This window comes from Oncorhynchus gorbuscha, unplaced genomic scaffold (genome assembly GCF_021184085.1).
Source record: "Oncorhynchus gorbuscha isolate QuinsamMale2020 ecotype Even-year unplaced genomic scaffold, OgorEven_v1.0 Un_scaffold_865, whole genome shotgun sequence".
Lineage (NCBI taxonomy): Eukaryota > Metazoa > Chordata > Actinopteri > Salmoniformes > Salmonidae > Oncorhynchus > Oncorhynchus gorbuscha.
Genome location: NW_025745849.1, coordinates 52,511 through 124,599, shown reverse-complemented (window position 1 = coordinate 124,599; position 72,089 = coordinate 52,511). Strand labels below are relative to the sequence as shown.

The following is a 72,089-nucleotide window of genomic DNA, read 5'->3' as shown; positions in this document are numbered from 1 at the left end:
GACTGAGACACAAACCCCCTCTGGGTTGAGATCTGGTGACTGAGACACAAACCCCCTCTGGGTTGAGATCTGGTGACTGAGACACAAACCCCCTTTAAACCCCCTCTGGGTTGAGATCTGGTGACTGAGACACAAACTGCTCTGGGTTGAGATCTGGTGACTGAGACACAAACCCCTTCAAACCCCTCTGGGTTGAGATCTGGTGGCTGAGACACAAACCCCCTTTAATCCCCCTGCTTGAGATCTGGTGGCTGAGACACAAACCCCTTTAAACCCCCTCTGGGTTGAGATCTGGTGGCTGAGACACCAACCCCCTTTAAACCCCTCTGGGTTGAGATCTGGTGACTGAGACACAAACCCCCTCTGGGTTGAGATCTGGTGACTGAGACAAACCCCCTCTGGGTTGAGATCTGGTGGCTGAGACAAACCCCTTTAAACCCCCTCTAGACAGGTGACTGAGACAAACCCCTCTGGGTTGAGATCTGGTGACTGAGACACAAACCCCTTTAAACCCCCTCTGGGTTGAGATCTGGTGACTGAGACACAAACCCCCTTTAAAACCCTCTGGGTTGAGATCTGGTGGCTGAGACAAACCCCCTTTAAACGCCCTCTGGGTTGAGATCTGGTGACAGACACAAACCCCCTTTAAACCCCCTCTGGGTTGAGATCTGGTGACTGAGACTTTAACCCCCTCTGGGTTGAGATCTGGTGGCTGAGACTCTCTGGGTTGAGATCTGGTGGCTGAGACACAAACCCCCTTTAAACCCCCTCTGGGTTGAGATCTGGTGACTGAGACACAAACCCCTTTGGGTTGAGATCTGGTGACTGAGACACAAACCCCCTCTGGGTTGAGATCTGGTGACTGAGACACAAACCCCCTTTAAAGACCCCCTCTGGGTTGAGATCTGGAGGCTGAGACTCTGGGTTGAGATCTGGTGGCTGAGACACAAACCCCTTTAAACCCCCTTTGGATTGAGATCTGGTGACTGAGACACAAACCCCCTTTAAACCCCCTCTGGGTTGAGATCTGGTGGCTGAGACAAACCCCCTTTAAACCCCCTCTGGGTTGAGATCTGGTGACTGAGACACAAACCCCCTTTAAACCCCCTCTGGGTTGAGATCTGGTGACTGAGACACAAACCCCTTTTAAACCCCCTCTGGGTTGAGATCTGGTGACTGAGACACAAACCCCCTTTAAACCCCCTCTGGGTTGAGATCTGGTGGCTGAGACAAACCCCCTTTAAACCCCTCTGGGTTGAGATCTGGTGACTGAGACACAAACCCCTTTTAAACCCCCTCTGGGTTGAGATCTGGTGACTGAGACACAAACCCCCTTTAAACCCCCTCTGGGTTGAGATCTGGTGACTGAGACACAAACCCCCTTTAACCCCCTCTGGGTTGAGATCTGGTGGCTGAGACACAAACCCCCTTTAAACCCCCTCTGGGTTGAGATCTGGTGGCTGAGACACAAACCCCCTTTAAACCCCCTCTGGGTTGAGATCTGGTGACTGAGACACAAACCCCCTCTGGGTTGAGATCTGGTGACTGAGACAAACCCCTTCTGGGTTGAGATCTGGTGACTGAGACACAAACCCCCTTTAAACCCCCTCTGGGTTGAGATCTGGTGACTGAGACACAAACCCCCTTTAAACCCCCTCTGGGTTGAGATCTGGTGACTGAGACACAAACCCCCTCTGGGTTGAGATCTGGTGACTGAGACACAAACCCCCTCTGGGTTGAGATCTGGTGACTGAGACACAAACCCCCTCTGGGTTGAGATCTGGTGACTGAGACACAAACCCCCTCTGGGTTGAGATCTGGTGACTGAGACACAAACCCCCTCTGGGTTGAGATCTGGTGACTGAGACACAAACCCCCTCTGGGTTGAGATCTGGTGACTGAGACACAAACCCCCTTTAAACCCCCTCTGGGTTGAGATTTGGTGACTGAGACACAAACCCCCTTTAAACCCCCTCTGGGTTGAGATCTGGTGACTGAGACACAAACCCCCTCTGGGTTGAGATCTGGTGGCTGAGACAAACCCCCTTTAAACCCCCTCTGGGTTGAGATCTGGTGACTGAGACACAAACCCCCTCTGGGTTGAGATCTGGTGACTGAGACACAAACCCCCTTTAAAACCCATCTGGGTTGAGATCTGGTGGCTGAGACACAAACCCCCTTTAAACCCCCTCTGGGTTGAGATCTGGTGACTGAGACACAAACCCCCTTTAAACCCCCTCTGGGTTGAGATCTGGTGGCTGAGACACAAACCCCCTCTGGGTTGAGATCTGGTGACTGAGACACAAACCCCCTCTGGGTTGAGATCTGGTGACTGAGACAAACCCCCTTTAATCCCCCTCTGGGTTGAGATCTGGTGACTGAGACACAAACCCCTCTGGGTTGAGATCTGGTGGCTGAGACAAACCCCTTTAAACCCCCTCTGGGTTGAGATCTGGTAAGACACAAACCCCCTTTAAACCCCCTCTGGGTTGAGATCTGGTGACAGACACAAACCCCCTTTAAACCCCCTCTGGGTTGAGATTCACAAACCCCCTCCCCCTCTGGGTTGAGATCTGGTGACTGAGACACAAACCCCTCTGGGTTGAGATCTGGTGGCTGAGACAAACCCCCTTTAAACCCCTCTGGGTTGAGATCTGGTGACTGAGACAAACCCCTTTAAACCCCCTCTGGGTTGAGATCTGGTGGCTGAGACACAAACCCCCTTTAAACCCCTCTGGGTTGAGATCTGGTGGCTGAGACAAACCCCTTTAAACCCCCTCTGGGTTGAGATCTGGTGACTGAGACACAAACCCCTTTAAACCCCCTCTGGGTTGAGATCTGGTGACTGAGACACAAACCCCCTTTAAACCCCTCTGGGTTGAGATCTGGTGACTGAGACACAAACCCCTTTTAAACCCCCTCTGGGTTGAGATCTGGTGACTGAGACACAAACCCCCTTTAAACCCCCTCTGGGTTGAGATCTGGTGATTGAGACACAAACCCCTTTAACCCCCTCTGGGTTGAGATCTGGTGGCTGAGACACAAAATTTACCCCCTCTGGGTTGAGATCTGAGACACAAACCCCCTTTAAACCCCTCTGGGTTGAGATCTGGTGACTGAGACACAAACCCCTCTGGGTTGAGATCTGGTGACTGAGACAGGGTTGAGATCTGGTGGCTGAGACAAACCCCCTTTAAACCCCCCTCTGGGTTGAGATCTGGTGACTTAGACACAAACCCCCTTCAAACCCCTCTGGGTTGAGATCAGGTGACTGAGACAAACCCCCTCTGGGTTGAGATCTGGTGGCTGAGACACAAACCCCCTTTAAACCCCCTCTGGGTTGAGATCTGGAGGCTGAGACACAAACCCCCTCTGGGTTGAGATCTGGTTACTGAGACACAACCCCTTAAACCCCTCTCTGGGTTGAGATCTGAGTGGCTGAGACACAAACCCCTTTAAACCCCTCTGGGTTGAGATCTGGTGACTGAGACACAAACCCCTTTAAACCCCCTCTGGGTTGAGATCTGGTGGCTGAGACACAAACCCCCTTTAAACCCCCTCTGGGTTGAGATCTGGTGACTGAGACACAAACCCCCTTTAAACCCCCTCTGGGTTGAGATCTGGTGGCTGAGACAAACCCCCTTTAAACCCCCTCTGGGTTGAGATCTGGTGAATGAGACACAAACCCCCTCTGGGTTGAGATCTGGTGACTGAGACAAACCCCCTTTAATCCCCCTCTGGGTTGAGATCTGGTGACTGAGACACAAACCCCCTCTGGGTTGAGATCTGGTGGCTGAGACAAACCCCCTTTAAACCCCCTCTGGGTTGAGATCTGGTGGCTGAGACACAAACCCCCTTTAAACCCCCTCTGGGTTGAGATCTGGTGGCTGAGACACAAACCCCTTTAAACCCCCTCTGGGTTGAGATCTGGGGCTGAGACAAACCCCTTTAAACCCCCTCTGGGTTGAGATCTGGAGGCTGAGACACAAATCCCCTCTGGGTTGAGATCTGGTGACTGAGACACAAACCCCCTAAACCCCCCTCTGGGTTGAGATCTGGTGGCTGAGACAAACCCCTTTAAAACCCCTCTGGGTTGAGATCTGGTGAATGAGACACAAACCCCCTCTGGGTTGAGATCTGGTGACACTGCCCTGGGTTGAGATCTGGTGACTGAGACACAAACCCCCTCTGGGTTGAGATCTGAGACAAACCCCTTTAAACCCCCTCTGGGTTGAGATCTGGTGGCTGAGACACAAACCCCTGCTTTAAACCCCCTCTGGGTTGAGATCTGGTGGCTGAGACACAAACCCCTTTAAACCCCCTCTGGGTTGAGATCTGGTAACTGAGACACAAACCCCTTTAAACCCCTCTGGGTTGAGATCTGGTGGCTGAGACACATTCAAACCCCCTCTGGGTTGAGATCTGCCCCCTCTGGGTTGAGATCTGGTGACTGAGACACAAACCCCCTTTAAACCCCCTCTGGGTTGAGATCTGGTGGCTGAGACACAAACCCCCTTTAAACCCCCTCTGGGTTGAGATCTGGTGACTGAGACACAAACCCCCTTTAAACCCCCTCTGGGTTGAGATCTGGTGGCTGAGACACAAACCCCTTTAAACCCCCTCTGGGTTGAGATCTGGTGGCTGAGACACAAACCCCCTTTAAACCCCCTCTGGGTTGAGATCTGGTGACTGAGACACAAACCCCTTTAAACCCCCTCTGGGTTGAGATCTGGTGACTGAGACACAAACCCCCTTTAAACCCCCTCTGGGTTGAGATCTGGTGACTGAGACACAAACCCCTCTGGGTTGAGATCTGGTGACTGAGACACAAACCCCCTCTGGGTTGAGATCTGGTGACCACAAACCCCCTCTGGGTTGAGATCTGGTGACTGAGACACAAACCCCCTTTAAACCCCCTCTGGGTTGAGATCTGGTGACTGAGACACAAACCCCCTTTAAACCCCCTCTGGGTTGAGATCTGGTGACTGAGACACAAACCCCTTTAAACCCCTCTGGGTTGAGATCTGGTGACTGAGACACAAACCCCCTTTAAACCCCCTCTGGGTTGAGATCTGGTGACTGAGACACAAACCCCCTTTAAACCCCTCTGGGTTGAGATCTGGTGGCTGAGACACAAACAGGTGGCTGAGACACATGCAGATCTCCTCTAGAGCAGTGATGTTTTGGGGCTGCTGCTGGGCAACACAGACTTTAAACTCCCTCCAAAGATTTTCTATGGGTTTGAGATCAGGAGACTGGCTAGGCCACTCCAGGACCTTGAAATGCTTCTTACGAAGCCACTCCTTCATTGCCCGGGCGGTGTGTTTGGGATCATTGTCATGCTGAAAGACCCAGCCATGTTTCATCTTCAATGCCCTTGCTGATGGAAGGAGGTTTTCACTCAAAATCTCATGATACATGGCCCCATTCATTCTTTCCTTTACACGGATCAGTCGTCCTGGTCCCTTTGCAGAAAAACAGCCCCAAAGCATGATGTGTCCACCCCCATGCTTCACAGTAGGTATGGTGTTCTTTGGATGCAACTCAGCATTCTTTGTCCTCCAAACACGACGAGTTGAGTTTTTACCCAAAAGTTATATTTTGGTTTCATCTGACCATATGACATTCTCCAAATCTTCTTCTGGATCATCCAAATGCTCTCTGGCATACTTCAGACGGGCCTGGACATGTACTGGCTTAAGCAGGGGGACACGTCTGGCACTGCAGGATTTGAGTCCCTGGCGGCGTAGTGTGTTACTGATGGTAGGCTTTGTTACTTTGGTCCCAGCTCTCTGCAGGTCATTCACTAGGTCTCCCCGTGTGGTTCTGGGATTTTTGCTCACCGTTCTTGTGATCATTTTGACCCCACTGGGTGAGATCTTGCGTGGAGCCCCAGATCGAGGGAGATTATCAGTGGTCTTGTATGTCTTCCATTTCCTAATAATTGCTCACACAGTTGATTTCTTCAAACCAAGCTGCTTACCTATTGCAGATTCAGTCTTACCAGCCTGGTGCAGGTCTACAATTTTGTTTCTGGTGTCCTTTGACAGCTCTTTGGTCTTGGCCATAGTGGAGTTTGGAGTGTGACTGTTTGAGGTTGTGGACAGGTGTCTTTTATACTGATAACAAGTTCAAACGGGTGCCATTAATACAGGTAACGCGTGGAGGACAGAGGAGCCTCATAAAGAAGAAGTTACAGGTCTGTGAGAGCCAGAAATCTTGCCTGTTTGTAGGTGACCAAATACTTATTTTCCACCATAATTTGCAAATGAATTCATTAAAAACCCTACAATGTGATTTTCTGGATATTTTTCTCATTTTGTCTGTCATAGTTGAAGTGTACCTATGATGAAAATTACAGGCCTCATCTTTTTATGTGGGAGAACTTGCACAATTGGTGGCTGACTAAATACTTTTTTGGCCCACTGTATTACGATAACATTTCACCTGTCGAGTCCCAACATCTTACCACTGTTACACCTGGTTATCAGCAGAGTCCCAACACCTTACCACTGTTACACCTGGTTATCAGCAGAGTCCCAACACCTTACCACTGTTACACCTGGTTATCAGCAGAGTCCCAACACCTTACCACTGTTACACCTGGTTATCAGCAGAGTCCCAACACCTTACCACTGCTACACCTGGTTATCAGCAGAGTCCCAACACCTTACCACTGCTACACCTGGTTATCAGCAGAGTCCCAACACCTTACCACTGTTACACCTGGTTATCAGCAGAGTCCCAACACCTTACCACTGCTAAACCTGGTTATCAGCAGAGTCCCAACAGCAGAGTCCCAACACCTACCACTGTTACACCTGGCTATCAGCAGAGACTCAACACCTTACCACTTACACCTGGTTATCAGCAGAGTCCCAACACCTTACCACGTACACCTGGTTATCAGCAGAGTCCCAACACCTTACCACTGTTACACCTGGTTATCAGCAGAGTCCCAACACCTTACCACTGTTACACCTGGTTATCAGCAGAGTCCCAACACCTTACCACTTACACCTGGTTATCAGCAGAGTCCCAACACCTTACCACTGCTACACCTGGTTATCAGCAGAGTCCCAACACCTTACCACTGCTACACCTGGTTATCAGCAGAGTCCCAACACCTTACCACTGTTACACCTGGTTATCAGCAGAGTCCCAACACCTTACCACTGCTACACCTGGTTATCAGCAGAGTCCCAACACCTTACCACTGTTACACCTGGTTATCAGCAGAGTCCCAACACCTTACCACTGCTACACCTGGTTATCAGCAGAGTCCTAACACCTTACCACTGCTACACCTGGCTATCAGCAGAGTCCCAACAGCAGAGTCTCAACAGCAGAGCCTTGTCTGGCAGCGAAGCATTTGATTCAGCCTCATTTCCTGCCTTTAAAAAACATAGCTGATATGGCTGACCACAAATATGTTTTCTGATGACAATTGAGATGTACAAACTATGGCATAAGGGGACGACAATAAGAGGCAATCCGTAATTTAGATTTAAGATGTTAGTGAGGTTGTGTTGAGGGCTCTGGCTCGATATGGACAGCAGCCAGGTTGTGTTGAGGGCTCGATATGGACAGCAGCCAGGTTGTGTTGAGGGCTCGATATGGACAGCAGCCAGGTTGTGTTGAGGGCTCGATATGGACAGCAGCCAGGTTGTGTTGAGGGCTCGATATGGACAGCAGCCAGGTTGTGTTGAGGGCCTCGATATGGACAGCAGCCAGGTTGTGTTGAGGGCTCGATATGGACAGCAGCCAGGTTGTGTTGAGGGCTCGATATGGACAGCAGCCAGGTTGTGTTGAGGGCTCGATATGGACAGCAGCCAGGTTGTGTTGAGGGCTCGATATGGACAGCAGTCAGGTTGTGTTGAGGGCTCGATATGGACAGCAGCCAGGTTGTGTTGAGGGCTCGATATGGACAGCAGTCAGGTTGTGTTGAGGGCTCGATATGGACAGCAGCCAGGTTGTGTTGAGGGCTCGATATGGACAGCAGCCGGTTGTGTTGAGGGCTCCGGCTCGATATGTACAGCAGCCAGGTTGTGTTGAGGGCTCGATATGGACAGCAGTCAGGTTGTGTTGAGGGCTCGATATGGATAGCAGCCAGGTTGTGTTGAGGGCTCCGGCTCGATATGGACAGCGGCCAGGTTGTGTTGAGGGCTCGATATGGACAGCAGCCAGGTTGTGTTGAGGGCTCGATATGGACAGCAGCCAGGTTGTGTTGAGGGCTCGATATGGACAGCAGCCAGGTTGTGTTGAGGGCTCGATATGGACAGCAGCCAGGTTGTGTTGAGGGCTCGATATGGACAGCAGTCAGGTTGTGTTGAGGGCTCAGGCTCGATATGGACAGCAGCCAGGTTGTGTTGAGGGCTCGATATGGACAGCAGCCAGGTTGTGTTGAGGGCTCGATATGGACAGCAGCCAGGTTGTGTTGAGGGCTCGATATGGACAGCAGCCAGGTTGTGTTGAGGGCTCGATATGGACAGCAGCCAGGTTGTGTTGAGGGCTCCGGCTCGATATGGACAGCAGTCAGGTTGTGTTGAGGGCTCGATATGGACAGCAGCCAGGTTGTGTTGAGGGCTCGATATGGACAGCAGCCAGGTTGTGTTGAGGGCTCGATATGGACAGCAGCCAGGTTGTGTTGAGGGCTCCGGCTCGATATGGACAGCAGCCAGGTTGTGTTGAGGGCTCGATATGGACAGCAGCCAGGTTGTGTTGAGGGCTCGATATGGACAGCAGCCAGGTTGTGTTGAGGGCTCGATATGGACAGCAGCCAGGTTGTGTTGAGGGCTCGATCGATTTGTGTTGAGGGCTCGATATGGACAGCAGTCAGGTTGTGTTGAGGGCTCGATATGGACAGCAGCCAGGTTGTGTTGAGGGCTCGATATGGACAGCAGCCAGGTTGTGTTGAGGGCTCGATATGGACAGCAGCCAGGTTGTGTTGAGGGCTCGATATGGACAGCAGCCAGGTTGTGTTGAGGGCTCGATATGGACAGCAGCCAGGTTGTGTTGAGGGCTCGATATGGACAGCAGCCAGGTTGTGTTGAGGGCTCGATATGGACAGCAGTCAGGTTGTGTTGAGGGCTCAGGCTCGATATGGACAGCAGCCAGGTTGTGTTGAGGGCTCGATATGGACAGCAGCCAGGTTGTGTTGAGGGCTCGATATGGACAGCAGCCAGGTTGTGTTGAGGGCTCGATATGGACAGCAGCCAGGTTGTGTTGAGGGCTCGATATGGACAGCAGCCAGGTTGTGTTGAGGGCTCCGGCTCGATATGGACAGCAGTCAGGTTGTGTTGAGGGCTCGATATGGACAGCAGCCAGGTTGTGTTGAGGGCTCGATATGGACAGCAGTCAGGTTGTGTTGAGGGCTCGATATGGACAGCAGCCAGGTTGTGTTGAGGGCTCGATATGGACAGCAGCCAGGTTGTGTTGAGGGCTCGATATGGACAGCAGTCAGGTTGTGTTGAGGGCTCGATATGGACAGCAGCCAGGTTGTGTTGAGGGCTCGATATGGACAGCAGCCGGTTGTGTTGAGGGCTCCGGACAGCGATATGTACAGGACAGCCAGGTTGTGTTGAGGGCTCGATATGGACAGCAGACAGGTTGTGTTGAGGGCTCGATATGGACAGCAGTCAGGTTGTGTTGAGGGCTCGATATGGACAGCAGCCAGGTTGTGTTGAGGGCTCGATATGGACAGCAGACAGGTTGTGTTGAGGGCTCGATATGGACAGCAGTCAGGTTGTGTTGAGGGCTCGATATGGACAGCAGCCAGGTTGTGTTGAGGGCTCCGGCTCGATATGGACAGCGGTCAGGTTGTGTTGAGGGCTCGATATGGACAGCGGCCAGGTTGTGTTGAGGGCTCGATATGGACAGCAGCCAGGTTGTGTTGAGGGCTCGATATGGACAGCAGCCAGGTTGTGTTGAGGGCTCGATATGGACAGCAGTCAGGTTGTGTTGAGGGCTCAGGCTCGATATGGACAGCAGCCAGGTTGTGTTGAGGGCTCGATATGGACAGCAGCCAGGTTGTGTTGAGGGCTCGATATGGACAGCAGCCAGGTTGTGTTGAGGGCTCGATATGGACAGCAGCCAGGTTGTGTTGAGGGCTCGATATGGACAGCAGCCAGGTTGTGTTGAGGGCTCCGGCTCGATATGGACAGCAGTCAGGTTGTGTTGAGGGCTCGATATGGACAGCAGCCAGGTTGTGTTGAGGGCTCGATATGGACAGCAGCCAGGTTGTGTTGAGGGCTCGATATGGACAGCAGCCAGGTTGTGTTGAGGGCTCCGATCGATATGGACAGCAGCCAGGTTGTGTTGAGGGCTCGATATGGACAGCAGCCAGGTTGTGTTGAGGGCTCGATATGGACAGCAGTCAGGTTGTGTTGAGGGCTCGATATGGACAGCAGCCAGGTTGTGTTGAGGGCTCGATATGGACAGCAGCCAGGTTGTGTTGAGGGCTCGATATGGACAGCAGTCAGGTTGTGTTGAGGACTCGATATGGACAGCAGCCAGGTTGTGTTGAGGGCTCGATATGGACAGCAGCCAGGTTGTGTTGAGGGCTCGATATGGACAGCAGCCAGGTTGTGTTGAGGGCTCCGGCTCGATATGGACAGCAGCCAGGTTGTGTTGAGGACTCGATATGGACAGCAGTCAGGTTGTGTTGAGGGCTCGATATGGACAGCAGCCAGGTTGTGTTGAGGGCTTGATATGGACAGCAGTCAGGTTGTGTTGAGGGCTCGATATGGACAGCAGCCAGGTTGTGTTGAGGGCTCGATATGGACAGCAGCCGGTTGTGTTGAGGGCTCGATATGGACAGCAGCCAGGTTGTGTTGAGGGCTCGATATGGACAGCAGCCAGGTTGTGTTGAGGGCTCGATATGGACAGCAGTCAGGTTGTGTTGAGGGCTCAGGCTCGATATGGACAGCAGCCAGGTTGTGTTGAGGGCTCGATATGGACAGCAGCCAGGTTGTGTTGAGGGCTCTATGGACAGCAGCCAGGTTGTGTTGAGGGCTCGATATGGACAGCAGCCAGGTTGTGTTGAGGGCTCGATATGGACAGCAGCCAGGTTGTGTTGAGGGCTCCGGTATATGGACAGCAGTCAGGTTGTGTTGAGGGCTCGATATGGACAGCAGCCAGGTTGTGTTGAGGGCTCGATATGGACAGCAGCCAGGTTGTGTTGAGGGCTCGATATGGACAGCAGTCAGGTTGTGTTGAGGGCTCGATATGGACAGCAGCCAGGTTGTGTTGAGGGCTCGATATGGACAGCAGCCAGGTTGTGTTGAGGGCTCGATTGGACAGCAGCCAGGTTGTGTTGAGGGCTCGATAAGGACAGCAGCCAGGTTGTGTTGAGGGCTCGATATGGACAGCAGCCAGGTTGTGTTGAGGGCTGGATATGGACAGCAGTCAGGTTGTGTTGAGGGCTCGATATGGACAGCAGCCAGGTTGTGTTGAGGGCTCGATATGGACAGCAGTCAGGTTGTGTTGAGAATATGGACAGCAGCCAGGTTGTGTTGAGGGCTCGATATGGACAGCAGCCATGTTGTGTTGAGGGCTCGATATGGACAGCAGACAGGTTGTGTTGAGGGCTTCGATATGGACAGCAGCCAGGTTGTGTTGAGGGCTCGATATGGACAGCAGACAGGTTGTGTTGAGGGCTATGGACAGCAGCCAGGTTGTGTTGAGGGCTGGATATGGACAGCAGACAGGTTGTGTTGAGGGCTCAATATGGACAGCAGTCAGGTTGTGTTGAGGGCTCGATATGGACAGCAGTCAGGTTGTGTTGAGGGCTCGATATGGACAGCAGACAGGTTGTGTTGAGGGCTCGATATGGACAGCAGTCAGCAATGTTGAGGGCTTATGGACAGCAGCCAGGTTGTGTTGAGGGCTCCGGCTCGAATGGACAGCGGTGGTTGTGTTGAGGGCTCGATATGGACAGCAGCCAGGTTGTGTTGAGGGCTCGATATGGACAGCAGGGTTGTGTTGAGGGCTCGATATGGACAGCAGCCAGGTTGTGTTGAGGGCTCGATATGGACAGCAGTCAGGTTGTGTTGAGGGCTCAGGCTCGATATGGACAGCAGCCAGGTTGTGTTGAGGGCTCGATATGGACAGCAGCCAGGTTGTGTTGAGGGCTCGATATGGACAGCAGCCAGGTTGTGTTGAGGGCTCGATATGGACAGCAGCCAGGTTGTGTTGAGGGCTCGATATGGACAGCAGCCAGGTTGTGTTGAGGGCTCCAGCAGCCAGGTTGTGTTGAGGGCGATATGGACAGCAGTCAGGTTGTGTTGAGGGCTCGATATGGACAGCAGCCAGGTTGTGTTGAGGGCTCGATATGGACAGCAGCCAGGTTGTGTTGAGGGCTCGATATGGACAGCAGCCAGGTTGTGTTGAGGGCTCCGGCTCGATATGGACAGCAGCCAGGTTGTGTTGAGGGCTCGATATGGACAGCAGCCAGGTTGTGTTGAGGGCTCGATATGGACAGCAGTCAGGTTGTGTTGAGGGCTCGATATGGACAGCAGCCAGGTTGTGTTGAGGGCTCGATATGGACAGCAGCCAGGTTGTGTTGAGGGCTCGATATGGACAGCAGTCAGGTTGTGTTGAGGACTCGATATGGACAGCAGCCAGGTTGTGTTGAGGGCTCGATATGGACAGCAGCCAGGTTGTGTTGAGGGCTCGATATGGACAGCAGCCAGGTTGTGTTGAGGGCTCGATATGGACAGCAGCCAGGTTGTGTTGAGGGCTCGATATGGACAGCAGTCAGGTTGTGTGGGCTGTTGGAGGGGTTGTGTTGAGGGCTCGATATGGACAGCAGCCAGGTTGTGTTGAGGGCTCGATATGGACAGCAGCCAGGTTGTGTTGAGGGCTCGATATGGACAGCAGCCAGGTTGTGTTGAGGGCTCGATATGGACAGCAGCCAGGTTGTGTTGAGGGCTCGATATGGACAGCAGCCAGGTTGTGTTGAGGGCTCGATATGGACAGCAGCCAGGTTGTGTTGAGGGCTCGATATGGACAGCAGCCAGGTTGTGTTGAGGGCCTCGATATGGACAGCAGCCAGGTTGTGTTGAGGGCTCGATATGGACAGCAGCCAGGTTGTGTTGAGGGCTCGATATGGACAGCAGCCAGGTTGTGTTGAGGGCTCGATATGGACAGCAGCCAGGTTGTGTTGAGGGCTCGATATGGACAGCAGCCAGGTTGTGTTGTGGGATCCGGCTCGATATGGACAGCATTCAGGTTGTGTTGAGGGCTCGATATGGACAGCAGCCAGGTTGTGTTGAGGGCCTCGATATGGACAGCAGCCAGGTTGTGTTGAGGGCTCGATATGGACAGCAGCCAGGTTGTGTTGAGGCCTCGATATGGACAGCAGTCAGGTTGTGTTGAGGGCTCCGGCTCGATATGGACAGCAGCCATCAACCATTATTACGGGAAGCTCCATGGTTAGATTGGTGGAAGTCAGAAATACCCTTTGTTTTCCTGGAGGTATTACACCCTAACCCTAAGTTATCAGAAGTCATGCCCACCACCAAGAAACAGATTCCTGCTCTGAAAACAGTTGTGTTGCATATTGGGTCTAATGATATTATGTGTGTGAACTCTGTAAAGCTAAGAGACTCTTGGATAATGCACAGAAGTTAGCATGACGTTTCATTGTCTCTGGCCCCAATTCCATCTCCTCGTCGTTGTGGGGACTGAGTGTTTTATCCGTCTTTTGGTATCTTCCCCAGTGGTTAATGCGTCTGACCAAGGACCTGGGTAAGTCCTTCGTCGACAAGTCTGACTCCTTCTGGAATAGGCTACTTTCCGGAAGAAGGAATTCACCTGGGTGAAAATGGCTCCCGGATGTTGTCATCAAACACTGGAAAGGTTCTTGGTCAACTAAATTGATGTGAGGACAATATTATCATTACATGGAAGTCATGTTTACCATCTCCTCATTGGTCTCTATGAGAGTTCTACATGTTGTATCTGAAGGTGGTGCTAACCAGAGGAATGTTCTTTAGTCTCTGAGAGTTCTACATGTTGTATCTGAAGGTGGTGATATAATGGTTGTATCTGAAGGTGGTGATATAATGGTTGTATCAGAAGGTGGTGATATAATGGTGCTAACCAGAGAAATGTTCTTTAGTCTCTGAGAGTTCTACATGTTGTATCTGAAGGTGGTGATATAATGGTTGTATCTGAAGGTGGTGATATAATGGTTGTATCTGAAGGTGGTGATATAATGGTTGTATCTGAAGGTGGTGATATAATGGTTGTATCTGAAGGTGGTGATATAATGGTTGTATCTGAAGGTGGTGATATAATGGTGCTAACAGGATAAATGTTCTTGCTATTTCTACTTTGTTTTATTAATAGCTGTAATCTAATCTTTGTTTTATTAATAGCTGTAATCTAATCTTTGTTTTATTAATAGCTGTAATCTAATCTTTGTTTTATTAATAACTGTAATCTAATCTTTGTTTTATTAATAGCTGTAATCTAATCTTTGTTTTATTAATAGCTGTAATCTAATCTTTGTTTTATTTTCCTAATAGCTGTAATCTAATCTTTGTTTTATTTTCCTAATAGCTGTAATCTAATCTTTGTTTTATTTTCCTAACAGATATAATCTGTTGTTCTGAAATCTCAAAGTATTGAAACTCGATGATTTTAAATGCAGAAATGGTTTTACATTTTTACATCTTACTATGTGTAGTTTATTACCTAAAAAATGTCAAGATCTGGGCCTCTGATATTTTGTATTGTATCTGAGACCGAGTTAACTGATAAAACCCTGGACTCTAATGTTGCTATGGATGGTTACTATGTGTTTAGGGCTGGTAGGAAAGGCAACGGTTGTGGTGTTTCTATGGATGGTTACAATGTGTTTAGGGCTGGTAGGAAAGGTAACGGTGGTGGTGTTTCTATGGATGGTTACAATGTGTTTAGGGCTGGTAGGAAAGGTAACGGTGGTGGTGTTTCTATGGATGGTTACAATGTGTTTACGGCTGGTAGGAAAGGCAACGGTTGTGGTGTTTCTATGGATGGTTACAATGTGTTTAGGGCTGGTAGGAAAGGTAACGGTGGTGGTGTTTCTATGGATGGTTACAATGTGTTTAGGGCTGGTAGGAAAGGTAACGGTGGTGGTGTTTCTATGGATGGTTACAATGTGTTTAGGGCTGGTAGGAAAGGCAACGGTGGTGGTGTTTCTATGGATGGTTACAATGTGTTTAGGGCTGGTAGGAGGGCTACGGATGGTTACAATGTGTTTAGGGCTGGTAGGAAAGGTAACGGTGGTGGTGTTTCTATGGATGGTTACAATGTGTTTAGGGCTGGTAGGAAAGGGAACGGTGGTGGTGTTTCTATGGATGGTTACAATGTAATTAGGGCTGGTAGGAAAGGCAACGGTGGTGGTGTTTCTATGGATGGTTACAATGTGTTTAGGGCTGGTAGGAAAGGGAACGGTGGTGGTGTTTCTATGGATGGTTACAATGTAATTAGGGCTGGTAGGAAAGGCAACGGTTGTGGTGTTGCTATGGATGGTTACAATGTGTTTAGGGCTGGTAGGAAAGGCAACGGTGGTGGTGTTTCTATGGATGGTTACAATGTGTTTAGGGCTGGTAGGAAAGGTAACGGTGGTGGTGTTTCTATGGATGGTTACAATGTGTTTAGGGCTGGTAGGAAAGGCAACGGTGGTGGTGTTTCTATGGATGGTTACAATGTGTTTAGGGCTGGTAGGAAAGGCAACGGTGGTGGTGTTACTATGGATGGTTACAATGTGTTTAGGGCTGGTAGGAAAGGCAACGGTGGTGGTGTTACTATGGATGGTTACAATGTGTTTAGGGCTGGTAGGAGGGCTACGGATGGTTACAATGTGTTTAGGGCTGGTAGGAAAGGCAATGGTGGTGGTGTTACTATGGATGGTTACAATGTGTTTAGGGCTGGTAGGAAAGGCAACGGTGGTGGTGTTATTATGGATGGTTACAATGTGTTTAGGGCTGGTAGGAAAGGCAACGGTGGTGGTGTTTCTATGGATGGTTATAATGTGTTTAGAGCTGGTAGGAAAGGCAATAGTGGTGGTGTTTCTATGGATGGTTACAATGTGTTTAGAGCTGGTAGGAAAGGCAACGATGGTGGTGTTGCTATTTACACAAGGAATCTTCTTTCTGTGTCTCTGTTAAAGGCCACCTCCAGTCCTAAACTATTCTAATTGTTGGCTTTAAGTCTTCAGTTGTGTTCAAAGTCAAGAATAACAGTTATAGGAATCTACCGTCCACCTTCTGCCCAGAAATGTGTGTACTAAACAAACTCCCTGATTTAATTGCCATTTCTTATTACCCCAGAGGTGTTGATCGCTGGAGATTTTAATCTTGCATGGACGCTGGAAGCTGACTGTCTACATGACTGTTGTACTAATCTACATTTGACCCAGCTGTTTACAAAGCCCACTCGTCCAAACTTAAAGGACTCTATGAAATCGACTTTGATTGACCTCATATTTAGAAATACTCCAGAGTAATATTCTGGGGTATTTGCTTTGGATATTAGTGACCGCTGTCCCATTGTATGTGTCAGGGATATACAGATGCCTCGATCCAAGCTGTCCCATTGTATGTGGATCCAAGCTGTCCCATTGTATGTGTCAGGGATATCCAGATGCCTCGATCCAAGCCTCATTTTATCAACGAGAGACATTTTAAACATTTTAATGAACTGGCCTTTTATTTGTGACCTTTATTTTGGTGGCTTTGATTGTATTGCTTCTGTACCTGACCCACAGTGGGCTCTGAACCACGTCTCACGTTTTACATTGTATTGTAGATAAACATGTTCCCTTAGAATTAATATAATTAAAAGTAGGTCTTGCCCTTGGTTCAGTCCAGAGCTATCTGAAGTCATGAACAACAGGGATGCTGCCTGGGCCAAAGCTAGATTCCCAGACTGGTAGTCTTTCAGGCAGTTGATGAAATCCGTGTAAAAAAAGTTTTAAAAAGCTAAATCCGATCAATATGCTAATAGGGAACTCAGCTTCATTTTGGGAAGCTGTTAAATCCCTGAAGGGATGTATCTCCTCTTCTCTCCCTCAATAAATGAATTCATTTAGATTCCCTGGCCCTATTACTGACAACATGGATATCATTAATGTGTTTAAATCACCATTATCTCTGCAGCCTTTATCTCTGAATGTATTTCAAAGGCAGCTTGGTGGAAATCTATTGAATGATAGTGAAAATGCTGCTCGGGAGTTTTCCTTTTTCTGAAATTCACTGAAGAAGTCCTGGATTCAAAGAAGTCCTGGATTCAAAGGAGTCCTGGCTGCTTAGGTAACGTTAGACATGATAAAATACCCATCATTTGGAGCCTGGTCGTTCATCACCTCTTATTGCTGTCTCAGTTGCCCACTTTTTTAATTTAACATTGTAACCAGGAAGTTTTCCAAAAGCAAGGAAATCTGCATATGAGCTGCCACTCTGAGCCCACATTGAGCTGGTTTCTCAATATCAGTACCTGGGAGTCTGGATTGATGACAAGTGTGAGCCCACACTGAGCTGGTTTCTGGATTGATGACAAGTGTGAGCCCACACTGAGCTGGTTTCTGGATTGATGACTTATAGCCCACATCGAGTGGATATAAAACATCTGACTTATACCATACAGTGCCCCCAAAACATCTGACTAAGAAGCTATTCCATACAGTGCCCCCTATTCCGTATAGCGCCCCCTATTCCATACAGCGCCCCCTATTCCGTCAGCGCACCCTATTCCGAATATAATATTCCGTACAGCGCCCCTATTCCGTACAGCGCCCCCTATTCCGTACAGCGCCCCCTATTCCATACAGCGCCCCCTATTCCATACAGCGCCCTATTCCATACAGCGCCCCTATTCCGTACAGCGCACCCTATTCCGTACAGCGTCCCCTATTCCGTACAGCGCACCCTATTCCGTACAGCGTACCCTATTCCGTACAGCGCCCCCTATTCCGTACAGCGCCCCCTATTCCATACAGCGCCCCCTATTCCATACAGCGCCCCCTATTCCATACAGCGCCCCTATTCCATACAGCGCCCCCACTATAATCACTATGTTGAATATAATATCAGCGCCCCACTATAATCCATAATATAATATCAGCCCCACCTATCCAGAATAACACTGTTGAATATAATATCAGCCCCCACTATCCACTATAATCACTATGTTGAATATAATATCAGCCCCCACTATAATCACTATGTTGAATATAATATCAGCCCCCACTATAATCACTATGTTGAATATAATATCAGCCCCCACTATAATCACTATGTTGAATATAATATCAGCCCCCACTATCCACTATAATCACTATGTTGAATATAATATCAGCCCCCACTATAATAATCACTATGTTGAATATAATATCAGCCCCCACTATAATCACTATGTTGAATATAATATCAGCCCCCACTATCCACTATAATCACTATGTTGAATATAATATCAGCCCCCACTATCCACTATAATCACTATGTTGAATATAATATCAGCCCCCACTATAATCACTATGTTGAATATAATATCAGCCCCCACTATAATCACTATGTTGAATATAATATCAGCCCCCACTATCCACTATAATCACTATGTTGAATATAATATCAGCCCCCACTATCCACTATAATCACTATGTTGAATATAATATCAGCCCCCACTATAATCACTATGTTGAATATAATATCAGCCCCCACTATCAGCCCCCACTATCCATAAATCACTATGTTGAATATAATATCAGCCCCCACTATAATCACTATGTTGAATATAATATCAGCCCCCACTATAATCACTATGTTGAATATAATATCAGCCCCCACTATAATCACTATGTTGAATATAATATCAGCCCCCACTATAATATCACTATAATCACTATGTTGAATATAATATCAGCCCCCACTATAATCACTATGTTGAATATAATATCAGCCCCCACTATCCACTATAATCACTATGTTGAATATAATATCAGCCCCCACTATAATCACTATGTTGAATATAATATCAGCCCCCACTATAATCACTATGTTGAATATAATATCAGCCCCACTATAATCACTATGTTGAATATAATATCAGCCCCCACTATAATCACTATGTTGAATATAATATCAGCCCCCACTATCCACTATAATCACTATGTTGAATATAATATCAGCCCCCTACTATAATCACTATGTTGAATATAATATCAGCCCCCACTATCCACTATAATCACTATGTTGAATATAATATCAGCCCCCACTATAATCACTATGTTGAATATAATATCAGCCCCCACTATAATCACTATGTTGAATATAATATCAGCCCCCACTATCCACTATAATCACTATGTTGAATATAATATCAGCCCCCACAGCCCCACTATCCACTATAATCACTATGTTGAATATAATATCAGCCCCCACTATAATCACTATGTTGAATATAATATCAGCCCCCACTATAATCACTATGTTGAATATAATATCAGCCCCACTATAATCACTATGTTGAATATAATATCAGCCCCCACTATAATCACTATGTTGAATATAATATCAGCCCCACTATCCACTATAATCACTATGTTGAATATAATATCAGCCCCCACTATCCACTATAATCACTATGTTGAATATAATATCAGCCCCCACTATCCAATAATCACTATGTTGAATATAATATCAGCCCCCACTATAATCACTATGTTGAATATAATATCAGCCCCCACTATCCACTATAATCACTATGTTGAATATAATATCAGCCCCCACTATAATCACTATGTTGAATATAATATCAGCCCCCACTATAATCACTATGTTGAATATAATATCAGCCCCCACTATAATCACTATGTTGAATATAATATCAGCCCCCTACTATAATCACTATGTTGAATATAATATCAGCCCCCACTATAATCACTATGTTGAATATAATATCAGCCCCCACTATAATCACTATGTTGAATATAATATCAGCCCCTACTATAATCACTATGTTGAATATAATATCAGCCCCCACTATAATCACTATGTTGAATATAATATCAGCCCCCACTATAATCACTATGTTGAATATAATATCAGCCCCCACTATCCACTATAATCACTATGTTGAATATAATATCAGCCCCCACTATCCACTATAATCACTATGTTGAATATAATATCAGCCCCCACTACTATAATCACTATGTTGAATATAATATCAGCCCCCACTATAATCACTATGTTGAATATAATATCAGCCCCCACTATAATCACTATGTTGAATATAATATCATAATCACTATGTTGAATATAATATCAGCCCCTATGTTGAATATAATATCACTATCCACTATAATCAATATAATATCAGCTATGTTTGAATATAATATCAGCCCCCACTATAATCACTATGTTGAATATAATATCAGCCCCCACTATAATCACTATGTTGAATATAATATCAGCCCCACTATAATCACTATGTTGAATATAATATCAGCCCCCACTATCCACTATAATCACTATGTTGAATATAATATCAGCCCCCACTATAATCACTATGTTGAATATAATATCAGCCCCCACTATAATCACTATGTTGAATATAATATCAGCCCCCACTATCCACTATAATCACTATGTTGAATATAATATCAGCCCCCACTATAATCACTATGTTGAATATAATATCAGCCCCCTACTATAATCACTATGTTGAATATAATATCAGCCCCCACTATAATCACTATGTTGAATATAATATCAGCCCCCACTATCTATAATCACTATGTTGAATATAATATCAGCCCCCATAATCACTATGTTGAATATAATATCAGCCCCCACTATAATCACTATGTTGAATATAATATCAGCCCCCACTATAATCACTATGTTGAATATAATATCAGCCCCCACTATAATCACTATGTTGAATATAATATCAGCCCCCTATAATCACTATGTTGAATATAATATCAGCCCCCACTATAATCACTATGTTGAATATAATATCAGCCCCCACTATCCACTATAATCACTATGTTGAATATAATATCAGCCCCCACTATAATCACTATGTTGAATATAATATCAGCCCCCACTATAATCACTATGTTGAATATAATATCACTATAATCACTATGTTGAATATAATATCAGCCCCCTACTATAATCACTATGTTGAATATAATATCAGCCCCCACTATAATCACTATGTTGAATATAATATCAGCCCCCACTATAATCACTATGTTGAATATAATATCAGCCCCCACTATAATCACTATGTTGAATATAATATCAGCCCCCACTATAATCACTATGTTGAATATAATATCAGCCCCCACTATCCACTATAATCACTATGTTGAATATAATATCAGCCCCCACTATAATCACTATGTTGAATATAATATCAGCCCCCACTATCCACTATAATCACTATGTTGAATATAATATCAGCCCCCACTATAATCACTATGTTGAATATAATATCAGCCCCCCACTATAATCACTATGTTGAATATAATATCAGCCCCCACTATAATCACTATGTTGAATATAATATCAGCCCCCACTATAATCACTATGTTGAATATAATATCAGCCCCCTATAATCACTATGTTGAATATAATATCACTATAATCACTATGTTGAATATAATATCAGCCCCACTATAATCACTATGTTGAATATAATATCAGCCCCCACTATAATCACTATGTTGAATATAATATCAGCCCCACTATAATCACTATGTTGAATATAATATCAGCCCCCACTATAATCACTATGTTGAATATAATATCAGCCCCCACTATCCACTATAATCACTATGTTGAATATAATATCAGCCCCCACTATAATCACTATGTTGAATATAATATCAGCCCCACTATAATCACTATGTTGAATATAATATCAGCCCCACTATCCACTATAATCACTATGTTGAATATAATATCAGCCCCCACTATAATCACTATGTTGAATATAATATCAGCCCCCACTATAATCACTATGTTGAATATAATATCAGCCCCCACTATACTATAATCACTATGTTGAATATAATATCAGCCCCCACTATCCACTATAATCACTATGTTGAATATAATATCAGCCCCCACTATAACTATAATCACTATGTTGAATATAATATCAGCCCCACTATAATCACTATGTTGAATATAATATCAGCCCCCACTATCCACTATAATCACTATGTTGAATATAATATCAGCCCCCTACTATAATCACTATGTTGAATATAATATCAGCCCCACTATCCACTATAATCACTATGTTGAATATAATATCAGCCCCCACTATCCACTATAATCACTATGTTGAATATAATATCAGCCCCACTATAATCACTATGTTGAATATAATATCAGCCCCCACTATCCACTATAATCACTATGTTGAATATAATATCAGCCCCCACTATAATCACTATGTTGAATATAATATCAGCCCACTATAATCACTATGTTGAATATAATATCAGCCCCCACTATCCACTATAATCACTATGTTGAATATAATATCAGCCCCCACTATAATCACTATGTTGAATATAATATCAGCCCCCACTATAATCACTATGTTGAATATAATATCAGCCCCCACTATAATCACTATGTTGAATATAATATCAGCCCCCACTATAATCACTATGTTGAATATAATATCAGCCCCCTACTATCCACTATAATCACTATGTTGAATATAATATCAGCCCCCACTATAATCACTATGTTGAATATAATATCAGCCCCCACTATAATCACTATGTTGAATATAATATCAGCCAGCCCACTATAATCACTATGTTGAATATAATATCAGCCCCCTACTATAATCACTATGTTGAATATAATATCAGCCCCCACTATAATCACTATGTTGAATATAATATCAGCCCCCACTATAATCACTATGTTGAATATAATATCAGCCCCCACTATCCACTATAATCACTATGTTGAATATAATATCAGCCCCCACTATAATCACTATGTTGAATATAATATCAGCCCCCACTATAATCACTATGTTGAATATAATATCAGCCCCCCTATCACTATAATCACTATGTTGAATATAATATCAGCCCCCACTATAATCACTATGTTGAATATAATATCAGCCCCCACTATAATCTATAATCACTATGTTGAATATAATATCAGCCCCCACTATCCACTATAATCACTATGTTGAATATAATATCAGCCCCACTATCCACTATAATCACTATGTTGAATATAATATCAGCCCCCACTATAATCTATAATCACTATGTTGAATATAATATCAGCCCCCACTATAATATAATCACTATGTTGAATATAATATCTATAATCACTATGTTGAATATAATATCAGCCCCCACTATAATCACTATGTTGAATATAATATCAGCCCCCACTATAATCACTATGTTGAATATAATATCAGCCCCCACTATAATCACTATAATATAATATCACTATGTTGAATATAATATCAGCCCCCACTATCCACTATAATCACTATGTTGAATATAATATCAGCCCCCACTATCCACTATAATCACTATGTTGAATATAATATCAGCCCCCACTATAATCACTATGTTGAATATAATATCAGCCCCCACTATAATCACTATGTTGAATATAATATCAGCCCCCACTATAATCACTATGTTGAATATAATATCAGCCCCCACTATAATCACTATGTTGAATATAATATCTATAATCACTATGTTGAATATAATATCAGCCCCCACTATAATCACTATGTTGAATATAATATCAGCCCCCACTATAATCACTATGTTGAATATAATATCAGCCCCCACTATAATCACTATGTTGAATATAATATCAGCCCCCACTATCCACTATAATCACTATAATCACTATGTTGAATATAATATCAGCCCCCACTATAATCACTATGTTGAATATAATATCAGCCCCCACTATAATAATCACTATGTTGAATATAATATCAGCCCCCACTACTATAATCACTATGTTGAATATAATATCAGCCCCCACTATAATCACTATGTTGAATATAATATCAGCCCCCACTATAATCACTATGTTGAATATAATATCAGCCCCACTATAATCACTATGTTGAATATAATATCAGCCCCCACTATAATCACTATGTTGAATATAATATCAGCCCCCTATCCACTATAATCACTATGTTGAATATAATATCAGCCCCCACTATAATCACTATGTATAATCACTATAATCACTATGTTGAATATAATATCAGCCCCACTATAATCACTATGTTGAATATAATATCAGCCCCCACTATCCACTATAATCACTATGTTGAATATAATATCAGCCCCACTATCCACTATAATCACTATGTTGAATATAATATCAGCCCCCACTATAATCACTATGTTGAATATAATATCAGCCCCCACTATCCACTATAATCACTATGTTGAATATAATATCAGCCCCCACTATAATCACTATGTTGAATATAATATCAGCCCCTATAATCACTATCCACTATAATCACTATGTTGAATATAATATCAGCCCCCACTATAATCACTATGTTGAATATAATATCAGCCCCCCACTATCCACTATAATCACTATGTTGAATATAATATCAGCCCCCTATCCACTATAATCACTATGTTGAATATAATATCAGCCCCCACTATCCACTATAATCACTATGTTGAATATAATATCAGCCCCCACTATAATCACTATGTTGAATATAATATCAGCCCCCACTATAATCACTATGTTGAATATAATATCAGCCCCCACTATAATCACTATGTTGAATATAATATCAGCCCCCACTACTATAATATAATATCACTATAATCCACTATAATCACTATGTTGAATATAATATCAGCCCCCACTATCCACTATAATCACTATGTTGAATATAATATCAGCCCCCACTATAATCACTATGTTGAATATAATATCAGCCCCCACTATAATCACTATGTTGAATATAATATCAGCCCCACTATCAGCACTATAATCACTATGTTGAATATAATATCAGCCCCCACTATAATCACTATGTTGAATATAATATCAGCCCCCACTATAATCACTATGTTGAATATAATATCAGCCCCCACTATCCACTATAATCACTATGTTGAATATAATATCAGCCCCCACTATAATCCTACTATAATCACTATGTTGAATATAATATCAGCCCCCACTATCCACTATAATCACTATGTTGAATATAATATCAGCCCCCACTATAATCACTATGTTGAATATAATATCAGCCCCCACTATCCACTATAATCACTATGTTGAATATAATATCAGCCCCCACTATAATCACTATGTTGAATATAATATCAGCCTCCACTATAATCACTATGTTGAATATAATATCAGCCCCCACTATAATCACTATGTTGAATATAATATCAGCCCCCACTATAATCACTATGTTGAATATAATATCAGCCCCCACTATAATCACTATGTTCTGTTACCTACTGTACAGACACTAGGCTACAGTAGCAGAGATGTTACCTACTGTACAGACACTAGACTACAGTAGCAGAGATGTTACCTACTGTACAGACACTAGACTACAGTAGCAGAGATGTTACCTACTGTACAGACACTAGGCTACAGTAGCAGAGATGTTACCTACTGTACAGACACTAGGCTACAGTAGCAGAGATGTTACCTACTGTACAGACACTAGACTACAGTAGCAGAGATGTTACCTACTGTACAGACACTAGACTACAGTAGCAGAGATGTTACCTACTGTACAGACACTAGACTACAGTAGCAGAGATGTTACCTACTGTACAGACACTAGACTACAGTAGCAGAGATGTTACCTACTGTACAGACACTAGACTACAGTAGCAGAGATGTTACCTACTGTACAGACACTAGACTACAGTAGCAGAGATGTTACCTACTGTACAGACACTAGACTACAGTAGCAGAGATGTTACCTACTGTACAGACACTAGACTACAGTAGCAGAGATGTTACCTACTGTACAGACACTAGACTACAGTAGCAGAGATGTTACCTACTGTACAGACACTAGGCTACAGTAGCAGAGATGTTCTGTTTGACTCCTCATATCAGTACACCTTGATGGAAACAGGAAGTCAGCATGGTCTATAACGTTTAACCCCTCCTATCAGTACACCTTGATGGAACCAGGTTAGTAATGTTTGACCCCTCCTATCAGTACACCTTGATGGAAGTCAGCATGGTCTATAACGTTTAACCCCTCCTATCAGTACACCTTGATGGAACCAGGAAGTCAGCATGGTCTATAACGTTTAACCCCTCATATCAGTACACCTTGATGGAACCAGGTTAGTAATGTTTGACCCCTCCTATCAGTACACCTTGATGGAAGTCAGCAGGAAGTCAGCATGGTCTTGATGGAAGTCAGTTCTGTAACCCCTCCTATCAGAACACCTTGATGGAACCAGTCAGCATGGTCTATAACGTTTGAACCCCTCCTATCAGTACACCTTGATGGAACCAGGTTAGTAATGTTTAACGTTTAACCCCTCCTATCAGTACACCTTGATGGAAACCAGCATGGTCTATAATGTTTGACCCCTCATATCAGAACACCTTGATGGAACCAGGAAGTCTGCATGGTCTGTAACGTTTAACCCCTCATATCAGTACACCTTGATGGAAGTCAGCATGGTCTATAACATTTAACCCCTCCTATCAGAACACCTTGATGGAACCAGGAAGTCAGCATGGTCTATAACGTTTAACCCCTCCTATCAGTACACCTTGATGGAAACAGGTTAGTAATGTTTGACCCCTCCTATCAGTACACCTTGATGGAAGTCAGCATGGTCTGTAATGTTTGACCCCTCCTATCAGTACACCTTGATGGAACCAGGAAGTCAGCATGGTCTATAACGTTTGACCCCTCATATCAGTACACCTTGATGGAACCAGGTTGACTAGTTGATGAACAGAGTTTCTGTAAAACTGCATGTTTTGGTTGTTCACCTCATGTTAGTTATAGTGACAAACCTGCTAGACTAATCTGACCAGGTTCTCTCCCGATGGACTAATCTGACCAGGTTCTCTCCTGGTGGACTGATCTGACCAGGTTCTCTCCCGATGGACTGATCTGACCAGGTTCTCTCCCGATGGACTGATCTGACCAGGTTCTCTCCCGATGGACTGATCCGACCAGGTTCTCTCCCGATGGACTGATCTGACCAGGTTCTCTCCCGATGGACTGATCTGACCAGGTTCTCTCCCGATGGACTAATCTGACCAGGTTCTCTCCCGATGGACTGATCTGACCAGGTTCTCTCCTGCTGGACTGATCTGACCAGGTTCTCTCCCGATGGACTAATCTGACCAGGTTCTCTCCTGCTGGACTGATCTGACCAGGTTCTCTCCTGGTGGATTGATCTGACCAGGTTCTCTCCCGATGGACTAATCTGACCAGGTTCTCTCCCGATGGACTAATCTGACCAGGTTCTCTCCTGCTGGACTGATCTGACCAGGTTCTCTCGATGGACTTCTGACCAGGTCCTCTCCCGATGGACTGATCTGACCAGGTTCTCTCCTGGACTGGACTGATCTGACCAGGTTCTCTCCCGATGGACTAATCTGACCAGGTTCTCTCCCGATGGACTGATCTGACCAGGTTCTCTCCCGATGGACTGATCTGACCAGGTTCTCTCCCGATGGACTAATCTGACCAGGTTCTCTCCTGCTGGACTGATCTGACCAGGTTCTCTCCCGATGGACTAATCTGACCAGGTTCTCTCCCGATGGACTGATCTGACCAGGTTCTCTCCTGCTGGACTGATCTGACCAGGTTCTCTCCCGATGGACTGATCTGACCAGGTTCTCTCCTGCTGGACTGATCTGACCAGGTTCTCTCCCGATGGACTAATCTGACCAGGTTCTCTCCTGGACTGGACCAGGTTCTTGATGGACTGACCAGGTTCTCTCCTGGTGGACTGATCTGACCAGGTTCTCTCCCGATGGACTAATCTGACCAGGTTCTGATGGACTGACCAGGTTCTGGACCAGGTTCTCCCGATGGACTGATCCCAGGTCTCTCCCGCTGGACCTGACCAGGTTCTCTCCCGATGGACTAATCTGACCAGGTTCTTCCCGATGGACTAATCTGACCAGGTTCTCTCCCGATGGACTAATCTGACCAGGTTCTCTCCCGATGGACTGATCTGACCAGGTTCTGATGGACTCTGACCAGGTTCTCTCCCGAATGATCTGACCAGGTTCTGGTTCTGGACTAATCTGACCAGGTTCTCTCCTGCTCTGATCTGACCAGGTTCTCTCCCGATGGACTAAAATGTGGAAATTCTCTCCTGGTACTGTAAATGGACTGATCTGACCAGGTTCTCTCCTGCAGGAAGCCTTGTATTTATAACATGTTGTACAGGGGTTTGGGTGTATATGGATTTAATAAACATCGATGAATCATTTTCTATCTGTTACTAGCTGTGTTGGTACATTCATTCAGGGCCAGTTCCCCAGATTAAGTCCTGGACTGCAGATTGAACATTGAACTTGTTTTTCAGTCCAGGGATGAATCTGTGTCTGGGAAACAGGCCCTGAATGTTTTAAACATTTCTGCATGTACAAGTATTAACAGTAAAAAAATTGTCTTCATACAACAACAACATTAACCATGTTACAAGACAGATTGCTGGACCCCTGCAGTCCATGATGGTACGGTCCTGTTCATATTCTTCTAGCCTTGCGAGGGCGACAACCATTGTGTGGTACGGGGGTGTTGTCTGTGATGGACACAACCTCCAATCCTCCCATGGTCAGACCCTTGATGGCAGACTGCACACAAGAGAGAAATGCATCAGAACCGAGTCAAAACGTCTTTTCCTCATCTCTACAAGATTCTGACATTCAAAACCAGATGTTTAATTAACCAGGTAAATTGACTGAGAACACATTCAAATTTAAAGCAATGACCTGGGGTATTGGGAAATTGTTTTAGACCAGAGGAAAAAGTGACTCCTACTGGCCCTCCAACACCACTTCCAGCAGCATCTGGTCTCCCATCCAGGGACTGACCAGGACCAACCCTGCTTAGCTTCAGAAACAAGCCAGCAGTGGGATGCAGGGTGGTATGCTGGTTAACATAGTGGGATACAGGGTGGTATGCTGCTGGTTAAAGCCAGCAGTGGGATGCAGGGTGGTCTGCTGCTGGTTAACATAGTGGGATGCAGGGTGGTCTGCTGCTGGTTAACATAGTGGGATGCAGGGTGGTCTGCTGCTGGTTAACATAGTGGGATGCAGGGTGGTCTGCTGCTGGTTAACATAGTGGGATGCAGGGTGGTCTGCTGCTGGTTAACATAGTGGGATGCAGGGTGGTCTGCTGCTGGTTAACATAGTGGGATGCAGGGTGGTCTGCTGCTGGTTAACATAGTGGGATACAGGGTGGTCTGCTGCTGGTTAACACAGTGGGATGCAGGGTGGTCTGCTGCTGGTTAACACAGTGGGATGCAGGGTGGTCTGCTGCTGGTTAACACAGTGGGATGCAGGGTGGTCTGCTGCTGGTTAACATAGTGGGATGCAGGGTGGTCTGCTGCTGGTTAACATAGTGGGATGCAGGGTGGTCTGCTGCTGGTTAAAGCCAGCAGTGGTATGCAGGGTGGTCTGCTGCTGGTTAACACAGTGGGATACAGGGTGGTCTGCTGCTGGTTAACATAGTGGGATACAGGGTGGTCTGCTGCTGGTTAACATAGTGGTATGCAGGGTGGTCTGCTGCTGGTTAACACAGTGGGATACAGGGTGCTGCTGCTGGTTAACACAGTGGGATGCAGGGTGGTCTGCTGCTGGTTAACAAAGTGGGATGCAGGGTGGTCTGCTGCTGGTTAACACAGTGGGATACAGGGTGGTCTGCTGCTGGTTAACACAGTGGGATACAGGGTGGTCTGCTGCTGGTTAAAGCCAGCAGTGGTATGCAGGGTGGTCTGCTGCTGGTTAACACAGTGGGATACAGGGTGGTCTGCTGCTGGTTAACACAGTGGGATACAGGGTGGTCTGCTGCTGGTTAACACAGTGGGATACAGGGTGGTCTGCTGCTGGTTAAAGCCAGCAGTGGGATACAGGGTGGTCTGCTGCTGGTTAACACAGTGGGATGCAGGGTGGTCTGCTGCTGGTTAACATAGTGGGATACAGGGTGGTCTGCTGCTGGTTAACATCTAGTGGGATACAGGGTGGTCTGCTGCTGGTTAACATAGTGGGATACAGGGTGGTCTGCTGCTGTTAACACAGTGGGATCTATATTTTCAGGGTGGTCTGCTGCTGGTGAGATGCTGGGATACAGGGTGGTCTGCTGCTGGTTAACACAGTGGGATACAGGGTGGTCTGCTGCTGGTAAACTGCTGGGATACAGGGTGGTCTGCTGCTGGCAAACTGCTGGGGTAACCTCAGAGTGGGGAGATGCATCATGTGAACACTATCTCTACGGTATGAATTCTGCATTTCATCAGAAGGTTCTCACCAAGCGTCCAGGACCCAGACCTTTCACCAACACGCGAACAAACGTCACCCCCACCGCTGTGGCCTTCTGCCCAGGAGGAGAAGAATACAAGACCATTCATCAGGAAACACAAATCACCTTTTTGCCAGTTTGTTTTAGGCTCTAGTGCCATCTAGTGGAGATAAGATGTCTCTGTGTTCTTGTCTGAGCCAGACAGATACTACATGATCTATATATCACCTGGACATGTTTACATGGAGGGGACTATTGATGTTTCCATGGTTCCACACGATGTTCTCATCTTGGACCTGGACATGTGTACTGGAGGGGGACATTAATATATATATATCACCTGGACATGTGTACTGGAGGGGGACATTAATATATATATATCACCTGGACATGTGTACTGGAGGGGAGACATTAATATATATATCACCTGGACATGTGTACTGGAGGGAGACATTAATATATATATCACCTGGACATGTGTACTGGAGGGAGACATTAATATATATATCACCTGGACATGTGTACTGGAGGGAGACATTAATATATATATATATCACCTGGACATGTGTACTGGAGGGAGACATTAATATATATATATATCACCTGGACATGTGTACTGGAGGGGGACATTAATATATATATCACCTGGACATGTGTACTGGAGGGAGACATTAATATAAATATATCACCTGGACATGTGTACTGGAGGGAGACATTAATATATATATCACCTGGACATGTGGAGGGAGACATACTGGAGGGAGACATTAATATATATTTATCACCTGGACATGTGGAGGGAGACATACACCTGGAGGGAGACATTAATATATATATATCACCTGGACATGTGTACTGGAGGGGGACATTAATATATCAGTTATTCACATCACTGTCTGTCAGCTTACTTGTTATATGTGGCTTTGATATGTGCTATTGGCAACTCCTCGTACTTCTTCCCAGCCCATCTCAGCACACTGTCCTGGCCAGGCATCGGGGGGAGGTGACTTAGAGAGGAGGAAGAAACATGGGAAAACTGTTGGAAACGTGACAATATTGAGCAAAGACTGTTGTAGACACGTCTCGGTGAAACATAAGATATTACTAGTTAATGTCCCGTTGGTAGGAGTCTTAAAATCGTAGATGGCCCAGTTTGTTTAATGTCCCGTTGGTAGGAGAGTCTTACATCGTAGATGGCCCAGTTTGTTTAATGTCCCGTTGGTAGGAGAGTCTTACATCGTAGATGGCCCAGTTTGTTTAATGTCCCGTTGGTAGGAGAGTCTTACATCGTAGATGGCCCAGTTTGTTTAATGTCCCCAACTTTCGGGTTGGAGCGAGCAGTCGCATCCGCATTTCGGTCCGCAGGTAGTATAACTTTTCATTACATTTCATCACATTTCATTATAGTACAACGGTTTGATTTGTCTAATCTTAGCAATTTCTTCTTAGCTAGCTACATAGCCGTCTTTGTATCAAAGATAATTGCGTAATTATCGTAATTCGTCGTTCTAACGTAGTCTACATCTGCCCAGCAGCTAGCCAGCTAGCAAACGTCTATCGAATAGCAGCACTGTAGAAACTATTACACTCAACTGAACGACTTGATTCGTGTAGTGTTAGCTAGCTACATAGTTGTCTTTGCTGTCTTCATATCCAAGATAATTGTGTAGTTTAGAGTGTGTAGTCTTAGAGTGATTATCCTAATTTACCGAGGTTAGCTAGCCAGCTATTTGTCGTCCTTAACGTAGGAGACACTGCTAGCTAGCCAACAGCTAGCCAACGTCTTCTGAATAGAACTCAACAACCCGGTCGCATTCCGCTTCGCTCCACATGTAGTATCACATTTTCATTTCATTTCATTACAGTACAACGGTTTGATTTGTTTGATCGTAGCTAGCTACATAGCTAGCTACATAGCCGTCTTTGTATCAAAGATAATTGTGTAGTCTAGAGCGATTTTCTAGGTTAGCTAGCCAGCTATTGTCGTTCTTTTAACGCAAACGTAATCAACACTGCTAGCTAGCCAGCTAGCCCCGAATAGCAGCACTGTAGAAACTATTACACTCTACGGAACGACTTGATTAGTGTAGTGTCAACAACGCAGCCACTGCCAGCTAGCCTACTTCAGCAGTACTGTATCATTTTAATCATTTTAGTCAATAAGATTCTTGCTACGTAGCTTAACTTTCTGAACATTCGAGACGTGTAGTCCACTTGTCATTCCAATCTCCTTTGCATTAGCGTAGCCTCTTCTGTAGCCTGTCAACTATGTGTCTGTCTATCCCTGTTCTCTCCTCTCTGCACAGACCATACAAACGCTCCACACCGCGTGGCCGCGGCCACCCTAATCTGGTGGTAGCCTCTGGAACTGCCGATCTGCGGCCAACAAGGCAGAGTTCATCTCAGCCTATGCCTCCCTCCAGTCCCTCAACTTCTTGGCACTGACGGAAACATGGATCACCACAGATAACACTGCTACTCCCACTGCTCTCTCTTCGTCCGCCCACGTGTTCTCGCACACCCCGAGAGCTTCTGGTCAGCGGGGTGGTGGCACCGGGATCCTCATCTCTCCCAAGTGGTCATTCTCTCTCCCCTTACCCATCTGTCTATCGCCTCCGTTGAATTCCATGCTGTCACAGTTACCAGCCCTTTCAAGCTTAACATCCTTATCATTTATCGCCCTCCAGGTTCCCTCGGAGAGTTCATCAATGAGCTTGATGCCTTGATAAGCTCCTTTCCTGAGGACGGCTCACCTCTCACAGTTCTGGGCGACTTTAACCTCCCCACGTCTACCTTTGACTCATTCCTCTCTGCCTCCTCCTTTCCACTCCTCCTCTTTTGACCTCACCCTCTCACCTTCCCCCCCTACTCACAAGGCAGGCAATACGCTCGACCTCATCTTTACTAGATGCTGTTCTTCCACTAACCTCATTGCAACTCCCCTCCAAGTCTCCGACCACTACCATGTATCCTTTTCCCTCTCGCTCTCATCCAACACTTCCCACACTGCCCCTACTCGGATGGTATCGCGCCGTCCCAACCTCCGCTCTCTCTCCCCCGCTACTCTCTCCTCTTCCATCCTATCATCTCTTCCCTCTGCTCAAACCTTCTCCAACCTATCTCCTGATTCTGCCTCCTCAACCCTCCTCTCCTCCCTTTCTGCATCCTTTGAATCTCTATGTCCCCTATCCTCCAGGCCGGCTCGATCCTCCCCTCCCGCTCCGTGGCTCGACGACTCATTGCGAGCTCACAGAACAGGGCTCCGGGCAGCCGAGCGGAAATGGAGGAAAACTCGCCTCCCTGCGGACCTGGCATCCTTTCACTCCCTCCTCTCTACATTTTCCTCCTCTGTCTCTGCTGCTAAAGCCACTTTCTACCACTCTAAATACCAAGCATCTGCCTCTAACCCTCTCACACTGCCCTACCCTGTGCTCTGACCTCTTTCTCCCCTCTCTCTCCAGATGAAATCTCGCGTCTTGTGACGGCCGGCCGCCCAACAACCTGCCCGCTTGACCCTATCCCCTCCTCTCTTCTCCAGACCATTTCCGGAGACCTTCTCCCTTACCTCACCTCGCTCATCAACTCATCCCTGACCGCTGGCTACATCCCTTCAGTCTTCAAGAGAGCGAGAGTTGCACCCCTTCTGAAAAAACCTACACTCGATCCCTCCGATGTCAACAACTACAGACCAGTATCCCTTCTTTCTTTTCTCTCAAACTCTTGAACGTGCCGTCCTTGGCCAGCTCTCCCGCTATCTCTCTCAGAATGACCTTCTTGATCCAAATCAGTTAGGTTTCAAGACTAGTCATTCAACTGAGACTGCTCTTCTCTGTATCACGGAGGCGCTCCGCACCGCTAAAGCTAACTCTCTCTCCTCTGCTCTCATCCTTCTAGACCTATCGGCTGCCTTCGATACTGTGAACCATCAGATCCTCCTCTCCGAGTTTGGCATCTCCGGCGCGGCCCACGCTTGGATTGCGTCCTACCTGACAGGTCGCTCCTACCAGGTGGGGTGGCGAGAATCTGTCTCCTCACCACGCGCTCTCACCACTGGTGTCCCCCAGGGCTCTGTTCTAGGCCCTCTCCTATTCTCGCTATACACCAAGTCACTTGGCTCTGTCATAACCTCACATGGTCTCTCCTATCATTGCTATGCAGACGACACACAATTAATCTTCTCCTTTCCCCCTTCTGATGACCAGGTGGTGAATCGCATCTCTGCATGTCTGGCAGACATATCAGTGTGGATGACGGATCACCACCTCAAGCTGAACCTCGGTAAGACGGAGCTGCTCTTCCTCCCGGGGAAGGACTGCCCGTTCCATGATCTCGCCATCACGGTTGACAACTCCATTGTGTCCTCCTCCCAGAGCGCTAAGAACCTTGGCGTGATCCTGGACAACACCCTGTCGTTCTCAACTAACATCAAGGTGGTGGCCCGTTCCTGTAGGTTCATGCTCTACAACATCCGCAGAGTACGACCCTGCCTCACACAGGAAGCGGCGCAGGTCCTAATCCAGGCACTTGTCATCTCCCGTCTGGATTACTGCAACTCGCTGTTGGCTGGGCTCCCTGCCTGTGCCATTAAACCCCTACAACTCATCCAGAACTCCGCAGCCCGTCTGGTGTTCAACCTTTCCAAGTTCTCTCACGTCACCCCGCTCCTCCGCTCTCTCGACTGGCTTCCAGTTGAAGTTCGCATCCGCTACAAGACCATGGTGCTTGCCTACGGAGCTGTGAGGGGAACGGCACCTCAGTACCTCCAGGCTCTGATCAGGCCCTACACCCAAACAAGGGCACTGCGTTCATCCACCTCTGGCCTGCTCGCCTCCCTACCACTGAGGAAGTACAGTTCCCGCTCAGCCCAGTCAAAACTGTTCGCTGCTCTGGCCCCCCAATGGTGGAACAAACTCCCTCACGACGCCAGGACAGCGGAGTCAATCACCACCTTCCGGAGACACCTGAAACCCCACCTCTTTAAGGAATACCTAGGATAGGATAAAGTAATCGTAGATGGCCCAGTTTGTTTAATGTCCAGTTGGTAGGAGAGTCTTACATCGTAGATGGCCCAGCTGTAGGGAGAAGGCAGAATGATTGAGAGCTGTAGGGAGAAGGCAATGTTAATTAGCTATCTAGAATGCTCTGTACACCTGTGTGTCACCGAAACTCAGGAAGTGGAGCTGAATTATAGTTTTGCTGGATGGATCTGGGCAAAATGGACTTTTATTTTGAAGGATTGTTTCTCGCTGATGACACAGAGTTGGGATTGTAGCTCACATGAGCCTGTTGTGAGCGAAGCGATTGGCTGAGAGCTGTAGGCAGAACGGCTGAGAGCTGTAGGCAGAACGGCTGAGAGCTGTAGGCAGAACGGCTGAGAGCTGTAGGCAGAATGGCTGAGAGCTGTAGGGAGAAGGCAGAATGGCTGAGAGCTGTAGGGAGAAGGCAGAATGGCTGAGAGCTGTAGGCAGAATGGCTGAGGGCTGTAGAGAGAAGGCAGAATGGCTGAGAGCTGTAAGGAGAAGGCAGAATGGCTGAGAGCTGTAGGGAGAAGGCAGAATGGCTGAGAGCTGTAGGGAGAAGGCAGAATGGCTGAGAGCTGTAGGCAGAAGGCAGAATGGCTGAGAGCTGTAGGCAGAAGGCAGAATGGCTGAGAGCTGTAGGCAGAAGGCAGAATGGCTGAGAGCTGTAGAGAGAAGGCAGAATGGCTGAGAGCTGTAAGGAGAAGGCAGAATGGCTGAGAGCTGTAGGCAGAATGGCTGAGAGCTGTAGAGAGAAGGCAGAATGGCTGAGAGCTGTAAGGAGAAGGCAGAATGGCTGAGAGCTGTAGGGAGAAGGCAGAATGGCTGAGAGCTGTAGAGAGAAGGCAGAATGCCACCTAGTCAGAGCTAGTGTTACCTGAAGTCTTTGGGTATTTTCCCAGGTGTGGCTGAGACACTGACATCCTCTTGCAACGTGACAGCACTGGAGGACACTGCTCTCTGCAGACCGCTGGTTCCACAACTATAACAGAGAATAAACCAATCAGCACACTGCTCTCTGCAGACCGCTGGTTCCACAACTATAACAGAGAATAAACCAATCAGCACACTGCTCTCTGCAGACCGCTGGTTCCACAACTATAACAGAGAATAAACCAATCAGCACACTGCAGACCGCTGGTTCCACAACTATAACAGAGAATAAACCAATCAGCACACTGCAGACCGCTGGTTCCACAACTATAACAGAGAATAAACCAATCAGCACACTGCTCTCTGCAGACCGCTGGTTCCACAACTGGCTAACAAGTGTTGATAAATCAACCGGTTCATGTTGAGACAGTCCAGTAACTGCCCAGATCATCTAGTGAACAGGAATAGAAACACCACATGTGAAGGTGTTGGTTTCATGAGCTGAAATAAACAATCCCAGAAAAAGCTAATTTGTTTTTACATCCCTGTTAGTGAGCATTTCTTCTTTGCCAAGATAATCCACCTGACAGGTGTGGCATATCACGAAGCTTTTTGAGTTGGAGGCGTGGCCACACAGTCATGGGTGAACAGGGAGTACAGGAGGGGGCTGAGCACCCACCCTTGTGGGGCCCCTGTGTTGAGGATCAGCGAATTGAAGGTGGAGTTTCCTAACTCCGCCACCTGGGGGTGGCCCGCCAGGAAGTCCAGGCCCCAGTTGCACAGGGCGGGGTTGAGACCCAGGGCCTGGAGCCTAACGATTAGCTTGGAGGGTACTATGGTGTTGAATGCTGAGCTATAGTCAAAGAACAGCATTCTTACATGCATAGTCCTCTTGTCCAGATGGGACAGGACAGTTTAATTGCCATCACAGGAGCGTGATTGCACTGCACAACCAATTTATTTAAAAAATGAATAAATGGCTGCACCCCTGCCCCGTAATCCATAGATTAGGGAATAATTCATGTGTTCCAATTAACTATTTTCCTTATATGAACTGTAACTCAGTAAAATCATGTTGCGTTTATAATTTTGTTTGGTATAGATAGATAACAAGGTAGCTGATAGGTTGAATGAAATGTAGCAAACTGGCAGTATAATTAAATCGGCAAAGGTCTTTGTCTAGTTTAAAGTACTAGACTACAACTAGCATCATAAAATAATGTTATCTATCTAGCTGTCAATTGCATGCATGGGATTTCGTATAAAAAACGAGATACTTACATTGAGCCTCCTGCATTGAAGGAACCAGCAACCTGTTGGCAGGCACTCCTGACAGACTTAGATAATATACAGTTTAACTTATACATGATTAGCTAATATGATTTAGCTACTAGAAACCAACAAGTCAACCAGCGTTACACAACAACATGTGTGACATTGAGGAGGTTTCCAATAGACAGCACAGTCACAAAGTCAAAAATGGGCTATATCGTAAAGATTCATGACAACATAAATGTGTTTTTTGGTCTTAATTCAAGGTTAGGATAGGCATACGGTTAGCAGTGTGGCTAGGTTTAAAACATATTTTAAGAAGGTATATTGTAGAAATAGACGGTGTTTTTGACTTTGTGATTGTAGTAACTAGCGACGAGCCATTTAGTATGACGCGTTTCCTGGAATAGTACATTATTAATAATGTGGGGGAGCGAATGATTAGAAAATATTTTGTTCTAAAATCTTATGCATAAACTTTTTTTATTTCTACACTAAATGTATCTAAGATCAATAAAAAAATATGTTTCAATGAATTATCTCAATGTTAAATATTTTATATTTCAAACTACATTTATCTTCTATTTCCTCTACCCCTTTTTCCGTAGCATAATCTCTCCCTTCTTCGCAGAGGATTGTGGGTGGAAACTGGAGAATCAAGATGGCAGCGCCCTGCTCGAGGATGGCGAATCGCCCTTTATGGCAATTTATTACAAACGTCAGACGGACAGGGCTAAAACATACAGGAGTTCGTCACATTTCTCTCGGTTCCGCTTGTCGAGCTGCGACTCAGACCGGAAGTAACACGGAAAGCGTCGCGTCGCCATGGAAGCTGTACGGGGCGGTGTGTCTCCAGAGGCTGCCTGTCATATCACAGGACCGGAACCCGATCGAAGACCAATTCGCTGAGCTCATGCATCAGGTAAATGTGTTTCCATTCACATGTCAATGGCTGTTGTCACCAGTGAATAGTCAGAGGTGGTTTGCTGACCGCGGTCCTGAAGTGGATGTGCAGGCCAATGCAGGTCTTTGCTTCAAGCCTTGCACTCTACACATATTCAACCAATCAACTTCCAAGACTAGTTCAGGAGTAACATTTAATTAAAAAACAGTCCTCATCGGCACATGAACCTAAAATAATGTAGGCCTATGCAAATGCTTCGAACCAAAAAGAGTCAACTGTAGGCCTACTGGCATTAATTTACTTGTTGGATGGATTTGGATGCATTGGTGTCTAGTGATGTTGGTGTCTAGCTGTAGGCTAGGTGTCTAGTGATGTTGGTGTCTAGTGATGTTGGTGTCTAGTGATATTGGTGTCTAGCTGTAGGCTAGGTGTCTAGTGATGTTGGTGTCTAGTGATGTTGGTGTCTAGTGATGTTGGTGTCTAGTGATGTTGGTGTCTAGTGATGTTGGTGTCTAGTGATGTTGGTGTCTAGTGATGTTGGTGTCTAGCTGTAGGCTGGTGTCTAGTGATGTTGGTGTCTAGTGATGTTGGTGTCTAGTGATGTTGGTGTCTAGTGATGTTGGTGTCTAGTGATGTTGGTGTCTAGTGATGTTGGTGTCTAGTGATGTTGGTGTCTAGTGATGTTGGTGTCTAGTGATGTTGGTGTCTAGTGATGTTGGTGTCTAGCTGTAGGCTAGGTGTCTAGTGATGTTGGTGTCTAGTGATGTTGGTGTCTAGTGATGTTGGTGTCTAGTGATGTTGGTGTCTAGTGATGTTGGTGTCTAGTGATGTTGGTGTCTAGTGATGTTGGTGTCTAGTGATGTTGGTGTCTATTGATGTTGGTGTCTAGTGATATTGGTGTCTAGCTGTAGGCTAGGTGTCTAGTGATGTTGGTGTCTAGCTGTAGGCTAGGTGTCTAGTGATGTTGGTGTCTAGTGATGTTGGTGTCTAGTGATGTTGGTGTCTAGTGATGTTGGTGTCTAGGTGTAGGCTAGGTGTCTAGTGATATTGGTGTCTAGTGATGTTGGTGTCTAGCTGTAGGCTAGGTGTCTAGTGATGTTGGTGTCTAGTGATGTTGGTGTCTAGCTGTAGGCTAGGTGTCTAGCTGTAGGCTAGGTGTCTAGCTGTAGGCTAGGTGTCTAGTGATGTTGGTGTCTAGTGATGTTGGTGTCTAGCTGTAGGCTAGGTGTCTAGTGATGTTGGTGTCTAGTGATGTTGGTGTCTAGTGATGTTGGTGTCTAGTGATGTTGGTGTCTAGCTGTAGGCTAGGTGTCTAGTGATGTTGGTGTCTAGTGATGTTGGTGTCTAGCTGTAGGCTAGGTGTCTAGTGATGTTGGTGTCTAGCTGTAGGCTAGGTGTCTAGTGATGTTGGTGTCTAGCTGTAGGCTAGGTGTCTAGTGATGTTGGTGTCTAGCTGTAGGCTAGGTGTCTAGTGATGTTGGTGTCTAGCTGTAGGCTAGGTGTCTAGTGATGTTGGTGTCTAGCTGTAGGCTAGGTGTCTAGCTGTAGGCTAGGTGTCTAGCTGTAGGCTAGGTGTCTAGCTGTAGGCTAGGTGTCTAGCTGTAGGCTAGGTGTCTAGTGATGTTGGTGTCTAGTGATGTTGGTGTCTAGTGATGTTGGTGTCTAGCTGTAGACTAGGTGTCTAGTGATGTTGGTGTCTAGTGATGTTGGTGTCTAGTGATGTTGGTGTCTAGTGATGTTGGTGTCTAGTGATGTTGGTGTCTAGTGATATTGGTGTCTAGCTGTAGGCTAGGTGTCTAGTGATATTGGTGTCTAGCTGTAGGCTAGGTGTCTAGCTGTAGGCTAGGTGTCTAGTGATGTTGGTGTCTAGTGATGTTGGTGTCTAGTGATGTTGGTGTCTAGTGATGTTGGTGTCTAGTGATGTTGGTGTCTAGTGATGTTGGTGTCTAGTGATGTTGGTGTCTAGTGATGTTGGTGTCTAGTGATGTTGGTGTCTAGTGATGTTGGTGTCTAGTGATGTTGGTGTCTAGCTGTAGGCTAGGTGTCTAGTGATGTTGGTGTCTAGTGATGTTGGTGTCTAGTGATATTGGTGTCTAGTGATGTTGGTGTCTAGTGATGTTGGTGTCTAGTGATGTTGGTGTCTAGCTGATGCTGGTGTCTAGCTGTGTCTAGTGATGTTGGTGTCTAGTGATATTGGTGTCTAGCTGTAGGCTAGGTGTCTAGTGATGTTGGTGTCTAATGATATTGGTGTCTAGCTGTAGGCTAGGTGTCTAGTGATGTTGGTGTCTAGTGATGTTGGTGTCTAGGTGTAGGCTAGGTGTCTAGTGATATTGGTGTCTAGTGATGTTGGTGTCTAGCTGTAGGCTAGGTGTCTAGCTGTAGGCTAGGTGTCTAGTGATGTTGGTGTCTAGTGATGTTGGTGTCTAGCTGTAGGCTAGGTGTCTAGTGATGTTGGTGTCTAGCTGTAGGCTAGGTGTCTAGTGATGTTGGTGTCTAGCTGTAGGCTAGGTGTCTAGTGATGTTGGTGTCTAGTGATGTTGGTGTCTAGCTGTAGGCTAGGTGTCTAGTGATGTTGGTGTCTAGTGATGTTGGTGTCTAGCTGTAGGCTAGGCATCTAGTGATGTTGGTGTCTAGCTGTAGGCTAGGTGTCTAGTGATGTTGGTGTCTAGTGATGTTGGTGTCTAGTGATGTTGGTGTCTAGTGATGTTGGTGTCTAGCTGTTGGTGTCTAGCTGTAGGTGTGTCTAGCTGAGGCTAGGTGTCTAGTGATGTTGGTGTCTAGCTGTAGGCTAGGTGTCTAGTGATGTTGGTGTCTAGCTGTAGGCTAGGTGTCTAGTGATGTTGGTGTCTAGTGATGTTGGTGTCTAGTGATGTTGGTGTCTAGTGATGTTGGTGTCTAGCTGTAGGCTAGGTGTCTAGTGATGTTGGTGTCTAGTGATGTTGGTGTCTAGCTGTAGGCTAGGTGTCTAGTGATGTTGGTGTCTAGCTGTAGGCTAGGTGTCTAGTGATGTTGGTGTCTAGCTGTAGGCTAGGTGTCTAGTGATGTTGGTGTCTAGCTGTAGGCTAGGTGTCTAGTGATGTTGGTGTCTAGCTGTAGGCTAGGTGTCTAGCTGTAGACTAGGTGTCTAGCTGTAGGCTAGGTGTCTAGCTGTAGGCTAGGTGTCTAGTGATGTTGGTGTCTAGTGATGTTGGTGTCTAGTGATGTTGGTGTCTAGTGATGTTGGTGTCTAGTGATGTTGGTGTCTAGTGATATTGGTGTCTAGCTGTAGGCTAGGTGTCTAGTGATGTTGGTGTCTAGTGATGTTGGTGTCTAGTGATGTTGGTGTCTAGTGATGTTGGTGTCTAGTGATGTTGGTGTCTAGTGATGTTGGTGTCTAGTGATGTTGGTGTCTAGTGATGTTGGTGTCTAGCTGTAGGCTAGGTATCTAGTGATGTTGGTGTCTAGTGATGTTGGTGTCTAGTGATGTTGGTGTCTAGTGATGTTGGTGTCTAGTGATGTTGGTGTCTAGTGATGTTGGTGTCTAGCTGTAGGCTAGGTGTCTAGTGATGTTGGTGTCGAGTTGTCTAGTGATATTGGTGTCTAGGGTTGAGAGGGTGACGTCTCTGTGATATCCTCGGGGTTGAGAGGGTGACGTCTCTGTGATATCCTAGGGGTTGAGAGGGTGACGTCTCTGTGATATCCTAGGGGTTGAGAGGGTGACGTCTCTGTGATATCCTCGGGGTTGAGAGGGTCTCTGTGATATCATAGGAGTTGAGAGGGTGACGTCTCTGATATCCTCGGGGTTGAGAGGGTGACGTCTCTGTGATATCCTCGGGGTTGAGAGGGTGACGTCTCTGTGATATCCTCGGGGTTGAGAGGGTGACGTCCCTGTGATATCCTAGGGGTTGAGAGGGTGACGTCTCTGTGATATCCTAGGGGTTGAGAGGGTGACGTCTCTGTGATATCCTAGGGGTTGAGAGGGTGACGTCTCTGTGATATCCTAGGGGTTGAGAGGGTGACGTCTCTGTGATATCCTCGGGGTTGAGAGGGTGACGTCTCTGTGATATCCTCGGGGTTGAGAGGCTGACGTCTCTGTGATATCCTCGGGGTTGAGAGGCTGACGTCTCTGATATCCTAGGGGTTGAGAGGGTGACGTCTCTGATATCCTAGGGGTTGAGAGGGTGACGTCTCTGATATCCTAGGGGTTGAGAGGGTGACGTCTCTGTGATATCCTAGGGGTTGAGAGGGTGACGTCTCTGATATCCTAGGGGTTGAGAGGGTGACGTCTCTGTGATATCCTCGGGGTTGAGAGGGTGACGTCTCTGTGATATCCTCGGCGTTGAGAGGGTGACGTCTCTGTGATATCCTCGGGGTTGAGAGGGTGACGTTTCTGTGATATCCTAGGGGTTGAGAGGGTGACGTCTCTGTGATATCCTAGGGGTTGAGAGGGTGACGTTTCTGTGATATCCTAATCCCAGATGGAGCTGGAGAGAAGCTTGCTGTCGGATCATGAACAGAGGCTCCTTGAGGACTCAGAACGTATGACTCGTAAACAGGCAGACAACTATGATTCAGATGAGGAGGAGGCAGACTACGGTGGCCAGGAGACCATCACCGCTCAGGACCAGGAGGACACCTGGGAACAGAAACTCAAACACTTCCAACCTGCTCTCAGAGACAGAGGTAGGAGTCAGAGAGGTTGTCCTTCATGGCACCCTATTCCCTATGCACTGACTCGACAAAACATTAGGAACAAATCAAATAATAAATCACATGTTATTGGTCACGTGCTTCATATCAACAGGTGGAGACTAACAGTGAAATGCTTCATATCAACAGGTGGAGACTAACAGTGAAATGCTTCATGACCAACAGGTGGAGACTAACAGTGAAATGCTTCATAAACAACAGGTGGAGACTAACAGTGAAATGCTTCATGTCAACAGGTGGAGACTAACAGTGAAATGCTTCATAAACAACAGGTGGAGACTAACAGTGAAATGCTTCATGTCAACAGGTGGAGACTAACAGTGAAATGCTTCATATCAACAGGTGGAGACTAACAGTGAAATGCTTCATAAACAACAGGTGGAGACTAACAGTGACACGCTTCATAAACAACAGGTGGAGACTAACAGTGAAATGCTTCATAAACAACAGGTGGAGACTAACAGTGAAATGCTTCATAAACAACAGGTGGAGACTAACAGTGAAATGCTTCATAAACAACAGGTGGAGACTAACAGTGACATGCTTCATAAACAACAGGTGGAGACTAACAGTGAAATGCTTCATAAACAACAGGTGGAGACTAACAGTGAAATGCTTCATAAACAACAGGTGGAGACTAACAGTGAAATGCTTCATAAACAACAGGTGGAGACTAACAGTGAAATGCTTCATGAACAACAGGTGGAGACTAACAGTGAAATGCATCATGGCCAACAGGTGGAGACTAACAGTGAAATGCTTCATATCAACAGGTGGAGACTAACCAGTGAAATGCTTCATGAACAACAGGTGGAGACTAACAGTGAAATGCTTCATGACCAACAGGTGGAGACTAACCAGTGAAATGCTTCATGACCAACAGGTGGAGACTAACCAGTGAAATGCTTCATGAACAACAGGTGGAGACTAACAGTGAAAAGCTTCATGGCCAACAGGTGGAGACTAACAGTGAAATGCTTCATGACCAACAGGTGGAGACTAACCAGTGAAATGCTTCACGACCAACAGGTGTAGACTAACAGTGAAATGCTTCACGACCAACAGGTGTAGACTAACAGTGAAATGCTTCATGACCAACAGGTGGAGACTAACAGTGAAATGCTTCATATCAACAGGTGGAGACTAACCAGTGAAATGCTTCATGGCCAACAGGTGGAGACTAACAGTGAAATGCTTCATGTCAACAGGTGGAGACTAACAGTGAAATGCTTCATAAACAACAGGTGGAGACTAACAGTGAAATGCTTCATAAACAACAGGTGGAGACTAACAGTGAAATGCTTCATAAACAACAGGTGGAGACTAACAGTGAAATGCTTCATGTCAACAGGTGGAGACTAACAGTGAAATGCTTCATATCAACAGGTGGAGACTAACAGTGAAATGCTTCATAAACAACAGGTGGAGACTAACAGTGACATGCTTCATGTCAACAGGTGGAGACTAACAGTGAAATGCTTCATATCAACAGGTGGAGACTAACAGTGAAATGCTTCATGTCAACAGGTGGAGACTAACAGTGAAATGCTTCATATCAACAGGTGGAGACTAACAGTGAAATGCTTCATGTCAACAGGTGGAGACTAACAGTGAAATGCTTCATAAACAACAGGTGGAGACTAACAGTGAAATGCTTCACGACCAACAGGTGGAGACTAACAGTGAAATGCTTCATGGCCAACAGGTGGAGACTAACAGTGAAATGCTTCATGAACAACAGGTGGAGACTAACAGTGACATGCTTCATAAACAACCGGTGGAGACTAACAGTGAAATGCTTCATAAACAACAGGTGGAGACTAACAGTGAAATGCTTCATGGCCAACAGGTGGAGACTAACCAGTGAAATGCTTCATAAACAACAGGTGGAGACTAACAGTGAAATGCTTCATAAACAACAGGTGGAGACTAACAGTGAAATGCTTCATAAACAACAGGTGGAGACTAACAGTGACACAGTGCTTTATCCATAGAGTCCTACAGTTAATGCAGTCATCTCCAGATAGCTGGGTGGGACAACAGCTCAGTCGTAGTAACAACATTTTCCCTCAAGGTAGTTATCAGTCAACACAGTCGGTGATATTAGGAAAATACATTGACTGTCAAACTGACCTGTAACTCTGTGCTTCAGATGTAGGTGGGACACCACTGGGCTCGGTGGAGAGGTGTCTAGGAGACAGCCTGGTCCAGCAGACTGTCAAACTGACCTGTAACTCTGTGCTTCAGATGTAAGTGGGACACCACTGGGCTCAGTGGAGAGGTGTCTAGGAGACAGCCTGGTCCAGCAGACTGTCAAACTGACCTGTAACTCTGTGCTTCAGATGTAGGTGGGACACCGCTGGACTCAGTGGAGAGGTGTCTAGGAGACAGCCTGGTCCAGCAGACTGTCAAACTGACCTGTAACTCTGTGCTTCAGATGTAGGTGGGACACCGCTGGGCTCAGTGGAGAGGTGTCTAGGAGACAGCCTGGTCCAGCAGACTGTCAAACTGACCTGTAACTCTGTGCTTCAGATGTAGGTGGGACACCGCTGGACTCAGTGGAGAGGTGTCTAGGAGACAGCCTGGTCCTGCAGACTGTCAAACTGACCTGTAACTCTGTGCTTCAGATGTAGGTGGGACACCGCTGGACTCAGTGGAGAGGTGTCTAGGAGACAGCCTGGTCCTGCTGGTCCAGCAGACTGTCGGTAAAGAGACCATCTGGCTGCTCCCTCAGGCCCAGTGGGAGGCAGGGGAGACTCTCCGACAGACAGCAGAGAGAGGCCTCTGCAGCCTGCCAGGTCAGCTGTGTGGTGGTACTGGAGCCCTATCTAGTGCACTACTTTATAGGCCCTGGTCAAAAGTAGTGCTCTGAATTAGGGGGACAATTTGGGGGATGCAGTGTTTCCTCTGTCAGACATTTCCATCAGGTTTCCAACACCTTCTCTAGTGCTGGACTCTGGAAGATTCCAGAAATATCTAGCTGGCACATGCTTTAGCAGAAGATCTAATCAATATTATTGATCAGGGCTCTATATCTAACTATTCTAGTTCTGTATCATGATAGAGCCCTTCACCTCAACACTGTACTGGTACATCAGTAAAGACTCTACATTCTGTGTTCTCCAACTCCGTTCTAACGCCAAGTTTGTTCTTGGTTCCAGAGGCTGATTTCAAGGCTACGTTCCTTGGCAACACCCCCTGTGGAGTGTACAGGTACGCATTCCCCAAAGAGGTCCGGACAGAGCGCTGCGTGGGAGCCAAGGTCTTCTTTTTCAAAGCTCTCCTGTCCGCTGGTTCAGCCCGTCAGAAAGATCCTTTCCTGACTGCTGGTTCAGCCAATCAGAAAGAACCTTTCCTGTCCTCTGGTTCAGCCAGTCAGAAAGAACCTTTCCTGTCCGCGGGTTCAGCCAATCAGAAAGAACCTTTCCTGTGGGTGAAGAAGACTGAACTGCAGGAATACCTGAAGCCACCTTACTTGGAGAAGGTTGACCGCTTCATCCTCAACCTGTGATTGAGCTGATGGAGAAGATGAGAGCTGATGGAGAAGATGTGATGAGAGGTTACGGATGTCTTTTTTAGAAACGTCCTCGTTGAGTCCTGGAAGTCATATTTCTGTCACAGCAACTGTTGTTTTCTCCTGTCCACTTGGTGTATAAGATGATTAAAGTTTATAATTTGTTCCAACATATAAACCATTCAGTGTTGTCTGTGGGCCTATATCCCAGAGGATAGAAAGCTAGTCTCTTTGCCTGTGTGTTGTTCTATGCAAACAGTGTATTTTCCTGTTCTCCACTAGATGGCAGTAGTGAGACAGGAGAGGCTGGTCAGAACCGTGTATTGTCCTGTCCACTAGATGGCAGTAGTGAGACAGAGGCTGGTCAGAACAGTGTATTGTCCTGTCCACTAGATGGCAGTAGTGAGCCAGAGACTGGTCAGAGAGCGTCTCTACAGTCGTGGCCAAAAGTTGAGAATGACACAAATATACATTTTCACGAAGTCTGCTGCCTCAGTTTGTATGATGGCAATTTGCATATACTCCAGAATGTTATGAAGAGTGATCAGTTGAATTGCATTTTATTACAAAGTCCCTCTTTGCCATGCAAATGAATTGAATCCCCCAAAAAACATTTCCACTGCATTTCAGCCCTGCCACAAAAGGACCAGCTGACATCATGTCAGTGATTCTCTCGTTAACACAGGTGTGAGTGTTGACGAGGACCAGGCTGGAGATCTCTCTGTCATGCTGATTGAGTTCGAATAACAGACTAGAAGCTTCAAAAGGAAAGTAGAGCTTGGAATCATTGTTCTTCCTCTGTCAATCATGGTTAACTACAAGGAAACACGTGCCTTCATCATTGCTTTGCACAAAAAGGACTTCACAGGCAAGGATATTGCTGCCAGTAAAATTTCACCTAAATCAACCATTTATCATCATCAAGAACTTCAGCGAGAGCGGTTCAATTGTTGTGAAGAAGGCTTCAGGGCGCCCAAGAAAATCCAGCAAGTGCCAGGACCGTCTCCTAAAATTGATTCAGCTGCGGGATCGGGGCACCACCAGTACAGAGCTTGCTCAGGAATGGCAGCAGGCAGGTGTGAGTGCATCTGCATGCACAGTGAGGCGAAGACTTTTGGACGATGGCCTGGTGTCAGGAAGGGCAGCAAAGAAGCCACTTCTCTCCAGGAAAAACATCAGGGACAGACTGATATTCTGCAAAAGATACAGGGAGGACTGGGGTAAAGTCATTTTCTCTGATGAATCCCCTTTCCGATTATTTGGGGCATCCAGAATAAAGCTTGTCCGGAGAAGACAAGGTGATCGCTACCATCAGTCCTGTGTCATGCCAACAGTAAAGCATCCTGAGAACATTCATGTGTGGGGTTGCTTTTCAGCCAAGGGAGTGGGCTCACTCACAATTTTGCCTAAGAACACAGCCATTGTCACGACTTCCTCTGAAGTTGGTTCCTCCCCTTGTTAAGGCGGCGTTCGGCGGTTGGCGTCACCCGTCTTCTAGCCGATCGATCCACTTTTCATTTTCCATTTGTTTTGTCTTGTCTTCCCACACACCTGGTTTCAATTCCATCATTACGTGTTGTGTATTTAACCCTCTGTTCCCCCCATGTCCTTATCCGTTTATTTTGTAAGTGATTGTACACGTTATTCTGGTGTGGGTTTTGATTGTTCTGTTTCCGATTGTTTTTATGATTAAACTGCGCCTGACTTCTCTGCCGCCAGTAGGCCGCCAGTAGGCCGCCAGTAGGCCGCCAGTAGGCCGCCAGTAGGCACCCCTTCCAGCCACATAAAGACACTGAGGCAGCAGACGTTGAAGATTAATATGTTTGTCATTCTCACATCTGTTAGACACAACTGTATATTAGGCCCAGAGAACATTGTGATGCACTTTGACCCTCTCAGATTCAACTGTCCTTTCACTAATGCTAGAAATATCCCCTTTTCCACTGGTGTTAAGTACTTCACTAAAAATGCTTTAAAGTTCTACTTAAGTAGTTTTTTAAGGGTATCTGTACTTTAGTTTAATATTTATATTTTTTACTTTTACTTCACTATATTGCTAAAGAAAATAATATACATTTTCCCTGACACCTAAAAGTTCTTGTTACATTTTCAATGTTTAGCAGGACAGGAAAATGGTCCAATTTACACACTTATCAAGATAACCCTACTGTGGTCATCCCCCTACTGCCTCTGATCTGGAGGACTCACTAAACAGAGAACATCCCTGGTAATCTACTGCCTCTGATCTGGAGGACTCACTAAACAGAGAACATCCCTGGTCATCCCTACTGCCTCTGATCTGGAGGACTCACTAAACAGAGAACATCCCTGGTCATCCCTACTGCCTCTGATCTGGAGGACTCACTAAACAGAGAACATCCCTGGTCATCCCTACTGCCTCTGATCTGGAGGACTCACTAAACAGAGAACATCCCTGGTATATTGGTTCCTAACTCCCCTGAAAAGTTGAATATCACGGGGGCTGTTCGATGCTAATGCAGAACGCCATAGGATGTTTTTATGTTGGTTAAGGGCAGTCAGGTCTGGGGGGAACCAAGGGCTATATCTGTTCCTGGTTCTACATTTCTTGAAAGGGGCATGCTTATTTAAGATGGTTAGGAAGGCATTTAAAAAAAAATAACCAGGCATCCTCTACTGACGGGATGAGATCAATATCCTTCCAGGATACCCCGGCCAGGTCGATTAGAAAGGTCTGCTCGCTGAAGGGTTTCAGGGAGCGTTTTACAGTGATGAGTGGAGGTTGTTTACCGCTGACCCATTATGGATGCAGGCAATGAGGCAATGATCGCTGAGATCTTGGTTGAAGACAGCAGAGGTGTATTTAGAGGGGAAGTTGGTTAGGATGATATCTATGAGGGTGCCCGTGTTTAAGGCTTTGGGGTTGTACCTGGTAGGTTCATTGATCATTTGTGTGTGATTGAGGGCATCAAGCTTAGATTGTAGGATGGCTGAGGTGTTAAGCATGTTCCAGTTTAGGTCGCCTAGCAGCACGAGCTCTGAAGATATATGGGGGGCAATCAGTTCACATATGGTGTCCAGAGCACAGCTGGGGGCAGAGGGTGGTCTATAGCAGGCGGCAACGGTGAGAGACTTGTTTTTAGAGAGGTGGATTTTTAGAAGTAGAAGTTCAAATTGTTTGGGTACAGACCTGGATAGTAGGACAGAACTCAGAACTACCCTAACTAAATTATTATATACCCTAACTACCCTAACGTAAATGATTATACATCCTAACTAAATGATTATATACCATAACTACCCTAACCTAAATGATGATATACCATAACTACCCTAACCTAAATGATTATATCCTAACTAAATGATTATATACATAACTACCCTAACCTAAATGATTATATACCATAACTACCCTAACTAAATGATTATACATCCTAACTAAATGATTATATACCATAACTACCCTAACCTAAATGATTATATACCATAACTACCCTAACTAAATGATTATACATCCTAACTAAATGATTATATACCATAACTACCCTAACTAAATGATTATACATCCTAACTAAATGATGATATACCATAACTACCCTAACCTAAATGATTATATACCATAACTACCCTAACTAAAATATTATATACCATAACTACCCTAACCTAAATGATTATATACCATAACTACCCTAACTAAATGATTATATACCATAACTACCCTAACTAAATGATTATACATCCTAACTACCCTTGTACGCCCAACTCCACTTTTCGAAAGCTGCAGAACCACAGTTTATGCAAGATGTAAACAGTCTGTTTCTAAAAACTCCACTGTAAGCACTTCTTCCAAGGGCTTTCCTTAGTTAATGCTTCCCAATATTATCTCTCTCTCTGTCAACGATGGTACTGAGTAGACCTCTTAACATCTCATAGGTGTGCATCCAAAATGGCACTCTATTCCCTATATAGTGCACTACTACCCAATGGACCCTGGTCTAAAGTAGGGCACTATACAGGGAATAGGGTGCCATTTGGGATTCATACTTAGTGCTATTACCAGAAGGAGGTAGAGTGCATGGATCCATCTTTATTTACTTGTATATTATAGTGTTTACATATGACCCGAAGGAGATATTAGTTGTTGTGAGGTTGCTGAGCAAGACACTCCTAACACAATCCCTTTCCAAATTAAATTTAAATGACCTCTCACCTCATAAACAGGGGCTGTTAATTCATAATTCAGTGCTGAGCCAGGGGATGAGAGAGAGATCCACTGATTCTGTCCATCCTGGGCCCTCAGGGGCGGCAGGGTAGCCTAGTGGTTAGAGCGTTGGACTAGTAACCCGGAAGGTTGCTAGTCCAACAGGCAGTTAACCCACTGTTCCCAGGCCGTCATTGAAAATAAGAATTTGTTCTTAACTGACTTGCCTGGTTAAATAAAGGTAAAATAAAAATCTATATATGGCCAGCTATGTAATCTTTAACATTGGTTTACAATGCAGTAGATGTTGTTCAATTGGTAACATACATTTGTCTTCTTCTAATGTCTTTAACAACTTCCTCTGGCTGAAATCCCGTTAACGGGATCAATTTGATAACAGCCAGTGAAAGTGCAGGGCGCCAAATTCAAACAACAAAAATTTCATAATTAAAATTCCTCAATCAAAATCTCATAATTAAAATATAATATATAATAATAATAATATATAATATAATTAAAATTCCTCAAACATACAAGTATTTTACACCATTTTAAAGATAATATTATATATATAATTATTATATAATTATTATGATTATATATAATAATCTTCTTGTTAATCCAACCACAGTGTCTGATTTCAAAAAGGCTTTACGACGAAAGCACACCATGCGATTATGTTCGGTCAGCACCTAGTCTGTTATGCAGGTGAGTGAGGACCCAAAAGCGGTTTAACAGAAACAGAGTCTTTTAATGTTCAAACACAGGGAAAACATAAATCCTCTTCAGATATATCGGTAGACTAGTCCCCTTCTAGCAGTAGAGGAGAATAGCAGGGCTAGCGGCAACAGACTGCAGGTCCCTCCGGGTAGGCGCGGGCCGTAGAGGACAGAGGCACCTGATCAAACGCAGCATCTAATGAAGAGGCAGATTACGACAGGACAGAACAAGGGCGAAGCAAACGAGAATCCGACAAAGACAGAAGCAGAAATAGAGAGAGAAATAGAGACCTAATCAGAGGGAAAAGATGGAACAGGTGTGAGAGAGTAAACGAGGTCGTTAGAGGAGAATGAGGGACAGCTGGGAGAAGGAAAGGGACCATAGAGAAAGAGAGAGATAGAGGGAGAGAAGGTAACCTAAAACGACCAGCAGGGGGAAACGAAGAGAAGAGAAAGAACAGGAACAAGACATAACATGACAATACATGACATAGTCACAGAAAAACACAGCCATTTTTTCCAGCCAAAGAGAGGAGTCACAAAAAGCAGAAATAGAGTTAAAATGAATCACTAACCTTTGATGATCTTCATCAGATGGCACTCATAGCACTTCATGTTACACAGTGGGGCAAAAAAAGTATTTAGTCAGCCACCAATTATGAAAGTTCTCCCACTTAGAAAGATGAGAGGCCTGTAATTTTCATCATAGGTTCACTTCAACTATGACAGACAAAATGAGAGAAAAAAAATCCAGAAAATCACGTTGTAGGATTTTTAATGAATTTATTTGCAAATTATGGTGGAAAATAAGTATTTGGTCACCTACAAACAAGCAAGATTTCTGGCTCTCACAGACCTGTAACTTCTTCTTTAAGAGGCTCCTCTGTACTCCACTCGTTACCTGTATTAATGGCACCTGTTTGAACTTGTTATCAGTATAAAAGACACCTGTCCACAACCTCAAACAGTCACACTCCAAACTCCACTATGGCCAAGACCAAAGAGCTGTCAAAGGACACCAGAAACAAAATTGTAGACCTGCACCAGGCTGGGAAGACTGACTCTGCAATAGGTAAGCAGCTTGGTTTGAAGAAATCAACTGTGGGAGCAATTATTAGGAAATGGAAGACATATATATATTACTGATAATCTCCCTCGATCTGGGGCTCCACGCAAGATCTATTGTTTAACATTATGGGGTGTTTAACATTATGGGGTGTTTAACATTATGGGGTGTTTAACATTATGGGGTGTTTAACATTATGGGGTGTTTAACATTATGGGGTGGTGTTTAACATTATGGGGTATTGTTTAGCATTATGGGGTATTGTTTAACATTATGGGGTATTGTTTAGCATTATGGGGTATTGTTTAACATTATGGGGTATTGTTTAGCATTATGGGGTATTGTTTAACATTATGGGGTATTGTTTAGCATTATGGGGTATAGTTTAACATTATGGGGTGGTGTTTAGCATTATGGGGTATTGTTTAGCATTATGGGGTGGTGTTTAGCATTATGGGGTATTGTTTAACATTATGGGGTGTTTATTGTTTAACATTATGGGGTGGTGTTTAACATTATGGGGTGTTTACATTATGGGGTGGTGTTTAACATTATGGGGTGGTGTTTAACATTATGGGGTGTTTAACATTATGGGGTGTTTAACATTATGGGGTGCTGTTTAACATTATGGGGTGCTGTTTAACATTATGGGGTGCTGTTTAACATTATGGGGTGCTGTTTAACATTATGGGGTGCTGTTTAACATTATGGGGTGCTGTTTAACATTATGGGGTATTGTTTTAACATTATGGGGTATTGTTTAACATTATGGGGTATAGTTTAACATTATGGGGTTTAACATTATGGGGTGTTTAACATTATGGGGTGTTTAACATTATGGGGTGTTTAACATTATGGGGTGGTGTTTAACATTATGGGGTATTGTTCAACATTATGGGGTGTTTAACATTATGGGGTATTGTTCAACATTATGGGGTGTTTAACATTATGGGGTATTGTTTAGCATTATGGGGTATTGTTTAACATTATGGGGTGTTTAACATTATGGGGTGTTTAACATTATGGGGTGTTTAACATTATGGGGTATTGTTTAACATTATGGGGTGGTGTTTAACATTATGGGGGGGTGTTTAACATTATGGGGTGTTTAACATTATGGGGTGTTTAACATTATGGGGTGTTTAACAAAAAGAGCTGTCAAAGGACACCAGAAACAAAATTGTAGACCTGCACCAGGCTGGGAAGACTGACTCTGCAATAGGTAAGCAGCTTGGTTTGAAGAAATCAACTGTGGGAGCAATTATTAGGAAATGGAAGACATACAAGACCACTGATAATCTCCCTCGATCTGGGGCTCCACGTTCTATTGTTTAACATTATGGGGTGTTTAACATTATGGGGTTTAACATTATGGGGTGCTGTTTAACATTATGGGGTATAGTTTAACATTATGGGGTATAGTGTAACATTATGGGGTGGTGTTTAACATTATGGGGTGGTGTTTAACATTATGGGGTGGTGTTTAACATTATGGGGTATAGTTTAACATTATGGGGTATAGTGTAACATTATGGGGTGGTGTTTAACATTATGGGGTGGTGTTTAACATTATGGGGTATAGTTTAACATTATGGGGTATAGTTTAACATTATGGGGTGTTTACTATTATGGGGTATTGCTTAGCATTATGGGCTACAGTTTACACACAACCACACAGACACAACCACACAGACACAACCACACAGACACAACCACACAGACACAAACACACAGACACAAACACACACACACACCTGTCTGCTGAAAACAAAGGACTCGAGGGGTTTAGTCTATCAGGGTCCAAACTGCCTGTCCTGTCATCGTGTGCCGTTACCCATTTTAATAACCAGTGATTTGTCGCAGCGCTGATGTAGGTGTGTGACTGAGCTCCATTAAATAGTAGTTAAAAAGCCCGGAAAAAGCAAGGCAGGCCCTGAACCTCTCGGCTAAAGGAAATTGCCCCATCCGTCATAATTACAGGTAGGGCCAGAGAGGAACCAGACAGAGACCAGAGGGGCAACCTCCACCCTGACCTGTCAGAGGGACTGGATCTGGAAGGGGGTGGATCTTACAGACACCCCTGGAGGGTAAGAGTGGGACGGATTTTTGAAGTGAGGAGAGGGAAGGGTTTAGTGGTGAGGGAGGGAGTGGGAAGGGTTTAGGGGTGAGGGAGGGAGGGAGTGGGAAGGGTTTAGGGGTGAGGGAGGGAGTGAGTGGGAAGGGTTTAGAGGGAGGAGAGGGAAGAGTTTAAGGAAGAGTTTAGGGGTGGGGGGGAGGGAGGGAGTAGGAAGGGTTTAGGACTGTGTCTCTGTAGGGACACTTCTCACCCCTGACCTCTGTAGGGACACTTCTGACCTAAGCCTGGCTGGCATGCCCTAACCCTGGCTGCCCTGCCCTAACCCTGGCTGCCCTAACCCTGGCTGCCCTGCCCTAACCCTGGCTGCCCTGCCCTAACCCTGGCTGCCCTGCCCTAACCCTGGCTGCCCTGCCCTAACCCTGGCTGCCCTGCCCTAACCCTGGCTGCCATGCCCTAACCCTGGCTGCCCTGCCCTAACCCTGGCTGCCCTGCCCTAACCCTGGCTGCCCTGCCCTAAACCTGGCTGCATTTCAACTCTACTGTAGTTCTGACATGTTACAGGTGTCTTCCTTTTTTAAGCCCGTAACCATGTGTGTGAGGTGTATACTTTTGTTTCGAAGTAGATTTGTTTGAGACTACCAAGAAACACCCAAGCACCGCATAAAACAAATAAAATATTATTTATGGAATTAATACAAATATTAATAAAATTCCACCTCTCCCTGACCTGGTCTGTGACAATAACATGTTTCAAGCTCACCACCATAGATCCCATGCCCAAGAACGCCAAGGTAACCTGCCTAAATGACTATTGCCCCATGTATCACTCACATCTATAGCCATGAAATGCTTTGAGAGACTGGTCATGGCTCACATCACCCTGGACACACTCAAATTCGCCATCCGCCCCAACAGATAATGCGATGTCTATTGCATTCCAGAGTGCCCTCACCCACCTGGACAACAATAATAACTTTGTTAGAATGACTTTCATTGACTACAGCTCAGCATTCAACACCATAGTCTCCTCCAAGCTCATCACTAAGCTAAGGAGCCTAGGACTGAACACCTCCCTTTGCAACTGGATCCTGGACTTCCTGACAGACCTCCCCCAGGTGGTGAGGGTAGGCAACAACAGATCTGCCACGCTGACCCTCAAAACGGGGCCCCTCAGGGGTGCATGCTTAGTCCCCTCCTGCCCTCCCTGTTCACCCAAGACTGCGTGGCCGCGCACGACTCCAACACCATCATCAAGTTTGCTGACGTCATGACGGTGGTTGGACTGATCACTGACAACAATTAGGCAGCCTATAGTAAGAGACCTGGCAGTGTAGTGCCAGGACAGCAACCTCTCCATCAACGTCAGCAGGACAAAGGAGCTGATGGCGATGATGACTACAGAAAACGGAGGTGCGAGCACGCTCCAATCCACATTGATGGGGCTGTAGTGGAATCGAGAGCGTCAAGTTCCTCGGTATCCACATCACTAAGGCTCCTTCATGGTCCAAACACACCAGCACAGTCGTGAAGAGGGCATGACAACGCCTCTTCTCCCCCAGGAGGCTGAAAACAATTTGACATGGGCCCTGAGATCCTCAATACGTTGTACAGCTGCACCATTGAGAACATCTTGACTGGCTGCATCAACACTTGGTACGGCGGGGCAAGATGCAGAACACCTGCTCGTCCAACATCTCATTCCAACATCATGGGCATTAATATGGAGTTGGTCCCCCCTTTGCTGCTAGGAAGGCTTTCCACTAGATGTTGGAACATTGCTGCTATAACAGCCTCCACTCTTCTGGGAAGGCTTTCCACTAGATGTTGGAACATTGCTGCTATAAAAACCTCCACTCTTCTGGGAAGGCTTTCCACTAGATGTTAGAACATTGCTGCGGGGACTTGCTTCCATTCAGCCACAAGAGCATTAGTGAGGTCGGGCACGGATGTTGGGCGATTAGGCTTGGCGTGCAGTATGCGTGCCAATTCATCACAAAAGTGTTTGATGGGGTTGAGGTCAGGGATCTGTGTAGGCCAGTCAAGTCCTTTCACACCGATCTCAACAAACCATGTATGCCCCGCTTTGGGGGCATTGTCATGCTGAAATAAGAAAGGGCCTTCCCAAACTCTTGCCATAAAGCTGGAAGCACAGAATAGTCTAGAATGTCATTGTATGCTGTAGCGGTAAAATATCCCTTCACTGGGGCCTAAACCATGAAAAACAGCCCCAGACCATTATTCCTCCTCCACCAAACTTTACAGTTGGCACTATGTATTGGAGCAGGTAGGGTTCTCCTGGCATCCGCCAAACCCAGATTCGTCCATCGCATTGCCAGATGGTGAAGTGTGATTCATCACTCTAGAGAACGAGTTTCCACAGCTCCAGAGTTCAATGGCGGCGAGCTTTACACCACTCCAGCCGACGGTTGGCATTGCATATGGTGATCTTAGGCTGGTGTGTGCCTGCTCGGCCAAGGAAACATATTTATTGAAGCTCCTGAATGAACAGTTCTTGTGCTGATGTTGCTTCTGCAGGCAGTTTGGAACTTGGTAGTGACTGTTGCAAACGAGGGCAGACTATTTTTATGCGGTACGCCCTCAGCAGTCGGCGGTCTTCTTCTGTGAACTAACGTATAGCCTACCACTTCGCGACTGAGCCGTTGTTGCGCCCAGACATGTCCACTTCACAATAACAGCACTTACTGGGGCAGCTCTAGCAGGACAGCTCTGGGGCAGCTCTAGCAGGGCAGCTCTGGGGCGGTTCTGGGGCAGCTCTAGCAGGGCAGCTCTGGGGCAGCTCTGGGGCGGTTCTAGCAGGACAGCTCTGGGGCAGCTCTGGAGCAGCTCTGGGGCAGCTCTAGCAGGACAGCTCTGGGGCAGATCTAGCAGGGCAGCTCTGGGGCAGCTCTGGGGCAGCTCTAGCAGGACAGCTCTGGGGCAGCTCTGGGGCAGCTGTGGGGTGGTTCTGGGGCAGCTCTAGCAGGGCAGCTCTGGAGCAGCTCTGGGGCAGCTCCAGCAGGGTGAATGACTTTGAAAGGGGGCATCCTATGACTTGAAAGGGGGCATCCTATGACAGAGCCACGTTGAAAGGGGGCATCCTATGAAGGGGGGCATCCTATGACGGAGCCACGTTGAAAGGGGACATCCTATGAGGGAGCCACGTTGAAAGGGGGCATCCTACTGAGCTCTTCAGGAAGGCCATTCTACTGTCAATGTCTGACTATGGAGATCGCATGGCTGTGTGCTCAATTAATACACCTGTCAGCAACGGGTGTGGCTGAAATAGCCGAATCCACTCATTTGAAGGGGTGTCCACATACTTTTGTATATATAGTGTAGCTAATCAAATGGCTTCCTGGACTACCTGCGTTGACCCTTTTTTGTTGAGGGTTGAAGGAGATGAGTCTGGACCTCCAGTCTAGAGAAATTACCCAGTGAGAAGCGGAGAGAATACAATCTGGCCCCGATAGCCTGGCTGCAGTCAGTGGTTTCCAGCACTACATGCTATTTATCTAACGTATTGACCCATTACCCACCCCTGTGTTACATAGAACTGCCAAGGGATATCATGCTGTCCCCCAGCAGGCACAGAGGAGGATGGGGCTGGGGCTAGGAGGATGGGGCTGGGGCTAGGAGGATGGGGCTGGGGCTAGGAGGATGGGGCTGGGAGGAGGATGGGGCTGGGAGGAGGATGGGGCTGGGAGGAGGACGGGGCTGGGAGGAGGACGGGGCTGGGGATAGGAGGACAGGGCTGGGGCTAGGAGGACAGGGCTGGGGCTGGGAGGAGGACGGGGCTGGGAGGAGGACGGGGCTGGGAGGAGGACGGGCTGGGAGGAGGACGGGCTGGGAGGAGGACGGGCTGGGAGGAGGACTGGGGGAGGACGGGCTGGGAGGAGGACGGGGCTGGGAGGAGGATTGATTTAGGAGTTAGTTATTCTATTTCTGCAGACAGACTCTTAATCATCCTGCAGGTTGTGTGTCTCGATCTCTCTCTTTCTCTGTCTATCTCTCTCTCTCTCTGTGTTTCTCTCTCTCTATCTCTCTGTGTTTCTCTCTCTCTATTTCAATTCAATTCTAATGGCTTTATTGGCATGGGGAAACATATGTTTACATTGCCAAAGCAAGTGAAACAGATAAATAATCTCTTTTCTCCCTCCCTCCCTCCCCTCCCCCTCCCTCCCCCTCCCTCCCTCCCTCCCTGAGGGTCAGCAGCACAAACAAGCATTGTCAGGCAGTTCCTACAGTTTGGTAACATCCTTCTAACTCTAGATGAAATCAACGGCTCAGCTCTCTGGTTAAACATTTCTCCATAGATACAACCAATGTTTTCCCCATGGGGAAGCTTATTTTGGTTGCTTTGTCTCTCTCTATAACCAGGATATGGGAGGTGATTATTGTGTTGTCATCAGAAAGAGACAGGCCTCTAACTGAATCACAGCTGTTATTAAGTCATGAATCACACCTGTTATTAAGTCATAACCAGGATATGGGAAGTGATTATTGTGTTGTCATCAGAAAGAGACAGGCCTCTAACTGAATCACACCTGTTATTAAGTCATAACCAGGATATGGGAAGTGATTATTGTGTTGTCATCAGAAAGAGACAGGCCTCTAACTGAATCACACCTGTTATTAAGTCATAACCAGGATATGGGAAGTGATTATTGTGTTGTCATCAGAAAGAGACAGGCCTCTAACTGAATCACACCTGTTATTAAGTCATCAGGATATGGGAAGTGATTATTGTGTTGTCATCAGAAAGAGACAGGATATCACACCGGGTCATAACCAGGATATGGGATTTATTGTGTTGTCATCAGAAAGAGACAGGCCTCTAACTGAATCACACCTGTTATTAAGCCATAACCAGGATATGGGAAGTGATTATTGCATCTCAGAAACGATGCGAAGGACAGGAAACCCAGCGGATCGTTTTAAGTAGCTTTACGTGACTCTGTTTATTCCAGGTTGATGAATATGGCTGAACAGTAATGTCTCTTATCGATGGCAGTTATGATGTCGTTTAGGACCTTGAGCGTGTGGCTGAGGTGCACCCATGACCAGCTCTGAAACCAGATTGCATAATGGAGAAGGTACGGTGGGATTTGAAATGGTCGGTAATCTGTTTGTTGACTTGGCTTTCGAAAGACCTTAGAAAGGCAGGGTAGGATAGAATAGGTCTGTAGCAGTTTGGGTCTAGAGTGTCCCCCCCTTTGAAGAGGGGGATGACCGCAGCTGCTTTCCAATCTTTGGGAATCTTAGATGATACGAAAGAGAGGTTGAATAGGCTAGCGATAGGGGTTGCAACTATTTCAACAGATAATTTTAGAAAGAGAGGGTCCAGATTGTCTAGCCTGGCTGATTTGTAGGGGTCCAGATTTTGCAGCCCTTTCAGAACATCAGCTGTCTGGATTTGGGTGAAGGAGTTGCGGGGAGTGCAGGGCCATTGACCGGGGTAGGGGTAGCAAGGTGGAAAGCATGGCCAGCCGTAGAAAAATGCTTATTGAAATTCTCAATTATCGTGTATTTATCTGAGGTGACAGTGTTTCCTAGCCTCAGAGCAGTGGGCAGCTGGGAGGAGGTGTTCTTATTCTCCATGGACTTTACAGTGTCCCAGAACTTTTTGGAGTTTGTGCTACAGGATACAAATATCTGCTTGAAAAAGCTAGCCGTTGCTTTCCTAACTGCCTGTGTATATTGGTTCCTAACTTTCCTGAAAAGTTGCATATCACGGGGGCTATTCGATACTAATGCAGAACGCCACAGGATGTTTTCATGCTGGTCAAGGGCAGTCAGGTCTGGAGAGAACCATGGGCTCTATCTGTTGGAGGTAATGGTTGGAGGTAATGGTTGGAGGTAGTGGTTGGAGGTAGTGGTTGGAGGTAGTGGTTAGAGGTAATGGTTGGAGGTAATGGTTGGAGGTAATGGTTGGAGGTAGTGGTTGGAGGTAGTGGTTGGAGGTAGTGGTTGGAGGTAGTGGTTGGAGGTAGTGGTTGGAGGTAGTGGTTGGAGGTAGTGGTTGGAGGTAGTGGTTGGAGGTAGTGGTTGGAGGTAGTGGTTGGAGGGTTGGAGGTAATGGTTGGAGGTAATGGTTGGAGGTAATGGTTGGTGGTAATGGTTGGTGGTAATGGTTGGAGGTAATGGTTGGAGGTAATGGTTGGAGGTAATGGTTGGAGGTGGTTGGTGGTAATGGTTGGAGGTAGTGGTTATGGATGTAATGGTTGGAGGTAATGGTTGGAGGTAATAGTTGGTGGTAATGGATGGAGGTAATGTTTGGTGGTAATGGTGAGATGTAATGGTTGGTGATAATGATTTGTTAGTAATGGTTGGAGGTAATGGTTGGAATGGGTTGGAGGTAATGTTTGGTGGTAATGGTTGGAGGTAATGGTTGGTGATGATTTGTGTAATGATTTGGTGGTAATGGTTGGAGGTAATAGTTAGTGGTAATGGCTATTGGTAATAAAGTGGTAATGTTTGGTGATAATGGTGATGTTTGGTGGCAATGGTGAGGTAATGGTTGGTGATAATGATTTGTGGTAATGGTTGGTGGTAATGGTAAGGTGATAATGATTTGTGGTAATGGTTGGCGATAATGGTTGGTGATAATGGTGTGGTGATAATGGTTGGTGATATGATTGGTGGTAATGGTTGGAGGTAATGGTGAGGTAATGGTTGGAGGTAATGGTTGTAATGGTACTGTTTGGTGGTAATGGTGAGGTCATGTTTGGTGGTAATGGTGAGGTAATGGTTGGCATAATGGCTGGTGGTAATGGTTGGAGGTAAATGGTGGGGTCACCTCAATCCCTGGAATCATGGTGAGTTCATTCTGGTTAATGGTTGTGGTAGCTTCCTACTGTAATGGTGACTAATGGTTGTCATAATCTTGGAGGTAATGGTGAGGTAATCCCTGGTGATAATGATTTTTGGGCTGGTCCCAATGGCAACCCTGAGGTAATGGTGAGGCAATGGTTGGTGGTAATGTTAGGGGTAGGTATAAAGTGGTTCTGACATGTCCTTTGAGCCCTAGTCACCTCAGCACTACTCACCCTGTAATCTATAAAGTGGTACTGAGCCTAGTCCCAGCTTCCTACTGGGAGGTGGTGACTAGTCCCACCTCTCTGTCAATATCTGTACCCTCCGGTGGTACTGAGCCTCAGTCCCTACCTGGCTGACTCAGCACTATCAACCTGTACTCTATAAAGTGGTACTGAGCCCTAGTCCCACCTCTCTGACTCAGCACTACTCACCCTGTACTCTATAAAGTGGTACTGAGCCCTAGTCCCACCTCTCTGACTCAGCACTACTCACCCTGTACTCTATAAAGTGGTACTGAGCCCTAGTCCCACCTCTCTGACTCAGCACTACTCACCCTGTACTCTATAAAGTGGTACTGAGCCCTAGTCCCACCTCTCTGACTCAGCACTACTCACCCTGTACTCTATAAAGTGGTACTGAGCCCTAGTCCCACCTCTCTGACTCAGCACTACTCACCCTGTACTCTATAAAGTGGTACTGAGCCCTAGTCCCACCTCTCTGACTCAGCACTACTCACCCTGTACTCTATAAAGTGGTACTGAGCCCTAGTCCCACCTCTCTGACTCAGCACTACTCACCCTGTACTCTATAAAGTGGTACTGAGCCCTAGTCCCACCTCTCTGACTCAGCACTACTCACCCTGTACTCTATAAAGTGGTACTGAGCCCTAGTCCCACCTCTCTGACTCAGCACTACTCACCCTGTACTCTATAAAGTGGTACTGAGCCCTAGTCCCACCTCTCTGACTCAGCACTACTCACCCTGTACTCTATAAAGTGGTACTGAGCCCTAGTCCCACCTCTCTGACTCAGCACTACTCACCCTGTACTCTATAAAGTGGTACTGAGCCCTAGTCCCACTCAGCACTCTCTGACTCAGCACTACTCAGCACTACCTGTACTCTATAAAGTGGTACTGAGCCCTAGTCCCACCTCTCTGACTCAGCACTACTCACCCTGTACTCTATAAAGTGGTACTGAGCCCTAGTCCCACCTCTCTGACTCAGCACTACTCACCCTGTACTCTATAAAGTGGTACTGAGCCCTAGTCCCACCTCTCTGACTCAGCACTACTCACCCTGTACTCTATAAAGTGGTACTGAGCCCTAGTCCCACCTCTCTGACTCAGCACTACTCACCCTGTACTCTATAAAGTGGTACTGAGCCCTAGTCCCACCTCTCTGACTCAGCACTACTCACCCTGTACTCTATAAAGTGGTACTGAGCCCTAGTCCCATCTCTCTGACTCAGCACTCCTCACCCTGGGATGATGATGGATATCTTTAGAGGGAGGGATGGAGGTATGCTCTGTCCAGTCTTCTGCTTGTCCCAACACTAGGAGATGGATAGAATCAATCTTTAGAATGGTTTTAACAAAAATCTACAATAATGTTCCAACCGGAGAATTCCTTTGTCTGTAGAAAAGCACTGGAACGCGAGCTACCTCTCTCATGACCACGTGTCACGAGCCCATGGCTCTCTGCCAGACCACTGACTCAAAGAGCCCTTATGAGCCCCTCCTTTACAGTAGAAGCCGCAAACAAGTTTCTAAAGACTGTTGACATCTGGTGGAAGCCTTAGGAAGTGCAACATGACCAATATCCCACTGTATCTTCAATAGGGAATGAGTTGAAAAACAACCAACCTCAGATTTTCCACTTCCTGGTTAGATTTTTTCTCAGGTTTTTGCCTACCATATGAGTTATGTTATTCTCACAGACATCATTCAAACAGTTTTAGAAACTTCAGAGTGTTTTCTATCCAAATATACTATAATATGCATATATTAGCAACTGGGACTGAGTAGCAGGCAGTTTACTCTGGGAACCTCTGAGCACCTTATTCATCAAAGCTACTCAATACTGCCCCCAGCCATAAGAAGTTAAATATTGACTGGCTTTCATCAAGCTGCCCACTCAAGAGAAAGCTTCAAACTGTAACCAGTGCCTGCAACCTGGTTCAGGTTATCAGTCAACCTACCAGGGTCGTTACAAACAGCACAGGAATGACATCATCAACGTGTATTGATCACATCTTTACTAACGCTGCAGAAATCTGCTCTAAAGTAGTATCCAGATCCATAGGATTTATTGATCACATCTTTACTAATGCTGCAGACATCTGCTCTAAAGTAGTATCCAGATCCATAGGATTTATTGATCACATCTTTACTGATGCTGCAGACATCTGCTCTAAAGTAGTATCCAGATCCATAGGATTTATTGATCACATCTTTACTGATGCTGCAGACATCTGCTCTAAGTAGTTGTTAGTTAGATTACTTGTTGGTTATCACTGCATTATCGGAACTAGTATCCAGATCCATAGGATTTATTGATCACATCTTTACTGATGCTGCAGACATCTGCTCTAAAGTAGTATCCAGATCCATAGGATGTATTGATCACATCTTTACTGATGCTGCAGACATCTGCTCTAAAGTAGTATCCAGATCCATAGGATTTATTGATCACATCTTTACTGATGCTGCAGACATCTGCTCTAAAGTAGTATCCAGATCCATAGGATGTATTGATCACATCTTTACTAATGCTGCAGACATCTGCTCTAAAGTAGTATCCAGATCCATAGGATTTATTGATCACATCTTTACTGACGCTGCAGACATCTGCTCTAAAGTAGTATCCAGATCCATAGGATGTAGTGATCACATCTTTACTGATGCTGCAGACATCTGCTCTAAAGTAGTTTCCAGATCCATAGGATGTATTGATCACATCTTTACTGATGCTGCAGACATCTGCTCTAAAGTAGTATCCAGATCCATAGGATGTATTGATCACATCTTGGTACTCTACTGATGCTGCAGACATCTGCTCTAAAGTAGTATCCAGATCCATAGGATGTTATTGATCACATCTTTACTGACCTGCTGCAGACATCTGCTCTAAAAGTAGTATCCAGATCCATAGGATTTATTGATCACAAAGTCTTTAGTCTAACCTGCTGACATCTGCTACTACCCTGTAGTATAAGATCCATAGGATGTCCCATTGATCACATCTTTACTATATGCTGCCCTAGACATCTGCTCTAAATAGTTTAAGATCATAGGTCTATGTAGTGTATAAGAGGTCAGGCAATATAGTAGCCATGTCTAGAAAAGGCCACAGTTCCAGAGGTCAGGCTGGGCCTAATATAGTGTATAAGAGGTCAGGCTGGGCCTAATATAGTGTATAAGAGGTCAGGCTGGGCCTAATATAGTGTATAAGAGGTCAGGCTGGGTCTAATATAGTGTATAAGAGGTCAGGCTGGGCCTAATATAGTGTATAAGAGGTCAGGCTGGGCCTAATATAGTGTATAAGAGGTCAGGCTGGGCCTAATATAGTGTATAAGAGGTCAGGCTGGGCCTAATATAGTGTATAAGAGGTCAGGCTGGGCCTAATATAGTGTATAAGAGGTCAGGCTGGGCCTAATATAGTGTATAAGAGGTCAGGCTGGGCCTAATATAGTGTATAAGAGGTCAGGCTGGGCCTAATATAGTGTATAAGAGGTCAGGCTGGGCCTAATATAGTGTATAAGAGGTCAGGCTGGGCCTAATATAGTGTATAAGAGGTCAGGCTGGGTCTAATATAGTGTATAAGAGGTCAGGCTGGGCCTAATATAGTGTATAAGAGGTCAGGCTGGGCCTAATATAGTGTATAAGAGGTCAGGCTGGGCCTAATATAGTGTATAAGAGGTCAGGCTGGGCCTAATATAGTGTATAAGAGGTCAGGCTGGGCCTAATATAGTGTATAAGAGGTCAGGCTGGGCCTAATATAGTGTATAAGAGGTCAGGCTGGGCCTAATATAGTGTATAAGAGGTCAGGCTGGGCCTAATATAGTGTATAAGAGGTCAGGCTGGGCCTAATATAGTGTATAAGAGGTCAGGCTGGGCCTAATATAGTGTATAAGAGGTCAGGCTGGGCCTAATATAGTGTATAAGAGGTCAGGCTGGGTCTAATATAGTGTATAAGAGGTCAGGCTGGGCCTAATATAGTGTATAAGAGGTCAATAAGTTGTATAGTTATTGATGTAAAGAACATTTGTTGGTCCGTGGTGTGTAATGAGGATAAACAGACACTGCACATTTATGAAATTGCTTATCCCAGTTACTAATAAGCACCCGTTAAGAAAATGGCTGTAAAAACTGTGAAATCCCTGTGGCTTGATGAAGAATTGAAGAATTGTATTGTTGAGAGGAAGAGGCAAAAGGAATGGCAAGTAAGTCTGGCTTCACAACCGATTTGGCAACACGTACTGCAAACTGAGAAATCGTGTGACTAATCTGAGTAAAAATAAGAAGAAACTACACAATGAAACAAAGAAACATGACACAAAGAATGATAGTTAAAAAGCTTTGGAGCACCTTGAATTAAAGTTTGGGAAAGAAAGGCAAACTCAGCTCCATCATTCATTGAATCAGATGGCTCATTCATCACAAAACCCACTGATATTGCCAAGTACTTTGTAATAGGGACAGCCCCATTTCTTTCAATGTTCGCCTGAAATGACCCAAATCTAACTGCCTGTAGCTCAGGCCCTGAATCAAGGATATGCATATTCTTGGTACCATTTGAAAGGAAACACTTTGAAGTTTGTGGAAATGTGAAATTAATGTAGGAGAATATAACACAATAGATCTGGTAGAAGATAATACAAAGAAAAAAACAACCGGTCTTTTTCTACCACCATCTTTGAAATGCAACAGAAAGGTCCCAGTTCCAGCCATCACTCTGGTCCCACATCTAGCCATCACTCTGGTCCCACATCTAGCCATCACTCTGGTCCCACATCTAGCCATCACTCTGGTCCCACATCTAGCCATCACTCTGGTCCCACATCTAGCCATCACTCTGGTCCCACATCTAGCCATCACTCTGGTCCCACATCTAGCCATCACTCTGGTCCCACATCTAGCCATCACTCTGGTCCCACATCTAGCCATCACTCTGGTCCCACATCTAGCCATCACTCTGGTCCCACATCTAGCCATCACTCTGGTCCCACATCTAGCCATCACTCTGGTCCCACATCTAGCCATCACTCTGGTCCCACATCTAGCCATCACTCTGGTCCCACATCTAGCCATCACTCTGGTCCCACATCTAGCCATCACTCTGGTCCCACATCTAGCCATCACTCTGGTCCCACATCTAGCCATCACTCTGGTCCCACATCTAGCCATCACTCTGGTCCCACATCTAGCCATCACTCTGGTCCCACATCTAGCCATCACTCTGGTCCCACATCTAGCCATCACTCTGGTCCCACATCTAGCCATCACTCTGGTCCCACATCTAGCCATCACTCTGGTCCCACATCTAGCCATCACTCTGGTCCCACATCTAGCCATCACTCCATCACTCTGGTCCCACATCTAGCCATCACTCTGGTCCCACATCTAGCCATCACTCTGGTCCCACATCTAGCCATCACTCTGGTCCCACATCTAGCCATCACTCTGGTCCCACATCTAGCCATCACTCTGGTCCCACATCTAGCCATCACTCTGGTCCCACATCTAGCCATCACTCTGGTCCCACATCTAGCCATCACTCTGGTCCCACATCTAGCCATCACTCTGGTCCCAGCATCTAGCCATCACTCTGGTCCCACATCTAGCCATCACTCTGGTCCCACATTCTAGCCATCACTCTGGTCCCACATCTAGCCATCACTCTGGTCCCACATCTAGCCATCACTCTGGTCCCAGTTCATCTAGCCATCACTCTGGTCCCACATCTAGCCATCACTCTGGTCCCACATCTAGCCATCACTCTGGTGGTCCCACATCTCCCAGCCCATCACTCTGGTCCCACATTCTAGCCATCACTCTGGTCCCACATCTAGCCATCACTCTGGTCCCACATCTAGCCATCACTCTGGTCCCACATCTAGCCATCACTCTGGTCCCACATCTAGCCATCACTCTGGTCCCACATCTAGCCATCACTCTGGTCATAGTTCTAGCCATCACTCTGGTCCCACATCTAGCCATCACTCTGGTCCCACATCTAGCCATCACTCTGGTCCCACATCTAGCCATCACTCTGGTCCCACATCTAGCCATCACTCTGGTCCCACATCTAGCCATCACTCTGGTCCCACATCTAGCCATCACTCTGGTCCCACAGCCATCTAGCCCATCACTCTGGTCCCACATCTAGCCATCACTCTGGTCCCACATCTAGCCATCACTCTGGTCCCACATCTAGCCATCACTCTGGTCCCACATCTAGCCATCACTCTGGTCCCACATCACTCTGGTCCCACATCTAGCCATCACTCTGGTCCCACATCTAGCCATCACTCTGGTCCCACATCTAGCCATCACTCTGGTCCCACATCTAGCCATCACTCTGGTCCCACATCTATCACTCTGGTCCCAGCCATCACTCTGGTCCCACATCTAGCCATCACTCTGGTCCCACATCTAGCCATCACTCTGGTCCCACATCTAGCCATCACTCTGGTCCCACATCTAGCCATCACTCTGGTCCCACATCTAGCCATCACTCTGGTCCCACATCTAGCCATCACTCTGGTCCCACATCTAGCCATCACTCTGGTCCCACATCTAGCCATCACTCTGGTCCCACATCTAGCCATCACTCTGGTCCCACATCTAGCCATCACTCTGGTCCCACATCTAGCCATCACTCTGGTCCCACATCTAGCCATCACTCTGGTCCCACATCTAGCCATCACTCTAGCCATCACTCTGGTCCCACATCTAGCCATCACTCTGGTCCCACATCTAGCCATCACTCTGGTCCCACATCTAGCCATCACTCTGGTCCCACATCTAGCCATCACTCTGGTCCCACATCTAGCCATCACTCTGGTCCCACATCTAGCCATCACTCTGGTCCATCACTCTGGTCCCACATCTAGCCATCACTCTGGTCCCACATCTAGCCATCACTCTGGTCATAGTTCTAGCCATCACTCTGGTCCCACATCTAGCCATCACTCTGGTCCCACATCTAGCCATCACTCTGGTCCCACATCTAGCCATCACTCTGGTCCCACATCTAGCCATCACTCTGGTCATAGTTCTAGCCATCACTCTGGTCCCACATCTAGCCATCACTCTGGTCCCACATCTAGCCATCACTCTGGTCCCACATCTAGCCATCACTCTGGTCCCACATCTAGCCATCACTCTGGTCCCACATCTAGCCATCACTCTGGTCCCACATCTAGCCATCACTCTGGTCCCACATCTAGCCATCACTCTGGTCATAGTTCTAGCCATCACTCTGGTCCCACATCTAGCCATCACTCTGGTTGTAGTTCTAGCATCACTCTGGTCCCACATCTAGCCATCACTCTGGTTCTAGTTCTAGCCATCACTCTGGTCCCAGCCATCACTCTGGTCCCACATCTAGCCATCACTCTGGTTGTAGTTCCAGCCATCACTCTGGAGGTAGTTCCAGCCATCACTCTGGTTGTAGTTCTAGCCATCACTCTGGTTGTAGTTCTAGCCATCACTCTGGTTGTAGTTCTAGCCATCACTCTGGTTGTAGTTCTAGCCATCACTCTGGTTGTAGTTCTAGCCATCACTCTGGTTGTAGTTCCAGCCATCACTCTGGAGGTAGTTCTAGCAATCACTCTGGTTGTAGTTCTAGCAATCACTCTGGTTGTAGTTCTAGCAATCACTCTGGTTGTAGTTCTAGCCATCACTCTGGTCCCACATCTAGCCATCACTCTGGTTGTAGTTCTTGCCATCACTCTGGTCCCACATCTAGCCATCACTCTGGTCCCACATCTAGCCATCACTCTGGTCCCACATCTAGCCATCACTCTGGTCCCACATCTAGCCATCACTCTGGTCCCACATCTAGCCATCACTCTGGTCCCACATCTAGCCATCACTCTGGTCCCACATCTAGCCATCACTCTGGTCCCACATCTAGCCATCACTCTGGTCCCACATCTAGCCATCACTCTGGTCCCACATCTAGCCATCACTCTGGTCCCACATCTAGCCATCACTCTGGTCCCACATCTAGCCATCACTCTGGTCCCACATCTAGCCATCACTCTGGTCCCACATCTAGCCATCACTCTGGTCCCACATCTAGCCATCACTCTGGACCCACATCTAGCCATCACTCCGGTCGTAGTTCAGATGGTGTCCACAAGATGGCAGCAGTGTATGTGCAAGGTTTCAGAAGGATAACTTGAAGTATGAGTGAACTACATGACATTTAGTGTGAAGTCACCCAGGAACATTTGGGCAAATCGTGATGGAGACATTCGCATTCATGTAATATTTTTCTGCAAGAATATCGTCAAATCTGTGTACTTGGACTTTGATTCAGCTTTTACAGTATTAGTAGCCATATTATAAGATCAACATTTCCAAAACAACCAGTTTTCATAACTTCATAACTCTGAATATTATTATAATTTTTGTCCGAAAGGAAAAGGCATGCTGTCTCCCAAGGTTAGTAGCTACATTTTACGACAGATACAGGGTTTCCTGATACTCCCGTAAAGCCCAGCTCATTGGCTATCCAGCTAGCTTTGTTTGACCCCATTTGGTGTTTATTTGACAAAGATACAGTAGATCAAATGAAGACCGGTCATGTCATCAAATTATTTTTGTCTATCAACAATGACAAGCCACCGAGGTCTGACAACTTGGATGGAAAATTACTGAGGATAATAGCAGACGATATTGCCGCTCCTATTTGTCACATCTTCAATCTAAGCCTACTAGAAAGTGTCTCAGGCCTGGAGGGAAGCTAAATCATTCCGCCCCCTAAGAATAGTAAAGCATTTACTGGCTCAAATAGCCAACCAATCAGCCTGTTACCAACCCTTAGTAAACTTCTGGAAAAAATGGTGTTTGACCAGATACAATGCTATTTTACAGTAAACAAATTGACAACAGACTTTCAGCATTCTTTTAGGGAAGGAATTCAACAAGCACAGCTCTTACACAAATGACTGATTGGCTGAGATACATTTATGATAACATTTTGTGGGTGCTGTTTTGTTAGACTTCATTGCTGCTCTTGACCTATTGATCATAGTCTGCTGCTGGAGAAACGTCTGTGTCACGGCTTTACACCCCCTGCTATAATGTGGATAAAGAGTTACCTGTCTAACAGAACACAGAGGGTGTTCTGGCTTTACACCCCCTGCTATATTGTGGATAAGGAGTTACCTGTCTAACAGAACACAGAGGGTGTTCTGGCTTTACACCCCCTGCTATAATGTGGATACAGAGTTACCTGTTCTAACAGAACACAGAGGGTGTTCTGGCTTTACACCCCCTGCTATATTGTGGATAAGGAGTTACCTGTCTAACAGAACACAGAGGGTGTTCTTTAATGGAATCCTCTCCAACATAATCAAACCAAACCAAATCTAATTGTATCAGTCACATATGCCCCGAATACAACAGTGAAATTATTACTTTACAAGCCCTTAACAAACAATGCAGTGTTCAGAAAAGATTTACTAAATAAACTGAAGTTAAAAAAAATATGAACACAATAAAACATAAATCTCCTGGACCATGATAGTTTGTTGATGATGTGAACACCAAGGAACTCTCGACCCGCTACACTACAGCCCCGTCGATGTGAATGGGGTCGTGTTCAGCCCTCCTTTTCCTGTAGTCCACGATCATCTCCTTTGTCTTGCTCACGTTGAGGGAGAGGTTGTTGTCCTGGCACCACACAGCTAGGTCTCTGACCTCCCTATAGGCTGTCTCATTGTTGTCGGTGATCAGGCCTACCACCGTTGTGTCATCAGAAAACTTAATGATGGTGTTGAAGTCGTGCTTGGCCACGCAGTCATGGGTGAACATACACTTCCGGGTTGGAGCGAGCGGTCGCGTCCTCACTTCGGTCCGCAGGTAGTATAACTTTTCATTACATTTCATTATAGTACAACGGTTTGATTTGTCTAATCTTAGCAATTTCTTCTTAGCTAGCTACATAGCCGTCTTTGTATCAAAGATAATTGCGTAATTAATTGCGTAATTATCGTATTTCGTCGTCCTAACGTAGTCTACACTGCTATCTGCCCAGCAGCTAGCCAGCTAGCTAACGTCCACCGTCTACCGAATAGCAGCACTGTAGTAACTATTACACTCAACTGAACGACTTGATTAGTGTAGTGTTAGCTAGCTACATAGTTGTCTTTGCTGTCTTCGTATCCAAGATAATTGTGTAGTTTAGA

General features: G+C 46.0%; 2 protein-coding genes across 2 annotated transcripts; one reads left to right on the top strand and one right to left on the bottom strand.

The window, feature by feature from the left end:
- Positions 1–28,466: 28,466 nt before the first annotated feature.
- On the bottom strand, positions 28,467–38,084 carry LOC124020608 (28S ribosomal protein S11, mitochondrial-like). Its single transcript, XM_046335845.1, has 6 exons — positions 37,713–38,084; positions 36,436–36,540; positions 31,449–31,547; positions 31,383–31,395; positions 30,550–30,615; positions 28,467–28,874 (listed from the first exon to the last, which is right to left on the bottom strand). The coding sequence occupies exons 1-6, from the start codon at positions 37,796–37,798 to the stop codon at positions 28,767–28,769; spliced, it is 477 nt and encodes a 158-aa protein (XP_046191801.1). The 5' UTR covers positions 37,799–38,084; the 3' UTR covers positions 28,467–28,766.
- A 233-nt stretch (positions 38,085–38,317) lies between these two features.
- LOC124020603 (39S ribosomal protein L46, mitochondrial-like) lies at positions 38,318–46,982 on the top strand. The gene is made up of 4 exons (XM_046335842.1): positions 38,318–38,625; positions 43,065–43,269; positions 45,924–46,094; positions 46,458–46,982. Exons 1-4 carry the CDS (start codon positions 38,365–38,367, stop codon positions 46,805–46,807), a joined length of 987 nt encoding a protein of 328 aa, XP_046191798.1. The 5' UTR covers positions 38,318–38,364; the 3' UTR covers positions 46,808–46,982.
- The last annotated feature ends 25,107 nt before the right edge of the window (positions 46,983–72,089 follow it).

Excerpts from the sequence above, each read along its gene's own strand:
- LOC124020608 (XM_046335845.1), bottom strand. The coding sequence starts at position 37,798 with ATGTATAAGTTAAACTGTATATTATCTAAGTCTGTCAGGAGTGCCTGC. Across the intron at positions 31,548-36,435 it reads AAAATACCCAAAGACTTCAG|TCACCTCCCCCCGATGCCTG; the intron begins GTAACACTAGCT and ends CTCCTCTCTAAG. Across the intron at positions 28,875-30,549 it reads GTCTGGGTCCTGGACGCTTG|TCTGCCATCAAGGGTCTGAC; the intron begins GTGAGAACCTTC and ends TCTTGTGTGCAG.
- LOC124020603 (XM_046335842.1), top strand. The coding sequence starts at position 38,365 with ATGGCAGCGCCCTGCTCGAGGATGGCGAATCGCCCTTTATGGCAATTT. Across the intron at positions 38,626-43,064 it reads TCGCTGAGCTCATGCATCAG|ATGGAGCTGGAGAGAAGCTT; the intron begins GTAAATGTGTTT and ends TCCTAATCCCAG. Across the intron at positions 43,270-45,923 it reads ACCTGCTCTCAGAGACAGAG|ATGTAGGTGGGACACCGCTG; the intron begins GTAGGAGTCAGA and ends TCTGTGCTTCAG.